Source organism: Salmo salar, chromosome 24 (assembly GCF_965601325.2).
Source record: "Salmo salar chromosome 24, fSalSal1, whole genome shotgun sequence".
Lineage (NCBI taxonomy): Eukaryota > Metazoa > Chordata > Actinopteri > Salmoniformes > Salmonidae > Salmo > Salmo salar.
This window is the reverse complement of record NC_138314.1, coordinates 40997526-41058473: the sequence shown is the minus strand read 5'-3', so window position 1 is coordinate 41058473 and position 60948 is coordinate 40997526. Positions and strand designations below refer to the sequence as shown.

At 45.0% G+C, this 60948-nt stretch overlaps 2 protein-coding genes across 2 annotated transcripts in view; both read left to right on the top strand.

The window, feature by feature from the left end:
* Nucleotides 1-17769: 17769 nt before the first annotated feature.
* opn4xb (opsin 4xb) lies at nucleotides 17770-49787 on the top strand. The gene is given in 9 exon segments (NM_001279053.1): nucleotides 17770-17999; nucleotides 37015-37148; nucleotides 37641-37844; nucleotides 38177-38348; nucleotides 41327-41488; nucleotides 47243-47350; nucleotides 47546-47708; nucleotides 48358-48480; nucleotides 48830-49787. Coding segments are annotated over 9 exon segments (1629 nt in total). The 5' UTR covers nucleotides 17770-17829; the 3' UTR covers nucleotides 49223-49787.
* Nucleotides 49788-53670: 3883 nt separating this feature from the next.
* The window catches only part of pdlim5a (PDZ and LIM domain 5a), a 146811-nt gene continuing 139533 nt past the window's right edge, over nucleotides 53671-60948 (top strand). Inside the window, exon 1 of the mRNA XM_014172468.3 lies at nucleotides 53671-53821. The gene's annotated coding sequence lies outside the window, so the exon portion shown is untranslated. The remainder of the gene's footprint in view (nucleotides 53822-60948) is intronic.

The window sequence follows — 60948 nt, the reverse complement described above, 5'->3', positions numbered from 1 at the left end:
TTTTTCAGAGTTCCCAGTTGTGTTGAACGCACTGAAGTCAGAGATTTGAGAGAAAGAGATACAGAGAGGTCATGAGCAGATGAGCTTCTGCATTTTTCAGCATGTTCTTAAAAAAATATAGATTTAGAGTTAGATAAACTTTGATTGTTCGGCAAGGACTTATAAAGGATGCTACCCTCTACAACATAACCTTCACTCCAAATCAAACCTCAAAACCTACAACCTGATTTTGGATGGAATTATGGAATTACCTGGAAGGCTTACAACTACCAAAGATTATTATTCCCAAGCTATACAGCAAATGCTTTGGAAAACAACAGAAACCTGAAAATACCATCCAGCCTGGAACTGAGTGAGTAATGTTTAGTCTGAAGCTATATTTTATTTCTAAAAGCCAAGAAGAAAAATACATTACAATGATATATTTTACTTTATAAGGACTGAATGCTAAATTAAGGCTACCAAGCTTGATACAACTTCAATTAGCACTGGCGTGTCAAGTGAGAGGTGTCAAAACCCTTGAGCCCAACAATGGCAGGAGAGCCCCAACCAAATGGAGAGGCCTTAGAAGCACCCTCCCACTGTTCAGAGGTAATTAAAATACATTACTCTCGTATGTAAAGAATAATAAGACACGAAAAGAGTACAAAATGAAGCTCCTTATGGAAAAATCAAGAGACACTTTTTGCTGATTGTTATAAAAATTGGAACATAAGCAACCTTATATTACATACAGACCATCCCCTGGCATGGCACAGTGCTATATTAACACACTACCCCTCTGTTCCACTGATGGGTGGAAACTCAGGTGGGTGGAAACTCAACGAGGACTCTGAGTCAGCTAATATAAATCTCTATAAGTCTGGAACAGTATTGGTACAGGGCAACCGCAAACAGTTTCAGCTGGACTTTCACCTAATCAAAGAAATAGCTCAGCAGGAGCAGCTTTCCCTTGAGAAAGATACCCCCACCGAGAGCGGGTAAGACCAGACCTCTTCATTTCAAAAACCCACAGACGAGCAGCCCCCAGCGGAAAGTCAACCTCCCAGCACAGAGTACTACTCCCTCATTGAAATTAGGGATAAATTCACCCAGCTGGAGGTAAGGCAGGTGATTACACTCCAGTCAGCACAGACCCAGACAACAGTCCAGCACAACAACACCCCCTTAACCAGACCCAGACAACAGTCCAGCACAACAACACCCCCTTAACCAGACCCAGACAACAGTCCAGCACAACAACACACCCTTAACCAGACAACAGTCCAGCACAACAACACACCCTTAACCAGACAACAGTCCAGCACAACAACACCCCCTTAACCAGACCCAGACAACAGTCCAGCACAACAACACACCCTTAACCAGACCCAGACAACAGTCCAGCACAACAACACACCCTTAACCAGACCCAGACAACAGTCCAGCACAACAACACACCCTTAACCAGACAACAGTCCAGCACAACAACACACCCTTAACCAGACAACAGTCCAGCACAACAACACACCCTTAACCAGACAACAGTCCAGCACAACAACACACCCCCGCCGTCCGCCCCCCCCCTAACCAGACCCGGAGAGCTGGAGGTGGAGAGAGACATATCTGCACTCTGGACTGTGGTGAGATAACTTCAACAGGAGAAAGAGGAGGAGCAGGAGAAGAACAGCACTAGAGGAGAGGATCAGACTGCTGGAGGAGAGAGTGAGGGGGATGGAGGAGAGGATCAGACTGCTGGAGGAGAGGGTGGGGGGGATGGAGGAGAGGGTGAGGGGGATGATGGAGAGGATCAGACTGCTGGAGGAGAGGATCAGACTGCTGGAGGAGAGGATCAGACTGCTGGAGGAGAGGATCAGACTGCTGGAGGAGAGGGTGAGGGGGATGGAGGAGAGGGTGAGGGGGATGGAGGAGAGGATCAGACTGCTGGAGGAGAGGGTGAGGGGGATGGAGGAGAGGATCAGACTGCTGGAGGAGAGGGTGAGGGGGATGGAGGAGAGGATCAGACTGCTGGAGGAGAGGGTGAGGGGGATGGAGGAGAGGGTGAGGGGGATGATGGAGAGGATCAGACTGCTGGAGGAGAGGGTGAGGGGGATGGAGGAGAGTGTGGGGGATGGAGGAGAGGATCAGACTGCTGGAGGAGAGGATCAGACTGCTGGAGGAGAGGGTGAGGGGGATGGAGGAGAGGATCAGACTGCTGGAGGAGAGGGTGGGGGGGATGGAGGAGAGGATCAGACTGCTGGAGGAGAGGGTGAGGGGGATGGAGGAGAGGGTGAGGGGGATGGAGGAGAGGGTCAGACTGCTGGAGGAGAGGGTGAGGGGGATGGTGGAGAGGATCAGACTGCTGGAGGAGAGGGTGGGGGGGATGGAGGGAGAGGATCAGACTGCTGGAGGAGAGGGTGAGGGGGATGGAGGAGAGGGTGAGGGGGATGGAGGGAAAGGATCAGACTTCTGGAGGAGAGGGTGAGGGGGATGGAGGAGAGGATCAGACTGCTGGAGGAGAGGGTGAGGGGGATGGAGGAGAGGATCAGACTGCTGGAGGAGAGGGTGAGGGGGATGGAGGAGAGGATCAGACTGCTGGAAGAGAGGGTGAGGGGGATGATAGAGAGGATCAGACTGCTGGAGGAGAGGGTGAGGGGGATGGAGGAGAGTGTGGGGGATGGAGGAGAGGATCAGACTACTGGAGGAGAGGGTGAGGGGGATGGAGGAGAGGATCAGACTGTTGGAGGAGAGGGTGAGGGGGATGGAGGAGAGGATCAGACTACTGGAGGAGAGGGTGAGGGGGATGGAGGGAGAGGATCAGACTGCTGGAGGAGAGGGTGAGGGGGATGGAGGGAGAGGATCAGACTACTGGAGGAGAGGGTGAGGGGGATGGAGGAGAGGCTCAGACTACTGGAGGAGAGGGTGAGGGGGATGGAGGAGAGGATCAGACTACTGGAGGAGAGGGTGAGGGGGATGGAGGGAGAGGATCAGACTGCTGGAGGAGAGGGTGAGGGGGATGGAGGGAGAGGATCAGACTACTGGAGGAGAGGGTGAGGGGGATGGAGGAGAGGCTCAGACTACTGGAGGAGAGGGTGAGGGGGATGGAGGAGAGGATCAGACTACTGGAGGAGAGGGTGAGGGGGATGGAGGAGAAGGTGAGGGGGATGGAGGAGAGGATCAGACTACTGGAGGAGAGGGTGAGGGGGATGGAGGAGAGGATCAGACTGCTGGAGGAGAGGGTGAGGGGGATGGAGGAGAGGATCAGACTACTGGAGGAGAGGGTGAGGGGGATGGAGGGAGAGGATCAGACTGCTGGAGGAGAGGGTGAGGGGGATGGAGGGAGAGGATCAGACTACTGGAGGAGAGGGTGAGGGGGATGGAGGAGAGGCTCAGACTACTGGAGGAGAGGGTGAGGGGGATGGAGGAGAGGATCAGACTACTGGAGGAGAGGGTGAGGGGGATGGAGGAGAGGATCAGACTGCTGGAGGAGAGGGTGAGGGGGATGGAGGAGAGGATCAGACTACTGGAGGAGAGGGTGAGGGGGATGGAGGGAGAGGATCAGACTGCTGGAGGAGAGGGTGAGGGGCATGGAGGGAGAGGATCAGACTACTGGAGGAGAGGGTGAGGGGGATGGAGGAGAGGATCAGACTGCTGGAGGAGAGGGTGAGGGGGATGGAGGAGAGGATCAGACTGCTGGAGGAGAGGGTGAGGGGGATGGAGGAGAGGGTGAGGGGGATGGAGGAGAGGATCAGACTGCTGGAGGAGAGGGTGAGGGGGATGGAGGAGAGGATCAGACTGCTGGAGGAGAGGGTGAGGGGGATGGAGGAGAGGATCAGACTGCTGGAGGAGAGGGTGAGGGGGATGGAGGAGAGGGTGAGGGGGATGATGGAGAGGATCAGACTGCTGGAGGAGAGGGTGAGGGGGATGGAGGAGAGTGTGGGGGATGGAGGAGAGGATCAGACTGCTGGAGGAGAGGATCAGACTGCTGGAGGAGAGGGTGAGGGGGATGGAGGAGAGGATCAGACTGCTGGAGGAGAGGGTGGGGGGGATGGAGGAGAGGATCAGACTGCTGGAGGAGAGGGTGAGGGGGATGGAGGAGAGGGTGAGGGGGATGGAGGAGAGGGTCAGACTGCTGGAGGAGAGGGTGAGGGGGATGGTGGAGAGGATCAGACTGCTGGAGGAGAGGGTGGGGGGGATGGAGGGAGAGGATCAGACTGCTGGAGGAGAGGGTGAGGGGGATGGAGGAGAGGGTGAGGGGGATGGAGGGAAAGGATCAGACTTCTGGAGGAGAGGGTGAGGGGGATGGAGGAGAGGATCAGACTGCTGGAGGAGAGGGTGAGGGGGATGGAGGAGAGGATCAGACTGCTGGAGGAGAGGGTGAGGGGGATGGAGGAGAGGATCAGACTGCTGGAAGAGAGGGTGAGGGGGATGATAGAGAGGATCAGACTGCTGGAGGAGAGGGTGAGGGGGATGGAGGAGAGTGTGGGGGATGGAGGAGAGGATCAGACTACTGGAGGAGAGGGTGAGGGGGATGGAGGAGAGGATCAGACTGTTGGAGGAGAGGGTGAGGGGGATGGAGGAGAGGATCAGACTACTGGAGGAGAGGGTGAGGGGGATGGAGGGAGAGGATCAGACTGCTGGAGGAGAGGGTGAGGGGGATGGAGGGAGAGGATCAGACTACTGGAGGAGAGGGTGAGGGGGATGGAGGAGAGGCTCAGACTACTGGAGGAGAGGGTGAGGGGGATGGAGGAGAGGATCAGACTACTGGAGGAGAGGGTGAGGGGGATGGAGGGAGAGGATCAGACTGCTGGAGGAGAGGGTGAGGGGGATGGAGGGAGAGGATCAGACTACTGGAGGAGAGGGTGAGGGGGATGGAGGAGAGGCTCAGACTACTGGAGGAGAGGGTGAGGGGGATGGAGGAGAGGATCAGACTACTGGAGGAGAGGGTGAGGGGGATGGAGGAGAAGGTGAGGGGGATGGAGGAGAGGATCAGACTACTGGAGGAGAGGGTGAGGGGGATGGAGGAGAGGATCAGACTGCTGGAGGAGAGGGTGAGGGGGATGGAGGAGAGGATCAGACTACTGGAGGAGAGGGTGAGGGGGATGGAGGGAGAGGATCAGACTGCTGGAGGAGAGGGTGAGGGGGATGGAGGGAGAGGATCAGACTACTGGAGGAGAGGGTGAGGGGGATGGAGGAGAGGCTCAGACTACTGGAGGAGAGGGTGAGGGGGATGGAGGAGAGGATCAGACTACTGGAGGAGAGGGTGAGGGGGATGGAGGAGAGGATCAGACTGCTGGAGGAGAGGGTGAGGGGGATGGAGGAGAGGATCAGACTACTGGAGGAGAGGGTGAGGGGGATGGAGGGAGAGGATCAGACTGCTGGAGGAGAGGGTGAGGGGGATGGAGGGAGAGGATCAGACTACTGGAGGAGAGGGTGAGGGGGATGGAGGAGAGGATCAGACTGCTGGAGGAGAGGGTGAGGGGGATGGAGGAGAGGATCAGACTGCTGGAGGAGAGGGTGAGGGGGATGGAGGAAAGGGTGAGGGGGATGATGGAGAGGATCAGACTGCTGGAGGAGAGGGTGAGGGGGATGGTGGAGAGGATCAGACTGCTGGAGGAGAGGATCAGACTGCTGGAGGAGAGGGTGAGGGGGATGGTGGAGAGGATCAGACAGCTGGAGGAGAGGATCAGACTGCTGGAGGAGAGGGTGAGGGGGATGGTGGAGAGGATCAGACTGCTGGAGGAGTGGGTGAGGGGGATGGTGGAGAGGATCAGACAGCTGGAGGAGAGGGTGAGGGGGATGGTGGAGAGGATCAGACTGCTGGAGGAGAGGGTGAGGGTGATGGAGGAGAGGGTGAGGGGGATGGAGGAGAGGATCAGACTGCTGGAGGAGAGGGTGAGGGGGATGGAGGAGAGGATCAGACTGCTGGAGGAGAGGGTGGGGGGATGGAGGAGAGAATCAGACTGCTGGAGGAGAGGGTGAGGGGGATGGTGGAGAGGATCAGACTGCTGGAGGAGAGGGTGAGGGGGGATGGTGGAGAGGATCAGACTGCTGGAGGAGAGGGTGAGGGGGATGGAGGAGAGGATCAGACTGCTGGAGGAGAGGGTGAGGGGGATGGAGGAGAGGGTGAGGGGGATGATGGAGAGGATCAGACTGCTGGAGGAGAGGGTGAGGGGGATGGAGGAGAGTGTGGGGGATGGAGGAGAGGATCAGACTGCTGGAGGAGAGGATCAGACTGCTGGAGGAGAGGGTGAGGGGGATGGTGGAGAGGATCAGACTGCTGGAGGAGAGGGTGAGGGGGATGGTGGAGAGGATCAGACAGCTGGAGGAGAGGGTGAGGGGGGATGGTGGAGAGGATCAGACTGCTGGAGGAGAGGGTGAGGGTGATGGAGGAGAGGGTGAGGGGGATGGAGGAGAGGATCAGACTGCTGGAGGAGTGGGTGAGGGGGATGGTGGAGAGGATCAGACAGCTGGAGGAGAGGGTGAGGGGGGATGGTGGAGAGGATCAGACTGCTGGAGGAGAGGGTGAGGGTGATGGAGGAGAGGGTGAGGGGGATGGAGGAGAGGATCAGACTGCTGGAGGAGAGGGTGAGGGGGATGGAGGAGAGGATCAGACTGCTGGAGGAGAGGGTGAGGGGGATGGTGGAGAGGATCAGACTGCTGGAGGAGAGGGTGGGGGGGATGGAGGAGAGAATCAGACTGCTGGAGGAGAGGGTGAGGGGGATGGTGGAGAGGATCAGACTGCTGGAGGAGAGGGTGAGGGGGGATGGTGGAGAGGATCAGACTGCTGGAGGAGAGGGTGAGGGGGATGGAGGAGAGGGTCAGACTGCTGGAGGAGAGGGTGAGGGGGATGGAGGAGAGGGTGAGGGGGATGGAGGAGAGGATCAGACTGCTGGAGGAGAGGGTGAGGGGGATGGTGGAGAGGATCAGACTGCTGGAGGAGAGGGTGGGGGGGATGGAGGGAGAGGATCAGACTGCTGGAGGAGAGGGTGAGGGGGATGGAGGAGAGGGTGAGGGGGATGGAGGGAGAGGATCAGACTGCTGGAGGAGAGGGTGAGGGGGATGGAGGAGAGGATCAGACTGCTGGAGGAGAGGGTGAGGGGGATGATGGAGAGGATCAGACTGCTGGAGGAGAGGGTGAGGGGGATGGAGGAGAGTGTGGGAGATGGAGGAGAGGATCAGACTGCTGGAGGAGAGGATCAGACTGCTGGAGGAGAGGGTGAGGGGGATGGTGGAGATGATCAGACAGCTGGAGGAGAGGATCAGACTGCCGGAGGAGAGGGTGAGGGGGATGGAGGGAGAGGATCAGACTGCTGGAGGAGAGGGTGAGGGGGATGGTGGAGAGGATCAGACAGCTGGAGGAGAGGGTGAGGGGGATGGAGGAGAGGGTGAGGGGGATGGAGGAGAGGGTCAGGCTGCTGGAGGAGAGGGTGAGGGGGATGGTGGAGAGGATCAGACTGCTGGAGGAGAGGGTGGGGGGGATGGAGGAGAGGATCAGACTGCTGGAGGAGAGGGTGAGGGGGGATGGTGGAGAGGATCAGACTGCTGGAGGAGAGGGTGAGGGGGGATGGTGGAGAGGATCAGACTGCTGGAGGAGAGGGTGAGGGGGATGGTGGAGAGGATCAGACTGCTGGAGGAGAGGGTGAGGGGGATGGAGGAGAGGGTGAGGGGGATGGTGGAGAGGATCAGACTGCTGGAGGAGAGGGTGAGGGGGGATGGTGGAGAGGATCAGACTGCTGGAGGAGAGGGTGAGGGGGGATGGTGGAGAGAATCAGACTGCTGGAGGAGAGGGTGAGGGGGATGGAGGAGAGGGTGAGGGGGATGGAGGAGAGGGTCAGACTGCTGGAGGAGAGGGTGAGGGGGATGGAGGAGAGGGTGAGGGGGATGGTGGAGAGGATCAGACTGCTGGAGGAGAGGGTGAGGGGGATGGTGGAGAGAATCAGACTGCTGGAGGAGAGGGTGAGGGGGATGGAGGAGAGGGTGAGGGGGATGGAGGAGAGGGTCAGACTGCTGGAGGAGAGGGTGAGGGGGATGGTGGAGAGGATCAGACTGCTGGAGGAGAGGGTGAGGGGGATGGAGGAGAGGGTGAGGGGGATGGTGGAGAGGATCAGACTGCTGGAGGAGAGGGTGGGGGGGATGGAGGGAGATGATCAGACTGTTGGAGGAGAGGGTGGGGGGGATGGCGTGTGACAGAACAACCCACTAGAGAGGTGGCCATCCCCACAGAGAAGCCAGCAGAACAGCCCACCTCAGCTCCCGACAAAAGTCTCGACACCACAGTAGAACAGTCCACACCAGACCCTGACCATAGTGTCTACATCACAGCAGAACAGTCCACACCAGACCCTGACCATAGTGCCTACATCACAGCAGAACAGTCCACACCAGACCCTGACCATAGTGTCTACATCACAGTAGAACAGTCCACACCAGACCCTGACCATAGTGTCTACATCACAGTAGAACAGTCCGCTCCAGACCCTGACCATAGTGCCTACATCACAGCAGAACAGTCCGCTCCAGACCCTGACCATAGTGTCTACATCACAGCAGAACAGTCCGCTCCAGACCCTGACCATAGTGCCTACATCACAGTGGGACAGACAAATGAAGAACCCCAAACCCAGGGGATCCCACCCCCTCTGAGCACCCTCCCCTGTCAGCCTCCCTGATAGTCCTCCTGACAACCCCCCCACACCCACTGAGGACATACACAAAACACAGACTGTACTCCTTATGGACTCAAACGGGAAATATATACAAGAAAAAAACCTTTTTCCCAAACACAGTGTGTCTAAACTCTGGTGTCCAAACACCCAGCCCACCCTAGACCTTCTGTCTGAGGACCAACTAGGGTCACCCAGCCACATAATAATACACACAGGCACAAACGACCTAAGAGCACAGCAGGAAAGGGTAGCCACAGCACTCAAGGGAGTGATTGAAAAAGCTTCTTCCACTTTCCCCAACGCACAAGTGGTTATCGCCACCCTGCTACCACAAATAGACTTCCAACCTGCTACCACGAAAATACTTCCACCCTGCTACCATACAATGCATTTCCCGTGAATGTGCATCAAAACCAAATGTTTTCCTGGCCTACCACTCCACCCTGGACTTGAACAGCCTTTACGACCAGGTCCCCCTATACAAGACAGCAGTGCCCACCTTCGCCCGGACCCTAAAGGACATCGCTCTCAAACGCTGCCCCAACACTTCACACAGGAGCAACAGATCAATAGACACCCCACCCAGACCAGCGAGACCCCCCCCCCCCCCCCCCCCCAAGGGACCTACACATAGAGGACCCACGCCGAGTGGACCTACTTCCAGACCACAACACCACCAGCCACATCCACACCCCCACCAATCAACACCCCCCCAAGTCAACCATGCCCGCACCCCATTTAGGCCCCCTCAGATCAGACCTATGCCCCTCCTGCCCACCCCATGCCCCCTGTCCCGCAAAGAGGGCCTCAACATGGAAGTCACACATACGCCCAGGCCGTGAGCGGGCAAACAGGCCCAACCCCCACTCTTACACTAGCCCAAGCCAATGGAATGTACCAGAGGCTCAGCAGGCTCTGCTCACACTAACTGTCCTGAGGCCAAACCCACAACCAACAACATTGGACACTTTATGGAACTCAAAGCCTTCACTATCTCATCCTGGAATATCCAAGGCCTGAGGTCATCTGCCTTTGGCCTAAAGAGCAGGAACCTGGGCTTCATCAAAGAAATCAGAAATACAGACATTGTCATCCTACAAGAAACATGGCATAGAGGAGAGGGACCCAATGGTTGCCCTCTAGGTTACAGAGAGCTGGTAGTCCCATCCACCAAACTACCAGGTGTGAAACAGGGAAGGGACTCAGGGGGTATGCAGACCTAAAACAGGAACATTTTACATTTGGCTAGAAATTCAAAAGGAAATTATCTTAACAGAGAAAAATGTCCTCCTGTGTGCTACCTATATCCCCCCACTAGAATCCCCATACTTTATTGAAGACAGCTTCTCCATCCTGGAGGGGGAAATCAATCATTTCCAGGCCCAGGGACATGTACTAGTCTGTGGCAACCTAAATGCCAGAACCGGACAAGAGCCTGACACCCTCAGCACACAGGGGGGACAAACACCTGCCTGGAGGTGACAGCATTCCCTCCCCCATATGCCGACCTTGGCACAACTATGACAAAATAACCAACAAAAATGGGTCACAACTCCTGCAGCTCTGTCGCACCCTGGGTCTGTACATAGTCAATGGTAGGCTTCGAGGGGACTCCTATGGTAGGTACACCTATAGCTCATCTCTTGGCAGTAGTACTGTAGACTACTTTATCACTGACCTCAACCCAGTCTCTCTCAGAGTGTTCACAGTCAGCCCTCTGACACCCCTATCAGACCACAGAAAAATCACAGTCTACTTGAACAGAGTAATACTCAATCATGAGGCATCAAAGCCAAAGGAACTGAGTAATAGAAATACTATAGATGTAAGGAAAGTAGTGTGGAAACCTACCAAAAAACAATTAGGCAACAACAAATTAAATCCCTTTTAGACAACATCCTGGACAAAACGTTCCGATGTAATAGTGAAGGTGTAAACTTGGCAGTAGAAAACCTAAACAGTATATTTGACCTCTCAGCTTCCCTATCAAATATAAACATTTCAAACAGAGAAACAAAGAAAATTAATAACAATGACAAATGGTTTGATGAAGAATGCAAAAACCTAAGAAAGAAAATGAGAAACCTATCCAACCAAAAACATAGAAACCCAGAAAACCTGAGTCTACGCCTTTACTATGGTCAATCACTAAAACAATACAGAAATACACTACGGAAAAAGAAGGAACAGCACGTCAGAAATCAGCTCAATGTAATTGAAGAATCCACAAACTCTAACCACTTCTGGGAAAATTGGAAAATGCTAAAGAAACAACACAAAGAATTATCTATCCAAAATGGAGATGTATGGGTAAACCACTTCTCCAATCTTTTTGGTGGAAACTGAGCTGCACTTTCTAACCTCCTGCCAAATGTATGACCATATTAGAGACACATATTTCCCTCAGATTACACATATCCACAAATAATTAGAAACAAACCCGATTTTGATAAACTCCAATATCTACTGGGTGAAATACCAGTGTGCCATCACAGCAGCAAGATTTGTTACCTGTTGCCACAAGAAAATGGCAACCACTGAAGAACACACACCATTGTAAATTCAACCCATATTTATGTTTATTCCTTTTCCCTTTTGTACTTTAATCATTTGCACATCATTACAACACTGTATATACACATAATATGACATTTGAAATGTGAGTGTAATGTTCATTTTTATTGTTTATTTCACTTTTGTATATTATCTACTTCACTTGATTTGGCAATGTTAACATATGTTTCCCATGCCAATAAAATTCCAGTGCCACTATAATTGAGAATTTCAATAAGCATTTTTTTACGGCTGGCCTTGCCTTCCACCTGGCTACCCTTACCGCGGTCAACAGCACTGCACCCCCCACAGCTACTCGCCAAAGCCTTCCACATTTCTCCTTCTCCAAAATCCAGTCAGCTGATGTTCTGAAAGTACTGCAAAATCTGGACCCCTACAAATCAGCCGGGCTAGACAATCTGGACCCTTTCTTTCTAAAATGATCTGCCGAAATTGTTGCAACCCTTATTACTAGCCTGTTCAACCTCTCTTTCGTGTTGTCTGAGATTCCCAAAGATTGGAAAGCAGCTGTGGTCATCCCCCTCTTCAAAGTGGGAGGACACTCTTGACCCAAACTGCTACAGACCTATATCTATCCTACCCTGCCTTTCTAAGGTCTTCGAAAGCCAAGTCAACAAACAGATTACCGACCATTTTCAATCCCACCGCACCTTCTCCGCTATGCAATCTGGTTTCAGAGCTGGTCATGGGTGCACCTCAGCCATGCTCAAGGTCCTAAACGATATCGTAACCGCCATCGATAAGAAACAATACTGTGCTGCCGTATTCATTGACCTGGCCAAGGCTTTCGACTCTGTCAATCACCACATCCTCATTGGCAGACTCAATAGCCTTGGTTTCTCAAATGATTGCCTTGCCTGGTTCACCAACTACTTCTCTGATCGAGTTCAATATGTCAAATCAGATGGCCTGTTGTCCAGGCCTCTGGCAGTCTCTATGGGGTGCCACAGGGTTCAATTCTTGGGTCAACTCTTTTCTCTGTATACATCAATGATGTTGCTCTTGCTGCTGGTGAGTCTCTGATCCACCTCTACGCAGGCGACACCATTCTGTATACTTCTTGCCCTTCTTTGGACACTGTGTTAACAACCCTCCAGACAAGCTTCAATGCCATACAACTCTCCTTCCGTGGCCTCCAACCGCTCTTAAATACAAGTAAAACTAAATGCATGCTCTTCAACCGATCGCTGCCTGCACCTGCCCGCCCGTCCAGCATCACTACTCTGGACGGTTCTGACTTAGAATATGTGGACAACTACAAATACCTAGGTGTCTGGTTAGACTGTAAACTCTCCTTCCAGACTCACATCAAACATCTCCAATCCAAAGTTAAATCTAGAGTTGGCTTCCTATTTTGCAACAAAGCATCCTTCACTCATGCTGCCAAACATACCCTCGTAAAACTGATTATCCTACCGATCCTTGACTTCAGCGATGTCATTTACAAAATAGCCTCCAATACCCTACTCAATAAACTGGATGCAGTCGATCACAGTGCCATCCGTTTTGTCACCAAAGCCCCATATACTACCCACCACTGCAACCTGTACGCTCTCGTTGGCTGGCCCCCGCTTCATACTCGTGGCCAAACCCACTGGCTCCAGGTCATCTACAAGACCCTGCTAGGTAAAGTCCCCCCTTATCTCAGCTCACTGGTCACCATAGCAGCACCCACCTGTAGCACGCGCTCCAGCAGGTATATCTCTCTGGTCACCCCCAAAGCCAATTCCTCCTTTGGCCGTCTCTCCTTCCAGTTCTCTGCTGCCAATGACTGGAACGAACTACAAAAATCTCTGAAACTGGAAACACTTGTCTCCCTCACTAGATTTAAGCACCAGCTGTCAGAGCAGCTCACAGATCACTGCACCTGTACATAGCCCATCTATAATTTAGCCCCAACAACTACACCTTCTCCTACTGTATTTATTTATTTTGCTCCTTTGCACCCCATTATTTCTATATCTACTTTGCACTTTCTTCCACTATAAGTCTACCATTTCAGTGTTTTACTTGCTATATTGTATTTACTTTGCCACCATGGCCTTTTTTGCCTTTACCTCCCTTATCTCACCTCATTTGCTCACTTTGTATATAGACTTATTTTTCTACTGAGCCACAGGGTGTTTGCAACGCCAGGGTTGTGGGTTTGATTCCCACGGGGGCCAGTACAAAAAAAAAATGCATGAAATGAAATGTATGCATTCACTACTGTTTGTCGCTCTAGATAAGAGCGTCTGCTAAATGACTAAAATGTAAAAAAAAAAAAATGTATTATTGACAGCATGTGTAACTCTGTGTTGTTGTATGTATCGAACTGCTTTGCTTTATCTTGGCCAGGTCGCAATTGTAAATGAGAACTTGTTCTCAACTTGCCTACCTGGTTAAATAATGATGAAATAAATAAATACATTTAAAAAACGCCTTGAATTGAATTGTTTTCCAAGTTGTTTTGAACGCGGCATTTAATGCTCAGAGGGTATTATTCCATTTGAGTCAGTGACCAAGATTCCGTAGTGACCCGTGAATGCATTTGGTCAAATGACAGCTCGATCAGCTGTTCGATTTCACTTACCGGCATGTCAACTGAGCCAGGATCACAGTCAAACGGATTGGGAAGTAGGTCCTAAAGTGCGCTTCCAAGCGTTGGAGGTGAGCAGTCATCACTCGTGTGGGACACATACTGATGCTGTTTTCTGTTAGGAACATGCATCGCCGAGGGAAAGGGGTTCGCGTTTGAAAGACTCTCCAATAAGAATTCTTTCCTCTGAATCCACTGATTCGGTCACTCATCTGTAAAATGTTTTTGTATTTTCCCTGCATGCTGTGCGTCCAGTTCGTTCAGTTCCCCAAATATGTCACATTTTCTTTTCATTACACAGAAAGTCAACCAAGTCTGGGTTTTTTATACATCCATTGAGAATGACAACAGTTTCTCTGTCAATGTGAAAAATCTTTCCAACACTCCCCCTCGATAACCACCAAGCGAAATAGAACATTGTCATGGTCTGATGCCATTACGCCACATAGTTTTGCGAAAAGGCGTGCGCGCAGCTGCAGTATCTCTCCGAGCAATGCACTGAATTTGTAATTGTATTTGAATGTGAAATGAAAATAAAAATAATTCTTAATTTTTTATTTTTTTTAATAATCTCTCCGAGTTCTGTACTCAACTCTTTTGCCGCCAATTGCTATCTATCAGACAATGCGTCTATATGGCAGAGGGAGACTCAGTCATAACTAGAGTGCAGAGGCTTGACCGCCGTCCCACCATAGATTTTTATTTATTTTATTTGTATTTCACCTTTATTTAACCAGGTAGGCAAATTGACAACAAATTCTCATTTACAATTGCGACCTGGCCAAGATAAAGCAAAGCAGTTCAACACATACAACAACACAGAGTTACACATGGAGTAAAACAAACCTACAGTCATTAATATAGTAGAAAAATAAGTCTATATACAATGTGCGCAAATGAGGTGAGATAAGGGAGGTAAAGGCAAAAAAGGCCATGGTGGCGAAGTAAATACAATATAGCAAGTAAAACACTGGAATGGTAGATTTGCAGTGGAAGAAAGTGCAAAGTAGAAATATAAATAATGGGGTGCAAAGGAGCAAAATAAATAAATAAATAAATACAGTAGGGGAAGGGGTAGTTGTTGGCAAAATTATAGATGGGCTATGTACAGGTGCAGTGATCTGTGAGCTGCTCTGACAGCTGGTGCTTAAAGCTAGTGAGGGAGATAAGTGTTTCCAGTTTTTTCGATTTTTTGTAGTTCGTTCCAGTCATTGGCAGCAGAGAACTGGAAGGAGAGGCGGCCGAAGGAGGAATTGGCTTTGGGGGTGACCAGAGAGATATACCTGCTGGAGCGCGTGCTACAGGTGGGTGCTGCTATGGTGACCAGTGAGCTGAGATAAGGGGGGACTTTACCTAGCAGGGTCTTGTAGATGACCTGGAGCCAGTGGGTTTGGCAACGAGTATGAAGCGAGGGCCAGCCAACGAGAGCGTACAGGTTGCAGTGGTGGGTAGTATATGGGGCTTTGCTGACAAAACGGATGGCACTGTGATAGACTGCATCCAATTTATTGAGTAGGGTATTGGAGGCTATTTTGTAAATGACATCGCCGAAGTCGAGGATCGGTAGGATGGTCAGTTTTACGAGGGTATGTTTGGCAGCATGAGTGAAAGATGCTTTGTTGCGAAATAGGAAGCCAAGCCTCCAGATGGAGGCCCATCTGTGCAAAAGCCCACCATTCGATCTCATGGAATCTGTTTTTCGTCAATATAGCCACACAGCACATTGAACATCCCCTGTGCCGTTTCATGCTCGGGAATCGTGAGAAAGAAAAATATGTCCTCGTGAGTAGCATCCCCCGACATGTATCGCGAACTAAAGTCTATGCATGGGCATCTCGGCCCTCACAGCTAACGTCCATTTGGAGAGCATAAACCGGGGTTGTTTTGAGTCATTCAGTCAGAGTTTCCTCTTGATTGCTAACAATAGCATACATTCTTCGTATAACAGTGTTATCTGACAAAGGTATTCATAGGAGTTTCTGTGCCTCTGCCTCCCCCACACATTGTTTTCACCATATCAATTGCGGCCGGTAATATCAAGTCTCTGCAATAGTGTGTGGTTTCATAGCGTAGCGGGCCTAGCCATTCACTGTGGGAATGATTCAAGTGCAACCATAAAGTACGTTCTTATCCCATGATCTGAGGGCGCTCTCTGGCTGAATTAGATCTTTTAGATTTGAATCATTTTCATTTAGATGTGTAAGGTATTATAATATGGGGTCGCGACCCTCAGTTTGGGAACCGCTGCCTTTCACATATATCTATATATATACACACCTTTATTTAACTAGGCTAGTCAGTTAACAACAAATTCTTATTTACAATGACGCCTACACGGACCAAACGCAGACTATGCTGGGTCAATGCCCTACACTATTGGACTCCCAATCACAGCTGGTTGTGATACAGACTTTCAGGGTCACTGTGACTATTGGTTTGAGTAATGACCACACAATCACATTAAGTAACTATATTCAGATACACTACATTACCAAAAAGTATGTGGATACCTGCTCATCAAACATCTCATTCCAAAATCATGGGTGTTAATATGGAGTTGGTCCCTCCTTTGGTGCTATGAACAGCCTCCACTCTTCTGAGAAGGCTTTCCACTAGATGTTGGAACATTGCTGCGAGGACTTGATTCTATTCAGCCACAAGAGCATTAGTGAGGTTGGGCACTGATGTTGGGTGATTAGGCCTGGATCACAGTCAGATTCATCCCAAAGGTGTTCAATAGGGTTGAGGTCATGGGTCTCTTGGGAACTCGGTAGTGAGTGTTGCAACCAAGAACAGACGATTTTTACACGCTTCAGCACACAGCGGTCCCGAACAGCAACTCATTTGAAGGGGTGTCCACATACTTGTGTATAAATATTGTGTATATTAAAGGTGCACTATGCGGAAATTGCACCCACATTTCCTGGTTGCTCAAATTCAAGTAGTTTGCCTAATTTCAGTTAATGTGACAAAACAAGTAAGAATATTGTAGAAAATTGATATACAATCGAAACTGTTGTGAAATACCTTTTCCATAACCAAAAATATTGTATTCCCAGCTGTTTGAAGCTGGTGTACAAAACTGAAAGTAAAAGATGCAAAAACAAAACTTAAAAACAGGAAGTGCACATAGAACAGATCTACCGCTTCCTAGACTTGCTTTCAATGAGAATGACAGATCTATAACTCAAATTTCTATGTGAATTTGGTCAGGTCGCACAAAAAGCTAGGTTTACCGTCATTGGGCTAGGGTTAGGGTCATTGGGCTTGGGTCATTGGGCTAGGGTTAGGGTCATTGGGCTTGGGTCATTGGGCTAGGGTTAGGGTCATTGGGCTTGGGTCATTGGGCTAGGGTTAGGGTCATTGGGCTTGGGTCATTGGGCTAGGGTTAGGGTCATTGGGCTTGGGTCATTGGGCTAGGGTTAGGGTCATTGGGCTAGGATTAGGGGCATTGGGCTAGGGTGGTTGGGCTAGGGTTAGGGTCATTGGGCTAGGGATGTTGGGCTAGGGTTAGGGTGGTTGGGCTAGGGTCATTGAGGCTAGGGTCGTTGGGCTAGGGTTATTGGGATAGGGTTAGGGTCGTTGGGCTAGGGTCGTTGAGCTCAGGTTAGGGTCGTTGGGCTACGGTTAGGGTCATTGAGCTACGGTTAGGGTCATTGGGCTAGGGTTAGGGTTGTTGCCTGTCTGTGTCCGGGCTACTGCTGCCTGCCTGCTGCCTGTAGCTGGTGGATGACATTATGGGTCTGACATAATAGCACACAGTGATGGGACTGAATCTGCTTCGCGTGAGGTGGCTGGGAGAGCGAGAAAGACAGAAAGAGAGAGATGAGAAAGAGGGGAGGGACTGAGATAGAGAGACAGAGAGGGAGACAGATGGAGACAAAGAGTGGTTGTGTGTGTGAGAGAGAGAGAGAGAGAGAGATAAAGAAAAGGAGAGGGGGGAGTTTGAGAGAGGGAGAGAGTGCGACTAGAGCCAGCGAGAGGGAGCTGGGGCACGTTGGAGTGGACTGGACAGATGCTGGTACCCCCATGGTCCAGGGCCAGGCAAGAAACATGGAGGAGCAGCATCAAGTCCAACACAGCTTCTTCAAGAAGGTGGACGTCCCAGACCATGTCCACTACATCGTGGCCTTCTTCGTGTGTATCATTGGAACACTGGGGGTGACAGGGAACGCATTGGTCATGTTCGCTTTCTGGAGGTTAGTGACTGGCTGAGGGAAAGCATGGGGGACGATTTGCTACAGGTTTACAGTCACTCAGAGAGGAGAATATAATGCTGTGGTCTTTTTTTGGTCTATCAAATTCAATGAAATATTATTAGGAGCTCTTTCAAAGTTTTCAGGGGGCATTGTTTGTCAACATTGTGTAATATTTACTTCATTCTCTGTTAGTTAGAATTGATTTGGCCTCAGTGGTCTTGTTCATTTCTATTGATGTTACCAAGTGAGAGCATGGGAGCCAAATGTGGTCATTTTCAAGGAATGAAAGGGACTGAATGAACATTGCAATATGGGGTATGCAACAGGTAGAGCAAGATAATGGTGCGTGCAGTGTGGTGTGCTGTCTAATGATTTTCCATATGACGCCGAATTTAGAAAATCTATTTGAATTGTACTCCTGGGGACAGGACCTAAATAAAGAAAACTCAGCACGATAAGCTCTGGCTGCTGACTGAATTGCAGTTGTTTGTGCACTCCATTTGCCTGTAGCCACAGCTGCTCTCTGTGCTCCATTTATGGAAGCTTAAAGAGGCAATCTGCAGTTCAAACCATAACAATTCGGCACCACGCCTCTGTTTTGGTAAAAACCTGAGGGATGGGGCTGTAAAAATGTAACCACTCTCAGATTCATAGACAGAGCTATGGATGCAAGGACTGACCATCCATGACATCAAAACTATAGTTTTTTACCATGTTTTGAGGATATGCAGTGTTTGTTTGCATTTACATTGACATATACATTGAGGTAAAACAAGCTTATATTTTATATTTTGAGGTACGACAGTTGAACTAAGCTCATGAGGCATTTATAAGTTACATTCTGTATATCATGAATTTAAAGTCCAAAAATGCACAACGCAACGTTGACTCACTGAGGAGAGATGAAGTCCAGTTAACAGTTAACAGTTCCTGAAAAAGGAGGAAAAAAGCCTCCCGGGGCATAAACATGACTGTTGCATTTGATTTTGCCATAAGTTACTTGGATATTTTTAAAATTGCATTGCTGGACTTTAGAGGGAATAGGCTTACATTTTGTTCCCTGCCCAACACATATTTTAAGGGTAAAAAAAACAGCAGGCCTAACAATATTTATGGTTTACACTTTGTCCTGGTCCAATTTAATTTTTTCTTTATAGAGCAAAGTAATATGCTGCATTGCATATCACAGGACTGTTTTTCTTACTGTAAAACATAGTACAGCACCCCTGCTATAAAACAAAATTACAATGTAGCTGGCAACTCTGTTACCAGTATGTTATGTAAATTTACAGGGACATTTTGTAATGTGTAGTCAACTTGTCATTGTCTTGTATTGCTAGAATTCTAAGTCTTCGGTCTATTCTTATAACTAGACTCATCAATCATTTTCAGACATGATCAATTATTCAAGTTGTCATTAAACACTTACTTATTAGTGTAATTTATTAATTCATTACACTCAGGTGTCAATAGAACCAATTGTTTTGGGACAAAAAAAACAGGCTGTCTAGACTGATTTTAGAATTGTAGCATCATTAGATATACTGTGTGTACATATAACTAGGAATAAAGTCACAGATAGTAAACAGTAGCAGCAGCATATGTGATGAGTCAAAAAAGGCCTTTCTCTGACACCACCTGGTGTAGAGGTCCTGGATGGCAGATAGATTGGCCCCAGTGATGTACTGGGCCTTACGCACTACCCTCTGTAGTGCCTTGCGGTCAGAAGCCAAGCAGTTGCCATACCAAGCAGTGATGCAGCCAGTCAAGATTCACTCAATGGTGCAGCTGTAGAACTTTTAGAGGATCTGAAGGCCCATGCCATATCTTTTCAGCCTCCTGGAAGAGGAGCCCTCTTCACGACTGTGTTGGTGTGTTTGGACCATGATAGGTCCTTAAGGATGTGGCCACTGAGAAACTTGAAGCTCTCGACCCACTCCCCTACAGCCTCATTGATGTGAATGGGGGTGTGCTCGACCCTCCGTTTCCTGTAGTCCACGATCAACTCATTTGTCTTGCTGACATTGAGGCAGAGGTTGTTGTCCTGGCACCACACTGCCAGGTCTCAGACTTCCTACATATAGGCTGTCTCATCGTAGTCGGTGACCAGGCTACCACTGTCGGGCAGAGTGGAGTGCAATAGAGATTGTGTCTGTTGGGGCAGTATGTGAATTGAATTGTGTCTAGGGTGTCTGGGATGATGGTCTTGATATGAGCCTTGACCAGCCTTTCAAAGTATTTCATGGCTACAGATGTGAGTACTACGGGGCAAGAATCATTTACACAGGTTACCATGGTGTTCTCGGGCACAGGGACTATGGTTGTCTGCCTGAAACATGTAGGTATTACAGACTGGGTCAGGGAGAGGTTGAAAATGTCAGTGAAGACACTTGCTAGCTGGTCAACGCATGCTCTGAGTATGCGTCCTGGTAATTCGTCTGGCCCTGCGGCCTTGTGAATGTCAACCTGTTTAAAGGACTTACATCGGCTATGGAGAGCATGATCACACAGTCGTCCGGAACAGCTGGTGCTCTCACCCATGGTTCAGTTTTGCTTCCTCGAATCGAGCATAGAATACATTTAGTTTGTCTGTAGGCACGCGTCCCTGGGCAGCTTGTGGCTGTGTTTCCCATTATAATCTGTGCATCAGAGCTTGAGTAGTAAGATTTGATCTTAGTCCTGTATTGATGCTTTGCCTGTTTGATGGTTCGTCAAGAAGGCGTAGCAGGATTTTTTATAAGCGTCCGGATTTGTGTCCCGCTCCTTAGAAGCGGCAGCTCTAGCCTTTAGCTCAATGCGGATTTTGACTGTAATCCATGGCTTCTGGTTGGGATATGTATGTACGGTCACTGTAGGGATTACATCGTTGATGCACTTATTGATGAAGCCAGTGACTGATGTGGTAAACTCCTCAATACCATCGGATGAGTCCTAGAACATATTCCAGTCTGTACTAGCGAAAGTCCTGTAGCTTAGCATCCACTTCACTGGACCACTTCCCTATTGAGTGTGTCACTGGTACTTCCTGTCTGAGTTTTTGCTTGTAAGCAGGAATCAGGAGGATAGAGTTTTGGTCAGATTTGCCAAATGGAGGGTGAGGGAGAGCTTTGTATGTGTCTCTGTGTGTGGAGTAAATGTGATCTAGAGTTTTTTTTACCTCTAGTTGCACAGGTGACATGCTGGTAGAAATAAGGTTAAACGGATTTCAGTTTTCCTGCATTAAAATCACCGGCCACTAGGATCGCCTCCTCTGGATGAGCATTTTCTTGTTTGCTTATGGCCCTATACAGCTCGTTGAGTGCCATCATCGGTTTGTGATGACAGTTACGAAAAATATACTATAGATGAAAACTCTCTTGGTAAATAGTATGGTCTACTGTTCTGTCCTGCCGATGCATAGAAAAAACAGCTTCAGTCCTTCCTCAGCCAAGTTTCAGAGAAACATAGGATATTGCAGTTCTTCAGGTCCTGTTGATAGGATAGTCTCAAATGGAGCTTGTCCAGTTTGTTCTCCAGCGATTGTACATTCGCCAACAGAACAGAGGGTAGAGGTGGATTATTTACTCATCGCTGTAGTTTAATCAACCCGCACGTCAGCCTTTATGTCACAGTCTCTTTCTCTTCCGAGTGTCGGGGATCAGGGCCTGGTCCGGAGTGAGCAGTATGTCCTGTGCTGACGCCTCGTTGAAGTAGAAATCTTCGTCCAAATTGAGGTTAGTGATCACTGTTCTGATGTCCAGAAGCTCTTTTTGGTCAAAGGAAATGATTGCGGAAACATTATGTACAAAAAAAGTTATGGGCAGTGCAAAAAAATACACAAAATAGCAGATGTGGTCAGAAGCCCATAAAACATCCCCGATACATTTCAGACCTGGGTTCAAATACATGTGTAGGTTTATGTATAACATGATGTATTTATGTTTATGTCTAACAGTATGTATGAATGTTTATGAATAACAGTATGTATTTATGTTCATGTATAACAGTATGTATTAGTACTTGAAGTAGTTGTAAATACATTCCAACATTTAACTACTAGTATTTTAAAACAAACGTAGTCTAAATAATTACTTAAATACAGTAAATAGTAGTTGAACCCAGGTCTGGTAGCCATTGCTACTATTGCCTGTTATAAGCAGTGGGGTAAAGTACTTAAGTAAAAATACTTTAAAGTGCTGTTTAAGTAGTTTTTTGGAATAGTTGTACTTTACTTAACTAAAGCCCCATATACTACCCACCACTGCGACCTGTATGCTCTCGTTGGCTGGCCCTCGCTTCATATTCGTCGCCATGTTCGTCGTCAAACCAAATCACTGAAGCTGGAGACTCATATCTCCCTCACTAACTTTAAGCATCAGCTGTCAAAGCAGCTCACAGATCACTGCATCTGTACATAGCCCATCTGTAAATAGCCCATCCAACTACCTCATCCCCATATTGTTATTTATTTATTTATTTTTTGCTTTTTTGCACCCAGTATCTCTACTTGCACATTCATCTTCTGCACATCTATCACTCCAGTATTTAATTGCTAAATTGTAATTATTTCGCCACTACGGCCTATTTATTGCCTTACCTCCCTAATCTCACCTCATTTGCACACACTGTATATAGATTTTTTCCCCCTATTATGTTATTGACTGTACGTTTGTTTATTCCATGTGTTGTTGTTTGTGTCGCACTGCTTTGCTTTATCTTGGCCAGGTCGCAGTTGTAAATGAGAACTTGTTCTCAACTGGCCTACCTGGTTAAATAAAGGTGAAATAAAAAAACAAAAAAAATACTCAACTACATTCCTAATGAAAAGAATGTACTTTTTACTACATACATTTTCCCTGACACCCAAAAGTACTCATTACATTTTGAATGCTTAGCAGGACAGAAAAATGGTACAATGCACTGTACATGGATAATAAACAGCAGTATATACGTACGTGACTGTGTTCTGACTTAATGAATGCATGCAGAACCATGTATGGAACAATTGTTCGAAGAGGCCATTTAATCTGGAGGAGAGCTGAAATATAAAAGCTTTCGGTAATACCTTCTACCTTGGGACCTGACCTAATTTCAGAAATCAATTAACTTCAATAAAATAATTGACAAGACCAGGGGAAGAGTAGGGCGGCAATACTCTTTCTGGATCAGAGCATAATCTTATCATGCATGACCAACTTTTCTTGACCAAATGTAATAACATGTATGGCCCTTTCTCCTTATATCCAGTGGTGGAAAAAGTACCCAATTTTCATACCTGAGTAAAAGTAAATATACTTTAAAAGCTAATGACTCAAGTAAAAGGGAAAGTCACCCAGTAAAATACTACTTGAGTAAAAGTCTAAAAGTATTTGGTTTTAAATCTACTTAAGTTTGAAAATTAAATGTTATTGCTAAAATATACTGCTCCAAAAAATAAAGGGAACACTTAAACAACACAATGTAACTCCAAGTCAATCACACTTCTGTGAAATCAAACTGTCCACTTTGGAAGCAACACTGATTGACAATAAATTTCACATGCTGTTGTGCAAATGGAATAGACAACAGGTGGAAATTATAGGCAATTAGCAAGACACCCCCAATAAAGGAGTGGTTCTGCAGGTGGTAACCACAGACCACTTCTCAGTTCCTATGCTTCCTGGCTGATGTTTTGGTCACTTTTGAATGCTGGCGGTGCTTTCACTCTAGTGGTAGCATGAGACGGAGTCTACAACCCACACAAGTGGCTCAGGTAGTGCAGCTCATCCAGGATGGCGCATCAATGCGAGCTGTGGCAAGAAGGTTTGCTGTGTCTGTCAGCGTAGTGTCCAGAGCATGGAGGCGCTACCAGGAGACAGGCCAGTACATCAGGAGACGTGGAGGAGGCCGTAGGAGGGCAACAACCCAGCCGCAGGACCGCTACCTCCGCCTTTGTGCAAGGAGGAGCAGGAGAAGCACTGCCAGAGCCCTGCAAAAGGACCTCCAGCAGGCCACAAATGTGCATGTGTCTGCTCAAACGGTCAGAAACAGACTCCATGAGGGTGGTATGAGGGCCCGACATCCACAGGTGGGGGTTGTGCTTACAGCCCAACACCGTGCAGGACGTTTGGCATTTGCCAGAGAACACCAAGATTGGGAAATTCGCCACTGGCGCCCTGTGCTCTTCACAGATGAAAGCAGGTTCACACTGAGCACGTGACAGACGTGACAGAGTCTGGAGATGCCGTGGAGAACGTTCTGCTGCCTGCAACATCCTCCAGCATGACCGGTTTGGCGGTGGGTCAGTCATGGTGTGGGGTGGCATTTCTTTGGGGGGCCGCACAGCCCTCCATGTGCACGCCAGAGGTAGCCTGACTGCCATTAGGTACCGAGATGAGATCCTCAGACCTCTTGTGAGACCATATGCTGGTGCGGTTGGCCCTGGGTTCCTCCTAATGCAAGACAATGCTAGACCTCATGTGGCTGGAGTGTGTCAGCAGTTCCTGCAAGAGGAAGACATTGATGCTATGGACTGGCCCGCCCGTTCCCCAGACCTGAATCCAATTGAGCACATCTGGGACATCATGTCTCGCTCCATCCACCAATGCCACGTTGCACCACAGACTGTCCAGGAGTTGGCGGATGCTTTAGTCCAGGTCTGGGAGGAGATTCCTCAGGAGACCATCCGCCACCTCATCAGGAGCATGCCCAGGCGTTGTAGGGAGGTCATACAGGCACGTGGAGGCCACACACACTACTGAGCCTCATTTTGACTTGTTTTAACGACATTACATCAAAGTTGCATCAGCCTGTAGTGTGGTTTTCCACTTTAATTTTGAGTGTGACTCCAAATACAGACCTCCATGGGTTGATAAATTGGATTTCCATTGATTATTTTTGTGTGATTTTGTTGTCAGCACATTCAACTATGTAAAGAAAGAAGTATTTAATAAGATTATTTCTTTCATTCAGATCTAGGATGTGTTGTTTAAGTGTTCCCTTTATTTTTTGAGCAGTGTATATAATAAATCAATAAATGCATACATATAATTGTCCAACTTGAAAAATGGGTCAGTTGTTGTTAGTGAGCTGAATGTGGTTTTGTTTTGATTGGCCAACGTTAGGTACGCAGCTAGCCAGCAGCTGTAATGTTAGCCAACTAGCTAACGTAATGTTACACCACACATATTGGTATTTTATTAGGATCCCCATTAGCTGTTGCAAAAGCAGCAGCTACTGTTCCTGGGGTCCACACAAAACATGAAACATGACATAATACAGAACATCAATAGACAAGAACAGCTCAAGGACAGAACTACATACATTTGATAGATAGAATAAGTTACCAGTCAGATCAGAGCTAATGTTGGCTAGCTAGCTATATTTTATATATAAACTCAGCAAAAAAAGAAACGTCCTCTCACTGTCAACTGCGTTTATTTTGTGTAAATATTTGTATGAACATATTCAACATAACAAGATTCAACAACTGTAGCTCAGTTGGTAGAGCATGGTGTTTGCAACGCCAGGGTTGTGGGTTCGATTCCCACGGGGGGCCAGCAAAAAAATGTATGAAATTGTATGAAATGTATGCATTCACTACTGTAAGTCGCTCTGGATAAGAGCGTCTGCTAAATGACTAAAATGTAAATGTAAATGAGACATAAACTGAGCAAGTTCCACAGACGTGTGACTAACAGAAATTGAATAATGTGTCCCTGAACAAAAGGGGGTCAAAATCAAAAGTAACAGTCAGTATCTAGTGTGGCCACCAGCTGCATTAAGTACTGCAGTGCATCTCCTCCTCGTGGACTGCACCAGATTTGCCAGTTCTTGCTGTGAGATGTTACCCCACTCTTCCACCAAGGCACTTGCAAGTTCCCAGACATTTCTGGGGGGAATGGCCCTAGCCCTCACCCTCTGATCCAACAGGTCCCAGACGTGCTCAATGGGATTGAGCAGAACGAGCAGTATGGCTGGTGACATTGTCATGCTGGAGGATCATGTCAGGATGAGCCTGCAGGAAGGGTACCACATGAGGGAGAAGGATGTCTTCCCTGTAATGCACAGCGTTGAGATTGCCTGCAATGACAACAAGCTCAGTCCGATGATGCTGTGACACACCGCCCCAGACCATGACGGACCCTCCACCTCCAAATCGATCCTGCTCCAGAGTACAGGCCTCGGTGTAACGCTCATTCCTTCGACGATAAATGCAAATCTGACCATGACCCCCGGTGAGACAAAACCGCTACTCGTCACTGAAGAGCACTTTTTGCCAGTCCTGTCTGGTCCAGCGATGGGTGGGTTTGTGCCCATAGGGAACGTTGTTGCCGGTGATGTCTGGTGAGGACCTGCCTTACAACAGGCATACAAGCCCTCAGTCCAGCCTCTCTCAGACTGTTGCGGACAGTCTGAACACTGATGGAGGGATTGTGCGTTCCTGGTGTAACGCGGGCAGTTGTTGTTGCCATCCTGTACCTGTCCCGCAGGTGTGATGTTTGGATGTACCGATCCTGTGCAGGTGTTGTTACACGTGGTTTGCCACTGCGAGGATGATCAATCAATCAATCAAATGTATTTATTTATAAAGCCCTTCTTACATCAGCTGATGTCACAATGTGCTGTACAATGCAGAAGCACGGTGGCTAGGAAAAACTCCCTAGAAAGGCCAGAACCTAGGAAGAAACCTAGAGAGGAACCAGGCTATGATGGGTGGCCAGTCCTCTTCTGGCTGTGCCGGGTGGAGATTATAACAGAACATGGCCAAGATGTTCAAATGTTCATAGATGACCAGCAGGGTCAAATAATAATAATCACAGTGGTTGTCCAGGTTGCAACAGGTCAGCACCTCAGTAGTAAATGTCAGTTGGCTTTTCATAGTCGATCATTCAGAGTATCTCTACCACTCCTGCTGTCTCTAGAGAGTTGAAAACAGCAGGTCTGGGACAGGTAGCACGTCGGGTGAACAGGTCAGGGTTCAATCAGCTGTCCGTCCTGTCTCCCTGTAGCGTTGTCTTAGGCGTCTCACAGTACGGACATTGCAATTTATTGCCCTGGCCACATCTGCAGTCCTCATGCCTCCTTGCAGCATGCCTAAGGCACGTTCACGCAGAGGAGCAGGGACCCTGGGCATCTTTCTTTTGGTGTTTTTCAGGGTCAGTAGAAAGGCCTCTTTAGTGTCCTAAGTTTTCATAACTGTGACCTTAATTGCCTACCGTCTGTAAGATGTTAGTGTCTTAACAACTGTTCCACAGGTGCATGTTCATTAATTGTTTATGGTTCATTGAACAAGCACGGGAAACATTGTTTAAACACTGTACAATGAAGATTTGTGAAGTTATTTGGATTTTTACTAATTATCTTTTAAAGACAGGGTCCTGAAAAAGGGACATTCCTTTTTTTGCTGAGTTTATATAGCTAACCAACAAGTGAGGAAAGTGAGCTAACTATATTTTGACCAGGAAGATTTTTTTTATATAAGGCTGAAGTTATCTGTGTAAACAAACAAGTAAGCTAGTGAACGTCCTTGCCTGCTATATCCATTTATCTAGTCAACTAGTTAGCCAGTAATAACTCAATGTTGACAATAACTTAGCTACTGTAGCTACATCTCACATTATTCCACAAAGCATAGCTAGCTAGCTAAGTAAAGTTCACAGTCAGTACCAAACTTTGTCTGACAATAACTTATATCCCTTGAAAAATAAAATAAAAAGATCTTCACACTCTAGGAGCTCAGAGGCAATAATTTAATAACCTAATAACTAATGTTTCAACAGACAAGCTGTCTTCATCAGGGTATAATGACAAACACTGCGGGTCACTAGTTTATATAGTTTCAAAGGACACATACCGGTGTCTGTAATCATGGCACAGCCATTACACTTGTAGTTTCCATCCATTAGAGGCGCATAGGTGTTGTGTGGGAGTATTTTGGGGTGGTAAATCAGAGTACCAATTGATCTCAGAGGTTTCTGCCCCGCGAGAATGCGACCAAGGGAGGGTCCAAAAACGCATTGCAGATACTGTCATCGGATCTTAGAATGTGCCAATGTTTGTGAACGATTCCCTTAATTTGTTCAAAGCACTTTGAATAGCGGGTAGTTAGAACGCAATAATGCTTCTTTTTGCGAGACTGTCCTTGAAAGACATCATGTCTCAATTTGTTTGTGATTTTCTCAAATGCAGTATTAATCTGACCATTTTTGTACCCCCTCTACTTGAATTTTCTTTGCGTCTCAGACATAGTTCTGTCGAAATCGGAATCGTTTTTTTGCAAATTCTTTCGATTCGACAGAATTGGCTATAGGGCAAACTGTTTTTCAAGGGAAGTGGGTGACAGCTATCAGCCCCCAACAAACTGTTACAATCAGTAGATTTCCTGTAAAGATCAGTGTATAGAACATTATCCTAACACAAGATCATAAGATCAAGGAAACTGATTTGACGTGTATCAGATTGCATAGTAAATCTCAGGTGCTCAGAACAAGAGTTAAGAAAAGCATAGAATGCTTGGAGCTGTTTTGCATCACCCCTCCATAGAACAAAAATATAATCAATGTACCAACTCCAACTAATAACGTTAGGCAAGAAAATATTTTTGAGATGATGGAGAATGGCCTGTTTCTCCATGTAACTCACATACAAATGAGCATAGTTAGGAGCCATGGGGGTTCCCATAGCAGTACCCTTTGTCTGAATAAAGAAATCATTTAGAAACATTAAGTAGTTGTGTGTGAATACTATTTCAGCCAATGTTATAATGCATGCACGGAAGGTAGTTCATTAGGGTCACGTTGCAGAAGAAAATGTTCCATGACTTCAATACAGCCCTCATGTGGAACCCGTGTGTATAACGACTCAACAATAACTTATATCCCACCTTCTTCCACAAAGCATAGCTAGCTAGCTACCTAGCTATGTAAAGTTAATAGTCAACACCAAACTTTGGGAAACTGTCATGCTGCTAATTTATAGTACATCATGCAATGGACACTGTTACAGTTGGCCTTTGATGTTATTCAAAGGCAGCTTTTCCAATTGAAACTTGTGCTTTAATGAAAGGAAAACAAAGTTTATGGTTTTCTATTCCCTGAAAGTAAACAGATATAGTCACTTGCAGATTTTAACTATAACAGGCCTGCAAATTGATAGGGTCACCTCCTATAAGTATCTTGGGATTTGGTTAGATGAAAAGTTGAATTTTAAACATCATATTGATAACTTGACCAAGAAACTGAAGTTGTATTGGATTTCTATTGGGTTTGGGATTCAGGAACAAATCTTGTTTTTCAATGTTAGTCAGAAAATATCTTGTTCAAAGCACTTTTAAAAAAAATCAGTGCTGGATTATGCTGATATTGTCTATATGCAGGCCTCAGTAAGTACCTCGAAAACTCTGGACACAGTGTATCATGGTGCTTTAAGATGTATTACCAATGCTAGATCACTGTGATCTGTATGCTATGGTGCAATGGACCTCTCTCTCCACCAGGAGACTAAAGCACTGGTACACTTTAACGTGTACAAAGCATTGATGGGACAACTGCCTTTGTATCTCTGTTCCTTGCTGACCAGATCAGTCACACAATATAGTCTTCGTTCACAGCCGCTGCTGTCCTTGTCTGTTCCTAAGGCTAGAACTGAGATGGGGAAACAATCTTTTTCCCATAATGCCCCTTCATCTCGGAACTTCAGAAGATTTGTAAAGTTAGGGGAGTTAGTGTCCTTGTCTGTTTTTAAGACTCTGATTGACAACACTATTTGTAAAACTACAGTTGTTTCTAATCTTCAATTGTATCTTTAACTTGTGACACTTTGTCTTTTGTGTGTATTCTGTATTTTTCTGTAATATTTTATGGACACGCTGCTGTTTCCCTGTTTTACCTTCTTGCCAGGTCGCCCTCACAAAACAGGTTTTTAACCTCAATGGGTTTTACCTGGTTAAATAAAGGTTAAATATATATATATATTTTAAACAATTGCTCATCAAATGTTAGCTACTCGGTCATTATAATCCAAATTTGCGCTGACTGATCAATAGTGTTAAATTACTTTTCAGTGTCTTCACAGAAATTAGAATTTGCCATCCACATAAGTAGCATCATTGCTTGCTAGTGCAACTGAACCTGTGTGCAGTCCAAATAAAATGCCATGCTTGCTAACTTGGTTAGAGCTAACTCTATAAATGGCCTAACTGTATACAGTGCATTCGGAAAGTATTCAGACCCCTTGACTTTTTCCACATTTTGTTACTCTACAGCTTTGTTCTTAAATGGATTATATTGTTTTTTTTCCTGAATCAATTTACATACAATACCCCATAATGACAAAGCAAAAACAGACCTTTTTTTTGCCATTTTTCCTAATGTAATAAAAATAAACAACTGAAATATCACATTTACATAAGTATTCAGACCCATTACTCAGTACTTTGTTGAAGCACCTTTGGCAGCGATTACAGCTTCTAGTCTTCTTGGGTATGACGCTACAAGCTTGACAGACCTATATTTGGGGATATTCTCCCATTCTTCTCTGCAGATCTTGTCAAGACCTGTCAGGTTGGATGGGGAGATTCGCTGCACAGCTATTTTCAGGTCTCTCCAGAGATGTTCAATCGGGTTCAAGTCCGGGCTCTTGCTGGGCCACTCAAGGACATTCAGAGACTTGTCCCAAAGCCACTCCTGCATTGTCTTGGCTGTGTGCTTAGGGTTGTTGTCCTGTTGGAAGGTGAACCTTCGCCCCAGCCAGAGGTCCTGAGTGCTCTGGAGCAGGTTTTCATCTTGCTCCACTCATCTTTCCTTTGATCCTGACTAGTGTCTCAGTCCCTGACACTGAAAAACATCCCCACAGCATGATGCTGCCACCACCATGCTTCCCCTTAGGGATGGTTCCAGGTTTCCTCCAGATGTGACGCTTGGCATTCAGACCAAAGAGTTCAATCTTGGTTTCATCAGACCAGAGAATCTTGTTTCTCATGGTCTGAGAGTCTTTAGGTGCCTTTTGGCAAACTCCAAGCAGCTGTCATGTGCCTTTTCCTGAGGAGTGGTTTTCATCTGGCCAGTCTACCATAAAGGCCTGTGTCACGTCCTGGCCAGTATAAGGGTTAATTGGTATTGTAGTTTGGTCAGGACGTGGCAGAGGGTATTTGTTTTATGTGGTTCAGGGTGGTGTTTTTGTAGTAAGGGCATTTGATTTAGTATTCCGGGGTTTTTGGGCACTGTTTGAGATTCACGTATTTCTATGTTGATCTAGTTAGTTGTATGTCTATGTTTGGTTAATTGGGGTGGACTTCCAATTGAAGGCAGCTGTGTGGTGTTGCCTTTGATTGGAAGTCCTATATTAGTTGGGTGTGTTTGTCTGTTTAATTGTGGGAGATTGTTCCGTGTTTAGTGTGTGTAAACCTAACAGGACTGTCAGTGTATTGTGCGTTCGTTTTTGTTATTTTGTAGGTTCGTTTTGGAATTTATTAAAAGTTCAAAATGAGCCATCTCAACTCTGCTGCATATTGGTCCTCATTTTCCGATGATGATTTCGCCATATCGTCCTCCGACGAAGAAACCCCTGACAGCCTGATTTTGAGGAGTGCTGCAGAGATGATTGTCCTTCTGGAAGGTTCTCCCATCTCCACAGAGGAACTCTGTAGCTCTGTTAGAGTGACAATTGGGTTGTTGGTCACCTCACTGACCAAGTACGTTCTCCCCCGATTGCTCAGTTTGGCCGGGTGGCCAGCTCCCGGAAGAGTCTTGGTGGTTCCAAACTTCTTCTATTTAAGGATGACGGAGGCCACTGTGTTCTTGGGGACCTTCAATGCTGAATAAATGTTTTTGTACCCTTCTCAAGATCTGTGCCTAGACACAATCCCGTCTCGGAGCTCCACGGACAATGCCTTCGACCTCATGGCTTGGTTTTTGCCCTGACATGCACTGTCAACTGTGGGACCTTATATAGACAGGTGTGTGCCTTTCCAAATCATGCCCAATCAATTGAATTTACCACAGGTGGACACCAACCAAGTTGTAGAAACATCTCAAGGATGATCAATGGAAACAGGATGCACATGAGCTCAATTTCAAGTCTCATAGCAAAGGCTTTGAATACTTATGTAAATAAGTTATTTCTGTTAATTTTTTATATACATTTGCTAAAGTTTCTAAAAGCCTGTTGTCACTTTGCCATTATGGGGTATTGTGTGTAGATTGATAAGGAAAAGTTTTTATTTAATCCATTTTAGAATAAGACTGTAACGTAACAAAATGTGGAAAAACTCAGGGTGTCTGAATACTTTACGAATGCACTGTAAATGAGATTGTTTTCAACACATCAACTGTTTCAGACGATTTCTTTTTAACCAAGCAAGAGAAATAAACGTTCAATCAGTACTGAGTGAATTAACAACAAAAACATTGTGCAATGAAAGCTTTCTGTCATCACCAGATTGTCCAGTTAAATAGTGTGAAGTTGACATGTTTATAACAAGGTTCGTAGTTTAACGGTCAGTGTCACTGCCTTCGGAACTGAAGGAGGGTACATTTTGACCACTCTCTTTAGTGTATAGTTTTGACACACAGTGCTTATTTGTATTCATTAAAATAACTTTTGGGTTCGTAGAGAGGCAGGCAAGTGACAATGAGTGTGGTGGTGTGTTTTACTGTGTGCATCTTCCTAGAACGAAGGAGAGACCAGCTCTCAGACCCTCAAGGAAGAAAGAGGTCATTGCTCTCATCCGTGAGATGCACGCCATCCCTACAGTACTGCCCAAGGACACTGTGCTTTATGTCACAGTGACGGATTGAGGGCATGCACCTGTCACAGAGAAATGCAAGCTGGCCCATGTGGAACTGACAAACAACTTATGCCAATTCAAATGCACGCTCATGGTACTTCGCACACAATCAATAGTTAAAATGAATGTTCTGTTCCAAATCTGTGAGTACTCCCACCTGTTTTCATATTTACTGTTTACTGCCATTTATTAATGAAGACAATTATTTTACTGGAATTGGACAGCTGTGTACAGCATTACTTAAGACATTTGTAGCTGAAGTTTTGTATTCAAGAATTTAGAACACCTATCCAGTTTCAGATTTGTAAATATGTCTATCATTTTTTGGCACTTGTCTAATGACTGTATTTTACAGGTGTTTTTTCAACAGGCATTTCTCAACAGTTTGTCATTTGTAGCAGTGTTTGTATCAGGAGTTATCAAAATTGCTCTTTAATGATCCACAGCGTTATTCAGGCTTTTCTGTTCAAGCCCAGTGCTACAACACCTGGTTCTACCACTCAGCTGTTCATCCAGATCTCAGCTGTTCATCCAGATCTCAGCTGTTCATCCAGACCTCAGCTGTTCATCCAGACCTCAGCTGTTCATCCAGATCTCAGCTGTTCATCCAGATCTCAGCTGTTCATCCAGATCTCAGCTGTTCATCCAGATCTCAGCTGTTCATCCAGACCTCAGCTGTTCATCCAGACCTCAGCTGTTCATCCAGACCTCAGCTGTTCATCCAGATCTCAGCTGTTCATCCAGATCTCAGCTGTTCATCCAGATCTCAGCTGTTCATCCAGACGTCAGCTGTTCATCCAGATCTCAGCTGTTCATCGAGACCATGAACTGGGCTTGAACAAAAAATCCTGCATAAACCTGTAGCTTGTCAGGAGCAACTGTGGCCATCCCTGAATTGTAGTTACAAAGTTGACTATATCTGATGAATGTACATTTGGTTGTACATTTTATATTTAGTGATAACTCACCTTTGTTTACAGGTAATGCAGTACTAGGCCTTTTTCAGTAAACTATAAGGTACATTTTCATGTAAATAGTTAATGGGACATGTTGATTATGTGTGTATTTTCCAGGAGCTTTCTTGATTGTCTTAATAGAGATATTTTCCCAGTTTACTCCATATTGGCTTAAATGGGTTTCTGTTTTTTTGCTTCCCGCTGGAAAATCAGCTGTTAATATTAACTAAAATACTAATAACTACATTATTTCTGTTGCCATTTGTCATTATTGTGTACTTTTACCTAACTTTTATTGCTGTGTTATACTGTATTATAATGTTGTATTAATAATGTTGCATATTCCCCTTCCGGTGTAAAAAACATGGAAATTAAAAACAAAATAATATATTTTAAGTGACAATAGGTATTGGTCTGAAGCTGAAAAAAGAAAGGAAATTCACATGAGCACCACAATGTCTATTCCACCCATGCTCTACCAAGGTTTTCCAGCACACAGCTTTGCCCTACTACAGCAGCTATGTTGGTATTGTACTTCAGACTATGTGTAGGCAAGTTGATTAGGATTCAAACCTTCTCAAACAGCCTAATTTGGTATTTTATTAGGATCCCCATTAGCTGTTTCAAAAGCAGCAGATACTCTTCCTGGGGTCCACACAAAATATGAAACATGACATAATACAGAACATGAATAGACAAGAACAGCTCAAGGACAGAACTACACGCATTTTTTTTAAGGCACACGTAGCCTACCCATCAATGCATACACACAAACTATCTAGGTCAAATAGGGGAAAGGTGGTGAGCTGTTGCTTTACCTGTTTTTTGAAACCAGATATGCTGTTTATTTGAGCAATATGAGATGGAAGGAAGTTCCATGCAATAAGGGCTCTATATAATACTGTACGCTTTCTTGAATTTGTTCTGGATTTGGGGACTGTGAAAAGACCCCTGGTGGCATGTGTGGTGGGGTAACTGTGTTTGTCAGAGCTGTGTGTAAGTTGACTATGCAAACAATTTGGGATTTCCAACACATTGTTTCTTATAAAAAGAAGTTCATACTTCATATTCTTCAGAGGGATAATGGACTGCTATTAAAATTATGTATACCAGTATATATACAGTACCAGTCAAACATTTGGACACACTTACTCATTCAAGGGTGTTTCTTTATTTTTACTATTATCTACATTGTAGAATAATAGTGAAGACATCAAAACTATGAAATAACACATATGGAATCATGTAGTAACCAAAAGTGTTAAACAAATCAAAATATGTTATATTTGAGATTCTTCAAAGTAGCCACCTGTTGCCTTGATGACAGCTTTACACACTCTTGTGATTCTTTCAACCAGCTTCATGAGGTAGTCTGAATGCATTTCAATTAACAGGTGTGCCTTGTTAAAAGTTAATTTGTGGAATTTATTTACTTCTTAATCTGTTTGAGCCAATCAGTTCAAATAAGCTCAAATAAACAAAGAGAAATGACAGTCCATCATTACTTTATTAAGACATGAAGGTCAGTCAATGCGGAAAATTTCAAGAACATTTAAAGTTTCTTCAAGTGCAGTCACAAAAACCATCAAGCGCTATGATGGAACTGGCTCTCATGAGGACTGCCACAGGAAAGGAAGACTCAGAGTTACCTCTGCTGCAGAGGATAAGTTCATTAGAGTTACCAGCCTCAGAAATTGCAGCCCAAATAAATGCTTCACAGAGTTCACCAGACACATCTCAACATCAACTGTTCAGAGGAGACTGTGATTCAGGCCTTCATGGTCAAATTGCTGCAAAGAAACCACTACTAAAGGACACCAACAATAAGAAGAGACTTGCTTGGGCCAAGAAGCACGAGCAATGTACATTAGACCGGTGGAAATCTGTCCTTAGGCTCCCGAAGGGCGCAGCGGTCCAAGGCACTGCAAATAATTATTTTTCTTCCCCAGGAAAATGACCCAAAACACACCTCCAGGATGTGTAAGGGCTATCTGACCAAGAAGGAGAGTGATGGTGCTGCATCAGATGACCTGCCCTCCACAATCACCTGACCTCAACCAATGGTTTGTGATGAGTTGGACCGCAGAGTGAAGGAAAAGCAGCTAACAAGTGTTCAGCAAATGTGGGAACTCCTTCAAGACAGTTGGAAAAGCATTCCTCATGAACCTGGTTGAGAGAATTCCGAGAGTGAGCAAAGCTGTCATCAAGACAAAGGGTGGCTACCTTTAAAAAAAATACATGATTCCATATGTGTTATTTCATAGCTTTGATGTCTTCACTATTATTCTACAATTTAGAAAATAGTAAAAATAAAGAAAAACTATTGAATGACTATGTGTTCTAAAACTTTTGACCGGTAGTATATATATATATATATATATATATATACATACACACACACATAATTTGGCTGTATGTATTTTTAGATATACTGTAGGCCTATTGTAAATGTGTATTTTTGTTACGTCACTATCTTTATTGCAAGTACAAACATAACTTTAAACGACACATTATTTTGACAGAGGTAATGAACTGTCCCTTTATCACCACAGCAATTGATAAAACAGGACCATGTTTGAAAGACAAGTGTTTCTGACCTTAATTCAATATTACACAGGTAACAGTTACAGAAATCAGGAATGCAGACAGGCTGTATTTATCTGAGCTACTGTGTCCAGCACATCACCACCACCTGTTATGTTGGGCACCTATTGACCAAAAAAGGATGTTATAATCATTTATTTCAATGACATGTATTGCTAAAATAAAAGGTTTAAGGAAATACAGGCATGCACCACATTACTACAAGCCTGATGGTGTTGTAAGAATAAAAGCAAAGCTTGCTTTCACTTAATACAAAAAAGCTTTAAAATGTAGTGTAATGGGATAATATCTTACTGTGGTGTGTGAAGAATCCAATAATTGACCTTGTATGCTGCGCAATCAAGGGCAATTATTGGATGTGGTACAAGATCACATCATTGTGGAAGCACCTCCTCTAAGAGTATGAACTAGGCTGTTTGAGAAGGTTTGAATCCTAATCAACCTGCCTACACATAGTCTGAAGTACAATACCAACATAGCTGCTGTAGTAGGTCAAAGCTGTGTGCTGGAAAACCTTGGTAGAGCATGGGTGGAATAGACATTGTGGTGCTCATGTGAATTTCCTTTCTTTTTTCAGCTTCAGACCAATACCTATTGTCACTTAAAATATATTATTTTGTTTTTAATTTGTATAGGCCTATGCGATTTGTGTGCTCATGGATTTGAAATGTGGTTTGGCATAATATATTTCCACCTACCTGTGTTACAGTAATAAGAAACTCCGCAATCTGCCCAACTACTTCATCATGAACCAGGCGGTGAGCGACTTCCTCATGGCTTTCACACAGTCGCCCATCTTCTTCATTAACTGTCTCTATAAAGAGTGGATTTTTGGCGAGTACGGTAAGTCATTATCCCCCTTTCTCTCCTCTTTTTCACCGCACCATCTCAAACATTGGTTGTCATATAGTTCAAAAGAATTGTGCAAAGTGCAACATTTACCATAAACCTCATTATAATCTTTCAGCTGGATTTAATTATAAAGTTTTCTTCAACAATGTGCGCTATAAAGAGGCTACTATTTACGTATTGCTCAGTTTACTAAACTCTAGTTAGATAATCGTCTCCTAATAATGCACATTGTTGAAAAATAATTTTAATCAAATTTCACTGTGAGATTATGAGGTTTAGGATATTTCTTTGCACTACGAAAATGTTGCCCATTCTATTCAACCACCATAGTGGACGGTGAAAGGGAACTCCCGAAGAGGAACACAAAACAGTCTTTGTTGCTATTTGTTCATGTTTGATAATTGATCATTTTCTATCAACGGTTACAATCTGAATCTCTGAACATTGTTGGTTTTGACCTGCATTTGAACTGTGTGTCTGCAGGATGCAAAATGTATGCCTTCTGTGGGGCTCTCTTTGGCATCACCTCCATGATCAACCTGTTGGCTATCTCCATTGACCGCTACCTGGTCATCACCCAGCCCCTCAAGGCCCTTGGCCGGTCGTCAAGGCGTCGGACCACCCTGGCAATACTAATGGTGTGGCTTTACTCTTTTGCCTGGAGTTTTGCCCCACTCGTTGGCTGGAGTAAGTCCTTTCACCAACAACTCAAATTCACATCCTCATATGCTAAGAAGTAAATGTAAAAATGGATGATTGCTGGGCTGATGGGATCGAGGGTCGCTGGCATCAATATTTCTGCTGTTGTGATCTCGAGCAAAGCATTTAACCACTAAAATGCTTCATGGGCTGTGGTGCACCCAACTCATTAAATTAAACATCTATCCTATCCTACCCTACCCTATCCTATCCTATCCTATCCTATCCTACCCTATCCTATCCTATCCTATCCAAGACATCCAGTACCTGCCAGGACTTACACTCTGTGTATTTTTTGTATTTTGTATTGGCTCTTACAGGCTCCTATATCCCAGAGGGCCTCATGACTTCCTGCACTTGGGATTATGTCACATACACGTACGCCAACCAGAGCTACACCATGATGCTGTGTTGTTTTACCTTCTTCATCCCACTGGGAGTCATCTTCTACTGCTACCTCTTCATGTTCCTGGCCATCCGCACTGCCAGCAGGTGGGACTATTATGCCAGTTTCTTGGGTGGCATAATACTACTAATCATAACAATCATATTATAATCATCATATTATAACTGAGAAGCCACACTCTATCAGGCTGGGACACCTACATCCACCCAAGACACTAAGCCTAACCCTAACCATGAACCTGTCCCTAACCCTAACCATGAACCTGTCCCTAACCCTAACCATGAACCTGTCCCTAACCCTAACCATGAACCTGTCCCTAAACCTAGCCATGCTTTGTGACATATAAGGAATATGTAATTAGATAAGTAACGAACAACTAATATGTCAGCTTATGTGACATATACGTACTGTAACTACAAATGGTTACACAATGGTTATTCTAGCATAAATTATATCCACCCACATCCACCTCGTTGAAGGCTAAGAATATATATATTAATGTAACATGGAACCGTTAAGCTACGGGACACTTTAGGATCATAGACGATCACTATAATCAGGATGAATTATCAGGATGTAAGCAGTGCTGAGCATCCATTCCATAGACAATCATAATCAGGATGAATTATCAGGATGTCCACAGTGCTGGGCATCCATCCCATAGACAATCATAATCAGGATGAATTATCAGGATGTCCACAGTGCTGGGCATCCATCCCATAGACAAGTCACTATAATCAGGATGAATTATCAGGATGTCCACAGTGCTGGGCATCCATCCCATAGACAATCATAATCAGGATGAATTATCAGGATGTCCACAGTGCTGGGCATCCATCCCATAGACAAGTCACTATAATCAGGATGAATTATCAGGATGTCCACAGTGCTGGGCATCCATCCCATAGACAATCATAATCAGGATGAATTATCAGGATGTCCAGGGTGCTGGGCATCCATCCCATAGACAAGTCACTATAATCAGGGTGAATTATCAGGATGTCCACAGTGCTGGGCATCCATCCCATAGACAATCATAATCAGGATGAATTATCAGGATGTCCAGGGTGCTGGGCATCCATCCCATAGACAATCATAATCAGGATGAATTATCAGGATGTCCACAGTGCTGGGCATCCATCCCATAGACAAGTCACTATAATCAGGATGAATTATCAGGATGTCCACAGTGCTGGGCATCCATCTCATAGCGTGACCATATTACAAAGGACATCCCGAGTCTATTTGTTCTTTAAACCCTGACAACAACAAAAAACATTGACAATATTACATAACATGGTTACATGTGTCATGTAAATACTCCGGCAATGCCCCGCCGTAGCCAATCAAATGCCATGCTTCGAGACAGTCAGGGAGGGAGGGAAATGCCAGCTATTGCTGCTTCACCTCCTTCCACACCTGTGGCGGTCTGTGCCGTTTAAGATGAGGGAGGATAGTTTTTATTTTCATGAGCATGGCCTTATTAAGCAATAAGGCACAGAGGAGAGGGAGACAGTAAAGAAAGTACTGATCAGAGACTTGGAGTGGGATTAGTAGGCTGTCAGCCACTAGTAAAGATGAGGTCAAGCGTATTGCCTGCCTTGTAAATTGGAGGGGATTGGGAAAGGGAGATGTCAAAAAAGGCAAGAAGGAGAAAGAAAGAGTTGGAAAGAAATTAATCGAAAGCAGACATCGGGAGGTTGAGACCCGGAATTCCACATGGGTTGTGTGCGCAGGGTACACTAAATTAGAAGGGTTGCAGCCAGGGGATGGAGAGCGTCTGTAAAGCCTACAGGGAGAGGAATTAACAGGTATAGAAAACACACATAATTACCAAAGCTACAAAAGAGCAAAATGAGATCAGAAAATTACTAGGTACTCAAGTGAGAGTGATGTGGAGACTTCCTCACTTTCCTTCCTCGAACAACTCGGCAGAACCGTCTTTGTTTTGGCGACGGTCTTAGTTTTGCCGACGAGACCTCCGATCACAGCCGGCGCTGAGAAACCAGGAGAGACTGAAGTGCTAACACTAATTGCTGATTGCCTAGAAGAGAAGAAACCACTCCCCCTTTGATAGAGTGATTACCAAAACAAGTCACAAATTGCCCTGCCCCTTAATCCTGATTGATGTGTCAACAATCATCTGCAAATGATGAGCAGTCAGCAGTTTACACACCAAGTAGGCTACTGGGAAGACAGGCAGCACTTCAGTTGATGGCCCGAGCTAACAAAAAGACAGTACTAAACAATAACAGATAAAAACCCAAAAATATAATTTACTTGTCAGTTCTGGGCATATCAGGAGTCCTCTAGCTACAGAATGAACCTCCTGGGAAAATACTAAGTGCACATTGTCCATGACCTTTAGAAAGGTAAGCATGTGGTCTGAACAGATAATTCACAAGTTCTGCTCCTTCCTATAACTTGCAGGTAACACAATGTATGATCTATACTTGGCATGTAGGTTTCCCACTTATGGGTGGCACAACTTGGAACTTGTGGGAGGGGAATGGGCAGGGTATATGCAAATTAAATACTTGTACTATTACTATTGTTAAAAAACTTCACTGTTTTTGCAGACTGTAGTGTTTTTGCAGACTGTAGTGTTTTTACTGACGTTACTGTAATATTTACTACGGTGTTTTTTGTTGTTGAGGATAATAATATTGTATTTACGATAGAATTTTACGGTATACTACAACCAGTGGCGGCTGGTGGGAGGAGCTATAAGGGGATGGGCTCATTGTAATGGCTGGAATGGAATCAATGGAACAGTATCAAACACATCAAACATATGGAAACCATCTGTTCCAACTGTTATATTCCAGCCAATACAATGAGCCCGTCCTCCTATAGCTCCTCCCACCAGCCTCCACTGAATGCAACATTCTCTAGTAAGTACTACAATTGATCGAGGGATACTACAGTGTGTAGTATATTATTCTACAGTATACTACAGTTGACTATAGAATTCTATAGTCAACTGTAGTATTTTTTTCATGTGGGTTGTCCTTTGTGTCATTGTTTCCACCTAACAGACAGGCTCCTCTGTTTGTTCCTGCAGGGAAGTAGAGAACTTGGGGACACAAGTGAGGAAATGTACGCTGATCCAGCAGAAGAGCATCAGGAATGAGTGGAAGCTGGCCAAAATCGCCTTTGTGGTCATTGTTGTGTATGTGCTGTCCTGGTCGCCGTATGCCACCGTCACCATGATCTCCTGGGCAGGGTAAGTACACTGCTCAAAAAAATAAAGGGAACACTTAAACAACACAATGTAACTCAAAGTCAATCACACTTCTGTGAAATCAAACTGTCCACTTAGGAAGCAACACTGATTGACAATACATTTCACATGCTGTTGTGCTAATGGAATAGACAACAGGTGGAAATTATAGGCAATTAAAAAGACACCCCCAATAAAGGAGTGGTTCTGCAGGTGGTAACCACAGACCACTTCTCAGTTCCTATGCTTCCTGGCTGATGTTTTGGTCACTTTTGAATGCTGGCGGTGCTTTCACTCTAGTGGTAGCATGAGACGGAGTCTACAACCCACACAAGTGGCTCAGGTAGTGCAGCTCATCCAGGATGGCACATCAATGCGAGCTGTGGCAAGAAGGTTTGCTGTGTCTGTCAGCGTAGTGTCCAGAGCATGGAGGCGCTACCAGGAGACAGGCCAGTACATCAGGAGACGTGGAGGAGGCCGTAGGAGGGCAACAACCCAGCAACAGGACCGCTACCTCCGCCTTTGTGCAAGGAGGAGCAGGAGAAGCACTGCCAGAGCCCTGCAAAATCACCTCCAGCAGGCCACAAATGTGCATGTGTCTGCTCAAATGGTCAGAAACAGACTCCATGAGGGTGGTATGAGGGCCCGACGTCCACAGGTGGGGGTTGTGCTTACAGCCCAACACCGTGCAGGACGTTTGGCATTTGCCAGAGAACACCAAGATTGGCAAATTTGCCACTGGCGCCCTGTGCTCTTCACAGATGAAAGCAGGTTCACACTGAGCACGTGACAGACGTGACAGAGTCTGGAGACGCCGTGGAGAACGTTCTGCTGCCTGTAACATCCTCCAGCATGACCGGTTTGGCGGTGGGTCAGTCATGGTGTGGGGTGGCATTTCTTTGGGGGGCCACACAGCCCTCCATATGCTCGCCAGAGGTAGCCTGACTGCCATTAGGTACCGAGATGAGATCCTAAGACCCCTTGTGAGACCATATGCTGGTGCAGGTGGCCCTGGGTTCCTCCTAATGCAAGACAATGCTAGACCTCATGTGGCTGGAGTGTGTCAGCAGTTCCTGCAAGAGGAAGGCATTGATGCTATGGACTGGCCCGCCCGTTCCCCAGACCTGAATCCAATTGAGCACATCTGGGACATCATGTCTCGCTCCATCCACCAACGCCACTTTGCACCACAGACTGTCCAGGAGTTGGCGGATGCTTTAGTCCAGGTCTGAGAGGAGATCCCTCAGGAGACCATCCGCCACCTCATCAGGAGCATGCCCAGGCATTGTAGGGAGGTCATACAGGCACGTGGAGGCCACACACACTACTGAGCCTCATTTTGACTTGTTTTAAGGACATTACATCAAAGTTGGATCAGCCTGTAGTGTGGTTTTCCACTTTAATTTTGAGTGTGACTCCAAATCCAGACCTCCATGGGTTGATAAATTGGATTTCCATTGATTCTTTTTATGTGATTTTGTTGTCAGCACATTCAACTATGTAAAGAAAAAAGTATTTAATAAGATTATTTCTTTCATTCAGATCTAGGATGTGTTGTTTAAGTGTTCCCTTTATTTTTTTGAGCAGTATATATACAAAATATACAAAAGCTTGGGTGACCTCGACTAACCTGTACCCCTGCACATTGACTCGGTACCGGTACCCCCTGTACATAGCCTTGCTATTGTTATTTTATTGTGTTGCTTTTTATTTAATTTATATTTTTTATTTAGTAAATCTTTTCTTAACTCTATTTCTTGAACTTGCATTGTTGATTAAGGGCTTGTAAGTAAGTATTTCACGGTAAGGTGAAATTCTTACTTGTATTCGGCGCATGTGACAAATCAAATTTGATTTGACATATACACTACCGTTCTAAAGTTTGAGGTCATTAGAAATGTCCTTGTTTTTGAAAGAAAAACAGCATCCCGGAGTCGCCTCTTCACTGTCGACGTTGAGAGAGGTGTTTTGTGGGTACTATTTAATGAAGCTGCCAGTTGAGGACTTGTGAGGCATCTGTTTCTCAAACTGAACACGCTAATGTACTTGTCCTCTTGCCCAGTTGTGCACCGGGGCCTCCCACTCCTCTTCCTATTCTGGTTAGAGACAGTTTGCGCTGTTCTGTGAAGGGAGTAGTACAGTCGTGGCCAAAAGTTTTGAGAATGACACAAATATTAATTTTCACAAACTCTGCTGCCTCAGTTTGTATGATGGCAATTAGGTTAAACTCCAGAATGTTATGAAGAGTGATCAGATGAATTGCAAAGTCCCTCTTTGCCATGCAAATGAACTGAATCCCCAAAATACATTTCTACTGCATTTCAGCCATGCCATAAAAGGACCAGCTGACATCATGTCAGTGATTCTCTCGTTAACACAGGTGTGAGTGTTGACGAGGACAAGGCTGGAGATCACTCTGTGACTGGAAGTTTCAAAAGGAGGGTGGTGCTTGGAATCATTGTTCGTCCTCTGTCAATCATGGTTACCTGCAAGGAAACACATGCCGTCATCATTGCTTTGCACAAAAAGGGCTTCACAGGCAAGGATATTGCTGCCAGTAATATTGCACCTAAATCAACCATTTTTCGGATCATCAAGAACTTCAAGGAGAGCGGTTCAATTGTTGTGAAGAAGGCTTCAGGGTGCCCAAGAAAGGCCAGCAAGCGCCAGGACCGTCTCCTAAAGTTGATTCAGCTGTGGGATCGGGGCACCACCAGTACAGAGCTTGCTCAGGAATGGCAACAGGCAGGTGTGAGTGCATCTGCACGCACAGTGAGTCAAAGACTTTTGGAGGATGGCCTGGTGTCAAGAAGGGCAGCAAAGAAGCCACTTCTCTCCAGGAAAAACATCAGGGACAGACTGATATTCTGCAAAAGGTACAGGGATTGGACTGCTGAGGACTGGGGTAAAGTCATTTTCTCTGATGAATCCCCTTTCCAATTGTTTGGGGCATATGGAAAAAAGCTTGTCCGGAGAAGACAAGGTGAGTACTACCATCAGTCCTGTGTCATGCCAACAGTAAAGCATCCTGAGACCATTGATGTGTGGGGTTGCTTCTCAGCCAAGGGAGTGGGCTCACTCACAATTTTGCCTAAGAACACAGCCATGAATAAAGAATGCTACCAACATATCCTCTGAGAACAACTTCTCACAACCATCCAGGAACAGTTTGGTGACGAACAATGCCTTTCCCAGCATGATGGAACACCTTGCCATAAGGCAAAAGTGATAACTAAGTGGCTCGGGGAACAAAACATTGATATTTTGGGTCCATGGCCAGGAAACTCCCCAGACCTTAATCCCATTGAGAATTTGTGGTCAATCCTCAAGAGGCGGGTGGACAAACAAAACCCCACAAATTCTGACAAACTCCAAGCATTGATTATGCAAGAATGGGCTGCCATCAGTCAGGATGTGGCCCAGAAGTTAATTGACAGCATGCCAGGGCGGATTGCAGAGGTCTTGAAAAAGAAGGGTCAACACTGCAAATATTGACTCTTTGCATCAACTTCATGTAATTGTCAATAAAAGCCTTTGACACTTATGAAATGCTTGAAAAATATCTAAAGACACTGAATCAGCAAACTTTGTGGAAATTAATATTTGTGTCATTCTCAAAACTTTTGGCCACGACTGTACACAGTGTTGTACGAGATCTTCAGTTTCTTGGCAATTTCTCGCATGGAATAGCCTTCATTTCCCAGAACAAGAATAAACTGACGAGTTTCAGAAGAAAGGTCTTTGTTTCTGGCCATTTTGAGGCTGTAATCGAATCCACAAATGCTGATGTTCCAGATACACAACTAGTCTAAAGAAGGCCAGTTTTATTGCTTCTTTAATCAGAACAACAGTTTTCAGCTGTGCTAACAAAGTTGCAAAATAGTTTTCTAATGACCAGTTAGCCTTTTAAAATGATAAACTTGGATTAGCTAACACAACGTGCCATGGAACACAGGAGTGATGGTTCCTGATAATGGGCCGCTGTACGCCTATGTAGATATTCCATAAAAAATCTGCCGTTTCCAGCTACAATAGTTATTTACAACATTAACAATGTCAACACTATATTTCTGATCAAATTGATGTTATTTTAATGAACATAAAAATGTGCTTTACTTTCAAAAACAAGGACATTTCTAAGTGACCCCAAACTTTTGAACGGTAGTGCATATCTACAATGGCTAAATGTAATTATTTTTGACATCATCTAATGTAGCAATGTCCAGGTTTCCAAGATACTAGTGTAGCCTCTGCTGGATGTTTATTGTGTGTACGTCCGTAGAACAATACTGTAATATATTTCTAGAGCTACTGGATATTTATTGTGTGTACATCCGTAGAACATTACTGTAATATATTTCTAGAGCTACTGGATGTTTATTGTGTGTACGTCCGTAGAACAATACTGTAATATATTTCTAGAGCTACTGGATGTACCGTGTGTACGTCCATAGAACAATACTGTAATATATTTCTAGAGCTACTGGATGTACCGTGTGTACGTCCATAGAACAATACTGTAATATATTTCTAGAGCTACTGGATGTACCGTGTGGACGTCCATAGAACAATACTGTAATATATTTCTAGAGCTACTGGATGTACCGTGTGGACGTCCATAGAACAATACTGTAATATATTTCTAGAGCTACTGGATGTACCGTGTGTACGTCCATAGAACAATACTGTAATATATTTCTAGAGCTACTGGATGTACCGTGTGGACGTCCATAGAACAATACTGTAATATATTTCTAGAGCTACTGGATGTACCGTGTGTACGTCCATAGAACAATACTGTAATATATTTCTAGAGCTACTGGATGTTTATTGTGTGTACGTCCGTAGAACAATACTGTAATATATTTCTAGAGCTACTGGATGTACCGTGTGTACGTCCATAGAACAATACTGTAATATATTTCTAGAGCTACTGGATGTACCGTGTGGACGTCCATAGAACAATACTGTAATATATTTCTAGAGCTACTGGATGTACCGTGTGGACGTCCATAGAACAATACTGTAATATATTTCTAGAGCTACTGGATGTACCGTGTGTACGTCCGTAGAACAATACTGTAATATATTTCTAGAGCTACTGGATGTACCGTGTGTGGGCATGTTTGTCTTACGTTGCCTTTTTGATGAACATGCCTTGAGTGATATTTTTATTTTCACTAGCTTTACATTCAGATCACATTCAGAGGTATTCTGCACTTTTCAAGATTAGATTTACCACCAAACTTGACATTTCTGTTCTTGTTTCCAAAAATGTGGGGGATTTTCTTGGTTTCTATAAGAATATGGCAAATCCTGGGAATTACTGCCAGCTCCACGCCCCCTCTCTCTCTGTCACCTCTCTCATTTCCAATATATCTCTGTCACCTCTCTCATTTCCAATATATCTCTGTCACCCCCAAAAAGTTAAAATATCCCCCCTCAAAAATATATATATATATATATATATATATAAAATTGAAAGATTCAAATTAATACATTGAACAACTAGGTAACTAACCTCTTCTCTTTGTTAATTGAATAAAATTGTCATGACATTTTTAGCCATGTGTTTTTCCCATTACTACTGAGACAGAGGCTTCGTTATATAACATTTAAATATTTCTCCCCATCTGTACTGGAAGGTACATAAACCCTGGTCCAGCTGTTGATAGATGTTTTGGATAATCCCAACCATTACACTGCCTTCGTTACTGGATAATGGAGAGATTACTTACTTGTCTTCTGTCTTTTCAGACACGCCAACATTCTGTCACCGTACTCCAAAGCCGTACCTGCAGTTATAGCAAAAGCCTCTACCATCTACAACCCTTTTATTTATGCCATTATACACACAAAGTACAGGTAAACTACTGTGTGTTATGAAAATCCAATGAATGATTGAAATAATAAATAAACAAACAAATGACTGAATAAATGAATAGATGTGTTTTATCAACCCTAACTAGGAAAATTAACTTTGCTCTGTGCTATTTACTGTAAAAAAAAAATAAGAAATATGTGTTTCAAAAGTTTTTTGGTCCTCCATGTCGTCTACAGGGCCACATTGGCAGAGAAGGTACCTTGTTTGAGATGTTTGTCACCGAGAAAGGACAAAAAGGACTTCAACAGCGAGTCTTCCTTCCGAGATTCCACTATCAGCAGGCAGTCGTCCGTCTCAAGGACCCATTTCTGCGCCACATCCTCCATCTCCTCCAGTATGGTAAGGTGTAGGCTGAAGCTGGGTCAGTTGTGCATTTCCCCCATGAATGGTTAAGGTTATGATTGTGGGAGGGGAAGCTGATCTGTACCTAGTGGAAACTTCACCCTAGAGCTAAAGTATGATCAATGGCGTAGGTTTGACTTCAGGTCAACATTATCATTATCAACATTATCATTCCCTACGGCAGATCTTCACTATTAACTACTGACATTCAACAACCATATGAGATCGACATGGACGTTTTTTATATATTTTGAACCTCTACATTGTTACAAACAAATGTTCAAATGGAACCAACAAAACATAAACAATGGAGTAATTTAACTTTAGACCAAAATAGAGCACACAGGGTCAATATCCAAACACTGCAGTTTAAGGAGGGTGGACACTGTTTATCACCAACATATTAGAATGGGGGTTTTCTGTTGCTGTAGGTGAAACAAATGAAATGTTGTCTAATATGAGCACTGATCCTAGACAAGGCATTGTGCCATGTGGGTCTTTTCTTGGCTCGACCCTGCTGCTACCCTCACAGGTATCTCAGAAGAATCCTCTTTGCTTTTTGAAGATTATGGCTCCCTCATGTTTTTCTTGTCAAAAGTTGAGAAAAGAAAGTTGAACTAAATCCATATATGGTTCCTAACCACAGGTGTTTGGAGATGTGGTGCTGGATCCTCCAGAGCGTAACGACGCCTCCTTCAGAAGCACCTCGTCCTTTAAAATGCCCAAAGACAAATGTTGCAAGACCAAGATAATTTGTGCTGCAGAGAAGGTGAGAGAGCAGAGATACTTGCGGTGTGGTTTGCCTTTTTATTTGCCATTGGTTTGGTATTTCTCCTCAGTCATTGAACATCATGTTGTGACCACACATTGATCTGAATTGTACTACTTGATTGGTGGACATTGTTGTGCCTTTATGCCATTTAGAAAACATTTTATCCAAATATAGTAGTACATGCATTTTTTTTCCTCATATGGGTGGCCCCAGCAGGAATCAAACCCACAACCCTAGTGTTGCAAGCACCATGCTTTGCCAACTGAGCCACACGGGACCACATTAAACCTCAGCCCTGTATTTACTGTCGTCATGACCATGCTCTACTCATGTATCTGTGTTTCAGCCCAGCCACGCACTGAAGGAGTCTATGAGCGCCAGTGAACACGAGGTAGTGTCTGGCTCCATCTGCATGGCAGCCGTCCCCCTGCTGGCCTTATCGAAGAGGAGCCAGAGTGTCCAGCTAACCAATGGAGGAGAGACGACAGAGAGTGAAAGCGGCAGCGAGCGCAGGAGCACCTTGGACTCCCCTAGTTTACGAGCCCAGCTTTCTCACATCTCCAGTATCCCACAAATCATCATCAGCCCAACATCAGAGAGCAGCTTAATGTCAGATGACAACTTGTCCTTAGTGGAGAAGCAGGGAGCCATGATGAGTCACGGGGAAGGCGAACTGCTGGTGGGCCTGCGGAGCTGTTCTTCAGAGCTACTGGAGTCAGTGGAAAGATTCCTCTCCTGAGTTCACTTACAAACTCTAAACTCTTTGTCTGTGTCCCAAATGGCATACTTTCTTTCCTTCTTCTTCTCTTTTCTAATACTGATCCAACCAATCCATTCCACCCAGCCTCTTTTTTTAAACAGACTTTGAGAAGGAGACCAAGGCAAGCCCTAGGAAAGATCTGGTTGTGCTTCAATGAACAGAAGGGAGAAAGAAACCCAGGAAGGGCTATTTCTGGTGTGCTCTGGTCACAAGAAAGTGTTACCGGGTAGAAGGGAATATTAAAATCCACCTGATTCATTCCCCAGCCACTGTGATTAACATCCTACTTTCTGCTGTTTGTCTAAATGGCACCCTTCATTCAGAGGATCTATGATGGTATAGTGGTTCCATAATGTATATTGACTTAGAAAGAAGGCCTTTATAGTAGCAAATATAACTAACATCCTCATGCCAATGGACCAATGTTGGCAATGAGTGTTAATGAGCTATGGACATTAAAGCCACAATCTGGAGTCTGTTTTAAAATAATAAAATAATACATTGAATTTATAACGCACATTTCATTTAAAAAACAATCTGTAAATAAAAACAAGAGACATAGACAAAAAGGACACATCTAGACAGGGCAACTGACACAAAGAACAAAGCTCACGCTAGAAAGGGCCAGGACAACAAGCAACAAGCTAAATGTGACCACTCCCAATTCATGGGGTTATGGTCTGACAGTCCATGAGATCGACATGATGGTTTTAAATATATTTTGAACCTATACATTGTTACAAACAAATGCTCAAATGGACCCAAAAAAACATGAACAATGGGGTAATTTTACTTTAAATTTGGGTTAAGATAGGTGAAGTCAGGTGTAGTGAGCTCACAAAAATAAATTAAGCAACTCGCAAAAGTTATATTCTTCAATAATCAACGGGCATAGTTAATTGAAATGACTATTGAACATTAGGACATGTATTACAGATTTGACCTTTAATGGACATTCCAGAATCTAGACACCTGGAAAAGAAGGCACACAACAAAATTATTCCGGTCAAACTTCTTCCCTGTATCCGATTGGCTATGGGATCTTCTGTGCCCTTTGCATTGAGTTTGACCACAGCTTCCTTTATCACACGGGCAGGGATGTAATCATCGATCCTGACTCCTGTTTATTTAAAGACATTTTGCTACATTTTCACTTATTGCACATTTTGTTGTCACTATTGTCCATTTTGTTCGTGTGGTTATGTTTCTTGATAATATCGTTGGATCATTTTTATTTGTTTGCTTTGAGACTTGTCTGCCCTACTGATGTTGCTGGTCATCCCCTTTCAAGGTTTTGTGAAATGGAGAGAGAAAAACAACAACAACGTCGTATTGCTATTATGCATTAGTAATAGCTCTAACCCAAGTGATATCTGAAAAAATATAAAGAGGAAAATGACAAGCATTGGGAATAGCACTGAATTTAGAAATACAGAAAATATTATGATTCTGTGCAGTACTGGAAATATGCCAAATTTGACAAAATTGTTATCAGTGATTGACTTGACTAGATTCTGGACACCTAACCCTAAACAAAGCATCATCTTTTGATGGCGCCGAGTCAACAATGCTTTGGTTATGTTTATGAGTGTTGATGGTGATTGTGTTGGTTAAGCCGATCCTCATTGGCCAATGACCTGAATCTTGACCTATTTAATCCTTCCAGATAACAGGCCTCAGACAGCTTGCTGTTCCCCACGCTTCAATGGACCATAATGCCCTCCTCTCTAAACACACACACACACACACACACACACACACACACACACACACACACACACACACACACACACACACACACACACACACCTTCAAGTGAATATCTTTCTTACCTAAATTGGAGAGAAACTCAATCACCAGGACTAGGGTTTTAAAGGTCCAGTGCAGTCAAAATTCAGTTTATCCTGTCTTTTGTATCATATTGTACAACAGCTGATTAAATTAACACTGTAAAAAACATTGTGTGAAAAACACTGTAAAAATCAAACATGGTAAAAAATTATGTGTGTTAATTTTTTTTGAATCAGTATTATTTCCTGATAGTTGCTGGTTGAAAACAGAATCTACACCGGACCTTTTAATCAGCACGTTAGCATGGGCAGGAGTTTCGTCTTTCCATGGTGACATCACCATGCGGTAAATTGATTAATAGACCAATAACAAAGAGAGTTCCAAACCTCTCTGCCAATAACAGCTAGTTGTCAGTTTTCCCATCCCCACTCAGACCACTCCCAGACAGTCCTAGATAAAATTATTGCTTGAGAAATATGTTTTTGCACATTTTAATGGAAATCTATTACAGTAAAGTACTTAATTGTTACCCAGAAATGATTTGATATTGATATAAAAATGTCTGCATTGGACCTTTAAGTGATGCCATAAAAGCAGAAAGTAAAAAAATATTTATATATATATATTTATATATATATTTTCCCCTCTTTTGTATGGATTTGATCATGTTTTACCTGTCTTGAATCAATGGTTCTGTCTTGTATCACTCAAGGGACAGTGTTTGAATGTATGATGGACAGTGTCTAAAATGTGGTATTAATGTCACACCATCAGTTGCTTGTTGATGAGAGTGTTGATTACATGGGTTGCGACAAGGACATACTGGCCCGTATTCACAAAGTGTCTCAGATCTACAATAGGATCAGGTCCTGTCCATTTAATGTTGTTTATTCGGATCAAAAAGGCAAAACTGAACCTATTGTAGATCAGCATTTATACTCATGAGACGCTTTATGAATACGGGCCATTGAGATCAGATGGGAGAGAAGCAGAAATTGACATTCTTGCCACTAGAGGGTTGTAGATACCCATACACATTATAGTCATCCTTTTATCTGACGGTGAAGTAGAAGAGCTCAACAAAATGTACTTTGGAAGACTGTTACCTATATACCAAATTAAAACATACTGTGTGAATCTGTGTCTGTCTTTCAGCCAACCAATGAGTGAATGAAAGAATCAGATCAAATCTCCTTCTTTGTATCATGTACGGAGTTCAACATTAAGATCTGAAGAACAATCAGAACTACTGGATTTTCCCCTCTGCTATTTCCCCTAGTCCCCAAATGGCACTCACTCTTAGCAGCTGATTGAGGGAAAAGATGACATCACTTTCCATGGTGCTTGCTGAAACTGGATATGTAATCAGGAAACCAGAATACCTGGTATCTGAAGTCAGCGATACCAAGGGTACGTTCCAAATGGTACCTTAGTCCGTATTTAGTGCACTACTTTTGACCAGGCCTCATAAGACTGGTCAAAAGTAGTGCACTGTATAGTGATTAGGGTGCCATTTGGGACGTAAACCGTAGTCTCTGGGTTTTATTGCTGTGAGGTGCAATCAACTGGATGCTCTACTCCCTTCTACTGTGATACACACATTTGCAGTGACTTAATAATATATTAAATTAGAATAGGATATATTTTACTCAAGGGAATTCAGAGCAATCAAATGAGTCCCAATATTTTTTATTTAACTAGGCAAGTCAGTTAAGAACCAATTCTTACTTACAATGACGGCCTAGGAACAGTGGGTTAACTGCCTTGTTCAGGGGCAGAAGGACAGATTTCTACCTGTCCTTCTGGGCCAGCAGCCTTTCAGTTACTGGCCCAATGCTCTAACCGTTAGGCTACCTGCCGCCCCATGAACGTGTGAACGTCATCCACACATTTATCACATAATGCATTGAATATAGTGGCCAAGGCCTAGTCAGTATTCAGTATCCATTACCTGAACAGTGAAGGTATCTATTTATTTTATATTTGATTCCCTCATTTACAATAGCTATCGTGAACGACTTCTCAACTCTGGAACAGGGGCAAACTGGATGATAGCTCTGGTCCACGGCGTTAGGACGCGTTTCTCCACCAGTAGGCCTAGACCTAGACGAACGCGCACTAACACCATGGACCAGAGCTAACTGAAAGCTATTACTGGAATAAAAATGAAGCCAAGGTTTGGCATCCTTCGCACTCTGATTTAAATTAAATTTACCGTAAATTGTACGTACACCCAGCATCAGTCACGTTAAATTGAACAAACACTTCGTTTAGCAGATTTTCTACGGTCATTCACAATTATAAACTATTCAATAGTTTATTAGAAAATCTGCTCAAGGAAGTGTTTGTAACAATACACATAATAATATAATTTAAGTAGGACACATATATATAATTGCATATATAATTTTATTTACATTTTAGTGGGTTAATGTTGACAGAAATCCATTGGCTATTATTCTCTGAATGTCCACTTTTATTTTCTTTATTGCTTTTTATTTTTGTTTTCATTGTTTTCTTTCGTCAACACTATGAAAATCTCGTGCATTCAAACAGCACGCCTTATAGATGGAAACAAATGAATGCACTGATACTGTCCCTGCTTTCATGACGTAATAAGAAGTGGGCAATTCGCCTCCCTCGCTGTTGAACTGATTGAAAAGAGCGGAGTTCGTGGCAGAAGTCAAACTGGTCTGGGACGCTGAAGAAAGCCACAGGACCACATTCCCATTGAACTGGAGCAGACAGTAGTCGTGAACGACGGAGCCTGGACCGCGCGGTGAAGAGGTGGGTGAACCAATCAGCGAAACATCTATTAGCATGCATGACAAAGGAGATGGTAACTGCGCTGAAACAAGTGCACGGGGGAAAATGTTCTACAATAGATTATGGTTTAGTTAGTTAAAGTCTGTGTTCAATGCCCCGTGCCGTGTGAGGCAGGGTCAAGTGCAGGGTTGGGTAGGTTACTTTCTAAATGTAATCCGTTAGTTACTAGTTGGCTGTCCAACATTTTCATCAGTAAAATAATTTTTGGATTACCCCAAACTCAGTAACATAATCTGATTACGTTACTTTTGGATTACATTCCCCATAAGAGGCATTAGAGGAAGTCCAGGATCCATCAAACGCATTTGGTGTGTCATCATAGTGGTCTCTGACTTGTGGTCAGACTCGCTCAGGTGGAACAAACTTAAACTTGCACCTTTTTTTTTCGATGCTGATTTGAATGTCATTCAGAAAAGCTGTCATAATCTATTTTTTTTTACAGAAACATCCTGTATGAATTTTTTACAAATCCAAAAAGTAATCATCTAGTTTTTCAAAAGTATCTGTAATCTGATTACAATATTTTTACTGGTAAAGTAACTGTGTGTAATCAGTTACACCCAACCCTGGCCAAGTGAAGGATGATGGCCATTGTATCTCACCATAGATGGAATTATGGTCACAAAGGACACCATCATTTGCATAGGCTACATTGTTTTTACTGGGCTGCTGCTATAGTTTATTTTCATCACTTGTCATAAACCTGTCATAATGTCCTCTCATAATGTTGACTGTCATAAAGTCATGTCATAATGTAGGCTGTCATAATGTAGGCTGTCATAAAGTCATGTCATAATGTAGCCTGTCATAAAGTCATATCATAATGTAGCCTGTCATAAAGTTATGTCATAATGTAGGCTGTCATAATGTCATGTCATAAAGTCAAGTCATAATGTAGGCTGTCATAAAGTCATGTCATAATGTAGGCTGTCATAAAGTCATGTCATAATGTTGGCTGTCATAAAGTCATGTCATAAAGTAATGTCATAATGTAGGCTGTCATAAAGTCATGTCATAATGTACGTCTGTGGGGCGCATAAGCAGCTGGCGTCTGTCGGCATAATGTAGTCTGTCATAATGTTTTGTAATAATGTAGGCTGTCATAAAGTCATGTTATAATGTAGTCTGTCATAAAGTAATGTCATAATGTAGGCTGTCATAAAGTCATGTCATAATGTATGCTGTCATAAAGTCATGTCATAATGTCATGTCATAATGTATTCTGTCATAAAGTCATGTCATAATGTAGGCTGTCATAAAGCCATGTCATAAAGTCATGTCATAATGTAGGCTGTCTTAAAGTCATGTCATAAAGTTATGTCATAATGTAGGCTGTTATAAAGTCATAATGTAGGCTGTCATAAAGTCATGTCATAATGTAGGCTGTCATAATGTCATAAGCTAAATTGGGGAAAAAGGAATACGTTTGGTTTTGCTTGTAATGTGTGTGCCGTCACGTTATTTCATTTCAACACAACTGTAGGCTACCTTCCTATTTGCAGAATTTGGCATTTTCTGTCAGAAATACAAACTCGATTAGATATAATTACTGTGTGTGTATGTGTGTGTGTGCATGTGCATGTGTAGGGGGACGTGTGTGTGCATGTTAAAATAATTAGTCTTTGACTGAGAAAGAGAGAGAGAGAGAGAGAACTGATTGTGTTGCAGGTGGAATAGAGAGATCCTGTTAACCTCAGCTCCTTACCAGCAGTGACCGTCAATCACCAGACATCAGTGGACTGTTTTCATTCATTGTTGTTGAAGAGAGAGAGAGGAGAGGGAGGCAGGGAGCTTTACATTACTAGGGCTGGGGGGTGAATTGATGTTTGGGGGTTGGGTGCATTTATGTTTGGGGGTTGGGTGTATTGATGTTAGCTCAGTGATTGGAGCAGATGCTTTGATATGCCTCGGAGACCTAGCTTGCTTCTCATGTAGAGCCTTAAGCCATGGCCATATGGCCTCAATAGTAGGATGAAGACACATGTTCCTTGTTGTTTTTGTTTTTTTATCTTGTCAATTACGTATAGTAATAATAAAATGAGTCATTAACTAGTATAAACGTGTCATATTGTTCCAGAGTCTGTGCATAAAGCCCAGACTGAGTGATATGCAGTCCAGGGAATCTGCTCTTGTGTTTATCATTTCACTAAGCTGTCTACATCAGCACAAGAGCTACTATGTGGCACAGGCCTAGCTCTGCCTGCAGCCAGGGGGTTGAGGTAGGAAGCTATTGACAGGCAAACAGACCAGACAGACAGACAGACAGGCAGGCAGGCAGACAGACAGACAGACAGACAGGCAGGCAGGCAGGCAGGCAGGCAGGCAGGCAGGCAGGCAGGCAGGCAGGCAGGCAGGCAGGCAGGCAGGCAGGCAGGCAGGCAGACATAGCCTCTAAAACACAGGCAGACAGGCAGGCTGACATAGCCTCTAAAACACAGGCAGACAGGCAGGCAGGGTGTGAGACAGATGGTTGAATAGCAGACAGACAGACAGACAGACAGACAGGACAGACGAGACAGACAGACAGACAGACAGACAGACAGACAGACGAAGCCTCTCTAAAACACAGACAGACAGACAGACAGACAGACAGAGCAGGCAGACAGACAGACAGACAGACAGACAGACAGACAGACAGACAGACAGACAGACAGACAGACAGACAGACAGACAGACAGACAGACAGACAGACAGACAGAGCCCTCTCTAAAAGGGCTCCCTTAGCTCTAGCCTGCATGGGGAAACAGGAGAGGCAGCTAATCCTAGCTAAAGCCTGGAACTGGAACTGGACTGGACACAGCCAGCATGCAGTCAACACACAACAGCTGCCCTAGCAGGAAGGAAAGAGAGTCAGGAAAGTTATTGTTTGCACAGGCACCCCCATGGCTCCATACTTGGGATTGGTGGATTGGTTGAATAGTCTGGATTGTTCTGAAGGTGGGGGACCGGCTGGCTGTGTCTGTGTCCCATATGGCAGCCTGTTATAGTGGACTACATTTTATCAGAACTCTATGGGCCCATATTCCCTATATAATGCACTACCCTATGGGTCCCGGTCAAAAGTAGTGCACGATGTCGGGAACAGGGTAACATTTGGGACAAGACTGTATTTATTAAAACGGGTGATTCATCAGAAGTCAATTATAGGAGACTATACTGTAGGATCTATTATAGGAGACTATACTGTAAGATCTATTATAAGAGACTATACTGTAGGATGTGTTATAGGAGACTATTCTGTAGGATCTATTATAGGAGACTATACTGTAGGATCTATTATAGGAGTCTATACTGTAGGATCTTGTCACGTCCTGGCCAGTATATAAAGTTAATTGTTTTGTAGTTTGGTCAGGGCGTGGCAGAGGGTATTTGTTTTATGTGGTTCGGGGTGGTGTGTTTGTTAAAAGGGTGTTTGGTTTAGTATTTCCGGGTTTTGGTTTATGTCTAGGTAGTTCTATGTGGAGTCTAGTGAGTGTATGTCTATGTTTGGTTAATTGGGGTTGGGACTCTCAGTTGAAGGCAGGTGTTGTCTATCTGCCTTTGATTGAGAGTCCCATATATTAGGCTGTGTTTGTGTTTGTGTTTTGTGGGTGATTGTTCTGTGTTGAGCCTATGCTAGCCAGACTGTTTGTAGTTGTTCGTTCGTTCTTTTTGTTTTGTGATTTTGTACGTTCATTTTTTGAAGTTAATAAATTCTCAAGATGAGCATACACGTACCTGCTGCGTATTGGTCCACATTTTCCAACGATGATTTCGTTATATCATCAGAGGACGAAGACAACCATGACAGATCTATTATAGGAGATTATACTGTAGGATCTATTATAGGAGTCTATACTGTAGGATCTATTATAGGAGATTATACTGTAGGATCTATTATAGGAGACTATACTGTAGCTGTCATTGTTGTGTGTGTAGGTGGCAGGGAAGTCAGGCGCAGGAGAAACCAACTTTGTGTAACTGGAGTAGTTTAATATATTAAAACAAACTCCAAAACCAACGTACATAAAATAAACATGGGTGAACATACCCGTCGCACACCTATACAAAATTTACGAACACATAACCATGAACAATCTCCGACAAAGACATGAGGGGAAACAGAGGGTTAAATACACAGCATGTAATTAATGGGATTGGAACCAGGTGTGTAGGAAGACAAGACAAAACCAATGGAAAATGAAAAATGGATCAATGATGGCTAGAAGACCGGTGACGTCGACCGCCGAGCACCATCCGAACAAGGAGGGGCATCGACTTCGGAAGAAGTCGTGACAGTACCCCCCCCGACGCGCGGCTCTAGCTGCGCGTCGACACCGGCCATGCAGGGCGATCCGGATGGAGACGATGGAACTCTCGCAGCAGGGAAGGATCTAACACATCCTCCACCGGAACCCAGCATCTCTCCTCCGGACCGTACCCCTCCCAGTCCACGAGGTACTGAAGGCCCCTCGCCCGACGTCTCGAATCCAGGATGGATTCGAATGGAGTACGCCGGGGCCCCCTCAATGTCCAGAGGGGGTGGAGGAACATCCCGTACCTCTGCCTCCTGGAGCGGGCCAGCCACCACCGGCCTGAGGAGAGACACATGGAACGAGGGGTTAATGCGGTAATGGTGGGGAAGCTTTAACCTATAACATACCTCGTTCACTCTCCTCAGGACTTTAAACGGCCCCACAAACCGCGGACCCAGCTTCCGGCAGGGCAGGCGGAGGGGCAGGTTTCGGGTTGAGAGCCAGACCCTGTCCGCACCGGGGCCTCACTGCGGTGATGGTCTGCGCCAACTTTCTGGCGCCGTACGGCGCGCTGAAGGTGGACGTGAGCGGTGTCCCAGGTTTCCTCCGCGAGCCGGAACCAGTCGTCCACTGTAGGAGCCTCGGTCTGACTCTGATGCCAAGGGGCCAGAACCGGCTGATACCCCAACGTACACTGAAAGGGAGAGAGGTTAGTGGAGGAGTGGCGGAGTGAGTTCTGGGCCATGTCTGCCCAGGGCACGAACGCCGCCCACTCCCCTGGCCGGTCCTGGCAATAAGACCTCAGAAACCTACCCACATCTTGGTTAACTCTCTCCACCTGCCCGTTACTCTCAGGGTGAAAACCTGAGGTAAGGCTGACTGAGACCCCCAGACGTTCCATGAACGCCTTCCAGACCCTTGACATAAACTGGGGGTCCCGATCAGACACTATATCCTCAGGCACCCCGTAGTGCCGGAAGACGTGTGTAAACAGAGCCTCCACAGTCTGTGGCGCCGTAGGGAGACCGGGCAAAGGGAGGAGATGACAGGACTTAGAAAAACGATCCACAACGACCAGGATCGTGGTGTTACCTTGTGAAGGTGGAAGATCGGTTAGGAAATCCACCGACAAGTGCGACCACGGCCGTTGTGGAACGGGTAAGGGTTGTAACTTACCTCTGGGTAGGTGTCTAGGAGCCTTGCACTGGGTGCACACTGAGCAGGAGGAAACATAAACCCTCACGTCCTTAGCTAAAGTGGGCCACCAGTATTTCCCACTAAGACAGCGCATCGTCCGACCGATCCCAGGATGACCAGAGGAGGGTGACGTGTGAGCCCAGTAGATCAATCGGTCGCGGACAGCAGACGGAACGTACAGACGCCCAGCTGGACACTGAGGGGGAACGGGCTCTGCACGTGACGCCCGCTCAATGTCCGCGTCCAGCTCCCACACTACCGGTGCCACCAAACAAGAGGCTGGGATTATGGGAGTAGGATCTATGGACCGCTCCTCTGTGTCATACAGCCGGGACAGTGCATCTGCCGTAACGTTCTGGGAGCCTGGTCTGTAGGAGCGGGTAAACACAAAACGGGTGAAAAACATGGCCCACCTTGCCTGGCGAGGATTCAGTCTCCTCGCCTCCTGGATGTACTCCAGATTGCAGTGGTCAGTCCACATGAGAAAAGGGTGTTTAGCCCCCTCAAGCCAATGTCTCCACACCTTCAAAGCCTTGACAACAGCTCCCGGTCCCCCACATCATAGTTTTGCGCTGCCGGGCTGAGCTTCTTAGAGAAGAAGACACAGGGGCGGAGCTTAGGTGGCTTACCTGAGCGCTGAGAGAGCACAGCTCCTATCCCAGCCTCAGACGCATCCACCTCCACTATGAATTGCAAAGAGGGATCCGGATGAGCCAACACAGGAACCGAGGTAAACAGAGCCTTCAGTTGCCTAAAAGCCTTGTCCGCCCCAGCCGACCACTGCAAGCGCACTGGACCCCCCTTCAGCAGTGAGGTAATGGGAGCAGCTACCTGACCAAAACCCCGGATAAACCTCCGGTAGTAATTGGCAAACCCTAAAAATCGCTGCACCTCCTTCACAGTGGTGGGAGTTGGCCAATTACGCACGGCTGCAATGCGGTCACTTTCCATCTCCACTCCTGACGTGGATAGATGATACCCTAAGAAGGAGACGGACTGTTGAAAGAACAGGCATTTCTCAGCCTTGACATACAGTTCATGCTCCAACAGGCGACCAAGCACTCTGCGTACCAGGGACACATGCTCAGCGCGTGTAGCTGAGTATATCAGAATGTCATCGATATACACCACTACACCCTGCCCGTGCAGGTCCCTGATAATCTCGTCTACAAAAGATTGGAAGACTGATGGAGCATTTTTCAACCCGTACGGCATGACGAGGTACTCATAATGCCCTGAGGTGGTACTAAATGCTGTCTTCCACTCGTCTCCCTCTTGGATACGCACCAGGTTGTACGCACTCCTGAGATCCAGTTTTGTGAAAAAGCACGCCCCGTGCATTAACTCAATCACCGTGGCGATCAGAGGTAGTGGGTAACTGTACCCCACCGTGCTTTTATTGGGACCTCGATAATCAATGCACGGGCGCAGACCTCCATCCTTCTTCTTCACAAAAAAGAAACTAGAGGAGACGGGTGAAGTGGAGGACCAAATGTACCCCTGACGCAGGGATTCGGAGACATATGTCTCCATAGCCAACGTCTCCGCTTGCGACAGGGGATACACGTAACGCCTGGGAAGTGCAGCGTCTACCATGAGATTTATCACACAATCCCCCTGTCGATGGGGTGGTAATTGAGTCGCCTTCTTTTTACA